Source organism: Salvia miltiorrhiza, chromosome 8 (assembly GCF_028751815.1).
Source record: "Salvia miltiorrhiza cultivar Shanhuang (shh) chromosome 8, IMPLAD_Smil_shh, whole genome shotgun sequence".
NCBI lineage: Eukaryota > Viridiplantae > Streptophyta > Magnoliopsida > Lamiales > Lamiaceae > Salvia > Salvia miltiorrhiza.
Window position 1 is genome coordinate 27,116,928 of NC_080394.1, and position 66,098 is coordinate 27,183,025.

General features: G+C 35.7%; 5 protein-coding genes across 7 annotated transcripts; 3 read left to right on the forward strand and 2 right to left on the reverse strand.

The window, feature by feature from the left end:
* Window positions 1-8,562: 8,562 nt before the first annotated feature.
* LOC130997375 (F-box/kelch-repeat protein At3g06240-like) lies at window positions 8,563-10,087 on the forward strand. Its single transcript, XM_057922661.1, has one exon. It carries the CDS (start codon window positions 8,685-8,687, stop codon window positions 9,816-9,818), a length of 1,134 nt encoding a protein of 377 aa, XP_057778644.1. The 5' UTR covers window positions 8,563-8,684; the 3' UTR covers window positions 9,819-10,087.
* Window positions 10,088-32,269: 22,182 nt separating this feature from the next.
* LOC130997376 (probable WRKY transcription factor 53) lies at window positions 32,270-34,668 on the forward strand. The gene is made up of 3 exons (XM_057922663.1): window positions 32,270-32,897; window positions 33,013-33,141; window positions 33,861-34,668. Exons 1-3 carry the CDS (start codon window positions 32,635-32,637, stop codon window positions 34,432-34,434), a joined length of 966 nt encoding a protein of 321 aa, XP_057778646.1. The 5' UTR covers window positions 32,270-32,634; the 3' UTR covers window positions 34,435-34,668.
* A 4,380-nt stretch (window positions 34,669-39,048) lies between these two features.
* On the forward strand, window positions 39,049-41,731 carry LOC130998262 (uncharacterized). Its single transcript, XM_057923694.1, has 3 exons — window positions 39,049-39,754; window positions 39,929-41,270; window positions 41,368-41,731. Exons 1-3 carry the CDS (start codon window positions 39,049-39,051, stop codon window positions 41,729-41,731), a joined length of 2,412 nt encoding a protein of 803 aa, XP_057779677.1.
* An 8,077-nt stretch (window positions 41,732-49,808) lies between these two features.
* Window positions 49,809-53,773, reverse strand: LOC130997377 (magnesium transporter MRS2-4). Of its 2 annotated transcripts, none has more exons than XM_057922665.1 (4): window positions 53,251-53,773; window positions 52,567-53,012; window positions 50,718-50,990; window positions 49,809-50,250 (listed from the first exon to the last, which is right to left on the reverse strand). In XM_057922665.1, exons 1-4 carry the CDS (start codon window positions 53,519-53,521, stop codon window positions 49,972-49,974), a joined length of 1,269 nt encoding a protein of 422 aa, XP_057778648.1. In that variant the 5' UTR covers window positions 53,522-53,773; the 3' UTR covers window positions 49,809-49,971. The 2 variants fall into 2 exon arrangements, with proteins under 2 accessions (XP_057778648.1, XP_057778647.1); XM_057922664.1 differs by having other exon boundaries at window positions 50,652-50,990; window positions 53,251-53,721.
* A 7,259-nt stretch (window positions 53,774-61,032) lies between these two features.
* On the reverse strand, window positions 61,033-63,968 carry LOC130997378 (uncharacterized). Of its 2 annotated transcripts, XM_057922667.1 has the most exons (3): window positions 63,601-63,951; window positions 61,747-62,899; window positions 61,033-61,621 (listed from the first exon to the last, which is right to left on the reverse strand). In XM_057922667.1, exon 2 carries the CDS (start codon window positions 62,895-62,897, stop codon window positions 61,770-61,772), a length of 1,128 nt encoding a protein of 375 aa, XP_057778650.1. In that variant the 5' UTR covers window positions 62,898-62,899; window positions 63,601-63,951; the 3' UTR covers window positions 61,033-61,621; window positions 61,747-61,769. The 2 variants fall into 2 exon arrangements, with proteins under 2 accessions (XP_057778650.1, XP_057778649.1); XM_057922666.1 differs by having other exon boundaries at window positions 61,033-62,899; window positions 63,601-63,968.
* Between the last annotated feature and the right edge of the window lie 2,130 nt (window positions 63,969-66,098).

Consider the following 66,098-nt stretch of genomic DNA (forward strand, 5'->3'; position numbering starts at 1 on the left):
ATTTAGGGGCTAGTGTCAATGTGATGCCCATCTCTGTTTTCAAGCGGTTGGGAATTGGAGATCTCAAGCCGACTTCGATGGAGATTCAAATGGCGGATAGATCAAGAGTGAAGCCGAGAGGAAAGCTTGAAGACATCTTTGTGAAGGTTGACAAGCTCGTCTTCCCTACGGATTTCTTGGTCCTCGATATTCCTGAAGATGCAAATCCGCCGTTGATTCTTGGTCGATCATTCTTAGCTACGGGGCGAGCTATGATAGATGTGCCAAATGGAAGAGTTATCTTTCACGCAGCTGATGCGCATGAGTCCTCTGTCTCTGTTCGTGTTAGGTGGTCTGTCACGCCCGCTGCGTTTGATGTTCATTGAGACCATGAGGTATCGTCGAGCTCTAGACGTTAAATTAAGCACTTGTTGGGAGGTAACCCAGCTGTTTTTCTTTGTTATGTTTTTCTTTCGTTTAGTTTCTTTTTGTTTCTTTGTTTTCTTTGTTTTCTTTGTTTTGGGGTTTTTAGTGCAGCGTTGAGCTTGGAAGATGCGGGAACTCGCGCCTTGTTCATATCACCACCATGGAGCATTTTTTTTTTCTGTGAGTAGTGACACACATATCATCATCCCTCCAAACTTATTTTCGAACTTATGTTCTGTAATAAGTTTGGGGGAGGGGGGTGAGATTAGATATGTGTATCACTTTTATCTTTTTGTTGGCTTTATTGTTTTATCTTGCTTGGTTGGTGGTGTGTGATTGTTTAGTGCTCCATTAGATTTCTGGTGAGATGCCAATGATGATTTCTGTGGAAAAAAAAAAATTGAATTTGATTTTCTTTGATGATTTAAGCATAATTGGAACTAATTTGCATAATTCTAGAGTGATTTTGACCTTGAATTTTAGACGTTGAATAAACCTGTGAGATTTTGAGCTATAACTGTTTATCATACACAGTTTATTCTTTGTTGTGAGTTTTGTCATGCATGTGGGGATCTTCTAGAACTTGCCATGGTTTCTGTGTCGAGGTTGATGTTGTGCCCAGGATTAAGAAATGATTTTAGGCCATCTTTTGTTAGCCACAATTTTTCCCAAACACTGTCCTTGAAAAAAAAATTATCCTTTGTTATCCACTTTGAGCCAATTTAGCTTTTATTCTTTAGCCGGATGATAGGGGGTGATGTAGTATATGAGGATCTTTATGTGGTGAATAGTCATAGTGGGTTGTGAAAAAGAAGGGATGATTTTGTGATACTATTTACTCTTATGAGCTCTAGAACGTTGTGAAAAGAAAAAAATAAAAATTGAAAATAAAAGAAAAAAAAAAGAAAAAAAAAAAGAGAAAAGAAAAAGAAAGAGAAAAAAAAAAGTGTGAAGTCGAGAGTTTATTGAGATATTTGTTAGAAAATCGACTTTGTGTATTGGAAATAAATGGAGAGCATAAAAGAGTGTTTAGTTTTGTATGGTGATGATTAAATCCCTTGAGTTGTGTTGATTATGGTGATATAGTTGGGTGGAAGATGGAATTTATTCCATGCTTGATTAGTGAAGCTATAAGGTTGGTGTTCTTGATCTATTTGAGTCACTTAGCCTATATTTCCCTACCTTAACCAATGTCCCTACATTATAACCCAAATATAAAGACCTATTTGATCTTAGTCTTGGCACACTTTTAGCGATGGAGATTGTAGACGATTGGCAAGCTTATGGTAAGTGATCTGCATTGCATTGAATTCGATGAGAGCATACACGTCCTATTCCATCAAATTGAGCGTTGAGTGATACACATACCTTGTGAGATTCAATTGTTTGGAATGTCAAGGTTGATTTTTGCTATAGATTGTGTTTATTGGTGAATTTTGTGCTTGATTATTGAGGATTTGAGAATTCTATCATTCTTTATCTTTTGGAGGCATCGATGATCTAGATTTCTTACCCATTCGTGTTATTGATTGTGTTCTTCCCATTATTCGAGGACGAACAATGGCTTAAGTTTGGGGGAGTTGATAACACTCATATTTCCATGGTTTTTATTATTCATATGATGTTAATTTTATAGGAAATTGAGTGTTGAATGATTGTTTTGTGCTTAATTTGCTTTATCTTGTGAAACATGATTCTTACTCGAACTTTGAAGGAATTTTCAGATTTATTGAGTTCGAATTTGGAACAATGTTCTGAAATAGAAGTTGTAGATTGTCTCGATACGAGTTCGTGAGCGCAAACGGATCATAAATCGGAATTCGGACGAGAAAGTTATGGCCGAAACAAAAACGTCGCGCGCAGCAGTCAACATTCGGCGACCTAAACGGCGATCGCCGAATTTTGGAGATTTTATGAGCAAAATCGGCGACCAAAACGGCGACCGCCGAACGGGTCGCCGTTTTCCCTGTTCAGATTTTGGCCTTGAGGAAGAAAAACGGCGATCGCCGTTTTTGGAGGATTTTTAGGCCATTTTCGGCGACCAGTTCGGCGACCGCCGAACGGGTCGCCGTTTTTAGGCTTGTTTCCGTTTCCTTCCACGTTTTTACGATTTTTCAAGTTATTTTCAAGCTCAAACTCTGTATTTTACCCTGATACTATAAATAGGTCTTCTTTTGACCTATCTAGGGTTCCCAGCTTTAGTTTTTCAGTTTCCAACTTTATTTTCTCAGTTTCATAGCTTTAGATTATTATTGCTTTCCAGTTTTTACAGCTTGGATTGGATTTCCACAAGATTGAAGATTCAAGCCGCTACAATTATTTTATTCAGAGTTTTATTTAATTCAGTTCTTTCAATTGCGTTCTCATTAATTATGTTTTTGCTTTCTTTTATTATGTTTGGCTAGTTCTTTTAATCTGAACCTAGGGTTTGTACATAGCTGATTAATTATATGTTTTTGATTTATTGATATCAATTTGCCCTCCAACTTATGATTCATGATTCCTGGTGCTTAATCTCTTGTGAATTATCTGATCAATGATTTACATGTCTAGCTGTTCAGTTTGAGTCTTGAATGCGATAATTGTTCAGCCGATTCAGGAATGCATGATATAGTGTTAGCCTTGAGTCTTGAATGCGATAGGTGAAGCTATAGGAAGCTATTCTTTATGTGCTATTGGGAGTTAATTTATTCCTTGGAGTCTTGAATGCGAAAAGGGATTAATTAATCTACGTTCATAGGTGGTCGTTAGAGACGCTTGTGAATAATATAGTGATCTTTCATCAGGGTTGGATTAAAATTGGTAATTGAATCAATAGGTTGAATGCATATAGTTGATTGGTGAAAATACATCCCTAGGGTCAGAGCTTTCCTTATATTTGAGTTCATTATCATAGTTTATATGCTCTTTAGTTTTATTTAGTTAGTTTAGTTCAATATCCACCTTTATAATTGTTTACTTGCATACTGTGAGAGTTTGTGTAGGAAATAGATAGAGTGATTTCGTTTTACAGTCCCTGTGGATACGATATCCGATTGCTGTTTATACTACGATTACACCGTGTTAGTTGCGGTATTTTTGTTGCTATAAAAAAATAGTGATCAAAATCTTTTTTAGTTTTTTTCATTTTTTCTTTTAACTTATTTTATATTCTTAATTATTTTTATTTTTTATAATATCAATTGCTATTATTGTGAATTCTTCTTTATTTTTTTATTTTTCTATATCTAATTCAAATATATTCAGTTAAAATTATATATATTTTTATAATAATTAAATTGATATTAATATATATAATATAATATAAATATTTATCATGTGTATTGTACGAGTGCAAAGGCTAATTTTACTAGAGAGAGAGAGAGAGACGAGCATGGTCGGAGAAGCGTGCTCCGCCTACACCATAGTCGGAGATTCTACCAAGATCTACAACCATAGTCTGTAGATCTAAAGCATGGAAGAAGAAAATCGAAGAAGAAAAAGAAGAGGCCGCGCGAAGGTGGGTTTTTCTCGGGAGGGAAGAAAATCAAAGAAGAAGAAGAGGCGGCGCGTGGATGAGGGTGGTTCTGGGGAAGGAAGAAAATCGAAGAAGAAGAAGAAGAAAAAGAGGCGGTGCGGTGGAGGAGGGTAGCTCTGGAGAGGGAAGAACCTGCAAAGACGAGAGAGAGACGAGAAGGTGGTTCTGGGGAGGGTAATTCAGCCGATAGCAGCGGTCAGCCGGACCGCCGTCGTCGTCGCCACCTTCCTCCCTTCTGACTTCGACCGACACCTGCAGCCGCCGTCCTCCCTTTCTCGCTTTGATTGGAAGGCAGCAACAATGTCGCCGCTCCAGCCAGCTTTTCCCCTCTCTTTCCCTCCTGACCAACGGACAACAGGAGTTACAGGCCACCACCGGAGGGATTTGATAGTCGTGGTGGCTGTGGTGGCGGAGGCGGACAAGGGGCGGCGGGAGGAGGAAGGGGTGTTGGAAGAGAGAGAGAGAGAGAGTGACGAGAGAGAAAGCTTGGCGAGCAAAACACTGAGTTTTGCTCGCCGATCGGAAGCTTGTGCCGGCAAGCCACGTCAATGACACGTAGGATCGAAGAGTGTGCCGGCAAGCCACGTCAAAAAATGGTGCTAAAATTGAACATAGAGTAAAGTTATCCATATAAATTGAAATTTTTGAAGTCCGTGCTAAATTTAGTATTCGACTTAAATTAATGATATTACATGCATTTAACCCATTATTAAACTATTGATTTAATCTGATTTTGTTACCAATCGAAACTTACTACTAACATGACTGGCGTGAAATAATCAAAGAAAATAAAACTATGTCGTTTATACTTATCAAAACGACGTCATTTTCACCTTACATCACACATTAATGTGTGCTCAATGTGAGCAGGATTAGGAATTCATAATTAGAAGGTGAAGGAACATAGGATATAACTGAGCATTGAAGTTATTTAGTTATTTGATAGCAGAAAATAACGTGGTTTTATTCTCCCTTCAATTATGTCACACTCCCTCCGTCCACAAAGAGAGTGTGTTTATTATTTTTGTCTGTCCATAAAGAGTGCGTGTTATCTTTTTTAAGAAACTCCTCTTTATATTTTAATCTCATTCATACTCAATATTTATAAAATACCCCACTCCTTACTTTTACAATTTATAGTGAGCCCAACCCCTAATTACTATCATTTGTGGGACCCTTTCAATACCAAAATCACAACTCCAACATTTTGATTAAAACTTGTGCCATTTACTTTACTACACACTTTTTTGTAGAGGGATAGAGTATCAATTATTTTGTTAGTCATGCATGTTAATAGTAAGTTATGTCGAAATCTCGATTGATTGATGAGGAGTAATCCATGCATCAGCGCTGGATATTATTAAGAACTATTCATTAGATCATTATTTCGACATTCCGTATTATTATTGTGGTACTTTCTCTTATGATTGAATTTAAGATATCTAAACCAGCGTCGAAGGCGAACAGAATAAGAATGAACGCCCCCACTCAGCGCCGAATTGTCTGAATGGATGATATCGCTTGACAAAAATAATACCAAGATCAATAGAAAAAAAAATAAAAAAGAATAACAGAGGGAAAAAGCCGACGCCAACATGAATGGGTAAGAATTAACAACAACAACAACGATCGGTTAGATGAACAAATTCAGCACCGGCAAAAATCGAACAGAAGCTCAGCGCTGGCGATGGCCGGATCAAAACAGGACCCAAGCCAATAAGAAGAAACGACATCAGTCAATGGGTTAAGTCACTGAGGGAATACAAAACTCTAGCGCCAAGTAGACCACCAAGAAATCAGCGCTGTAAATAAAGATCAACAAGATATCCAACAAAAGCTGCAAGGTAGTTACAAATGAAATATCTAAAGACGGTGACTGTGGAGATTGTGAAAGCATGAAAAGTACATGAGTCACATTAGAATGACTATTTTACCCCGATTGTATGAGCCATATATATAGTTGCCGTTGTCTTTTTTGTACGATAACACTATCTTTAATACTCACTTCGTCCATGAAATGAGTACCCATTCCAGGTGACACGAATTTTAAGAAATTGATTAAGTGTGTGAGTGGAATAAGGGGCCCACTTTTATTATGAGTGAGTTGTGTGGAGTATACTTATCAAAAAAAGGAAATGAATACTCATTTGGTAGACGTACTAAAAAGGAAATATGGATACTTATTTCCTAGAGGAAGGGAATACATTTTTATCCGACTATTATTCTTTAGATTGTTCTTCAAGCTTTCAAGTGTTTAATGCCTATTTCGGTCCAGGTCCCCTTTCTATTGATTTTTAATATGTTTTGTGCAAGTGTTTAATCAATTTTCACCAATAATCAAATTAAATCAAATTAAATTAATAATTAAATAATTATCACATTAGACTTCAAAGTTAGTATGCAATTGATAATAGTTGAGTAATTTATACATAATTAATTTTAATTTTTAATCGTTTCAACAACAAAAAAACAAATGAAATGAAAAAAAAATAATAATAAATAATAGTAACAAATAATTACTACTATGATTTACTATTACTACTAGATTTGCCATTCGTGCGATGCACGAACAATCTTTTATACTATTAAAATTTTAAATTATATATAAAAAATTATATGAAGGGTGTGTGTAAGGAACTTAAAATTATATGGATAGTATATATAATCGTGTAAGAAATTTAAAATTATAACAAATTTGAATTTCAATATATATATATATATATATATATATATATATATATATATATATATTCAAATCACCTATTAAATCTATTAAAATTTACCCATATTTAATTTTATAATTATTGCCTTATTATAATATATTTACATAGAAATATGTAAAATGGAATATTAATATTGGTCCCTACAAAAAAAAAAACACGGTGGTTACCAAGTCAATAATAAACGGTTAATTTGATTAACATAGTTATTTGTACTTTTTACAAAATTGCAATTCAAATTAATTTGAAATTAATTTTAAATTAAAAGTTGCCTTTTGATTATTGATTTTGTATTGAATTGAGAAATTGGTGGACATTTATTTTAATTTTGAATTATTTTGCATAACATAATTTATTTTGTTTGACCGTGTATAGTGGATTGAGTAATTTCAATTTAATGGCGTGGAATTAGTTCATCCGTGAATCTAATGGTGAATTAGTAGGGTATGAGTGTATTCTAATTTATTTATAACCTTTATATTACATATATTTTCAAAATTGCCATTGAAATTGATTTGAAATCAATTTCTAATTGAAAACTGCAGTTTTAGGGGGGTGTATTCGTTGTGGATTTCCACAGACTTTAAAAAGTCCATGGAATTTAAATTCCATGGAATTCACATAGATTCCAGACGACTTTCAAAGAATTCGTGGTTGGATTTCACCTCGATTTTCACTGATTTTCGAAGAATTTAGGGGATAATTCTGGAATTGAAATCCATGATGCCAACGCCCGCTGAGTTCCAGCACCACTGGAAACCCAGCGACCGCTGGAAACCCAGCAAGCGCTGGGAACAAAATAGTCACCGCAAACACTTGGAAAATACAGTCATGCGCAGCCATCGCATGTCACGTCCTTCCTTTGCATCTGTTCTAGCCATGTCTGCCACTGAATGCAACAAGCTTTTAGCAACATTAGGTGCCAAAGCTGCCTTTTGGGCTAGTAAACTCACAATCATTAGAGTTGAAGCCTGCATACAGTAAAAGAGACATCCTTGTCTAAGAAAGTGAAACTTCTACATTGCTGAATAAAAGACAAACACCAAACATTTTGCTGGAAGTTGACCTTCTGATTCAATCCCTTTGCACCATGTTGCAGCCCAGAACTCACATATGGAAGAATCCTCTTAACAATATCACTATCAACAGTAACAAGCCCTAAAACCTCAAAAATAACTGCCGTACAAAAGCCAGTGACATGCTGTGACGTTTGGATCTTTTTGACTGGTGTAGCCTAAAAGTTTAAACGCTTTCAGGTAATCATGATAGGAGCAAAGCTTGCTGATTAAAAAATCATAAGCCCAAAAAAGTCTTACATAATTACAGATAGCCTCCAGCTCCTGACTATTTTGTTCCCAGCGCTCGCTGGACTATTTTGCAATGAATACCTGGTTACTATTTTGTTCCCTTGTGGCATTATTAGTTTATTTGCTGGGCCCAGCGACCGCGGCAACCCAGCGGCCGCTGGGAACCCAGCGCCCGCTCAAACCCAGCGAGCGCTGGACTTTCTCAACGGATGCTGAGTTCCGGCGCTCGCTGGCTTCTTGGCCGCGGGCGCTGGAACTCAGCGCTCGCTTAAAATTTCATGGATTTCAATTCTCGTGGTTCTTGGCCGGATTTCGTCGTGTGTATTTTTTGGATGAAATCCATGAAAGTCATTCCGGATTTTAAGTCAATGGAATAACGAATACACCTAGATTTGTATGGATTTTAAAAAGTCTGAAACGAATACACCCAGATTTATATGGACTTTTAAAAGTCTTAAACGAATACACCCAGATTTCTGCAGACTTTTAAAAGTCTAGAACGAATACACCCGGACTTTTAAAATCCATAGAAATCTATTAAACTCCACAACGAATACACCCCCCTTAATATAGTATAGATTATACAAAGAGACAGACTTCCAACTTTATACCTTTCTTTGCCACGAAAAATCCGCTTCTGCAGTTACGCATTCATACACACACCTCATCGTCATCGTTTCACTCAAAACAACACAGCTTTCCATCTTCCACCTCAGAATTTACGAATCAAGAATCATGGCTGATGACCATGTCCTCGCCAAACTTCCCTTAGACGTCGTCTTCCAAATCCTCACAAAACTCCCAACAAAATCCCTTCTTCAGCTCCGCAGCGTCTCCAAATCTTTCAATCCCTTAATTCTCCACCCCCACTTCCTCAAACTTCACCTCGCCAACGCCGCCGCCGCCCACCGCCGCCACGTCATCTACTATGAGTCCACCGACTACATAAAGGCCTACTTCTCGTTTCACGTGGAGGCCACCGGTTTCCCCCTGTGTAAGATTCTCGAAACTCCATTTAAGAGCGTTCATGGCTATTTGAGGATCGTGGGTTCCGACAGAGGGGTTTTGTGTTTGTTCGATACTAATTATTTCACATTTGTCGGAACTGTGATTTTGTGGAACCCCTTCATTGGGAAGTTCAAGATTCTCCCTTGCCCTAATGAATTGAGTTGTTTTAGAAGCAATGTTTCGCATATTGCTGTTGGTTTCGGATTTGATTGTGTGAATTTCGATTTTAAGGTTGTCAAGATTCTATATAGTTGTGACAATGATCATGAATTTATGCCTATAGCTTTGATCTTCAGTGTGAAAAGTGGTTTTTGGAGGAGTAGTGGACTAGTTGTACCTTGCTATATGCCCAAGTATTGGTGTAGCAGTGTGTTTGTTAATGGGGTTGTACATTGGTTGGCTTATAAGCAACTTAGGCCTAATGGCCCTCCTAATTGCATCATGGGATTTGATGTGGTTGGTGAAGTGTTTAACTCCATTGAAATACCCCCAAATCTTGGCCCTGATTTGAAGGAGTTGAGGTTGTGTTCCTGGGTTGATGACAAGTCCGTTGCTCTGTTTGTTGGTTATCGTGAGAATGTGGGCGAGGCGTGGGATTTGTGGGTGATGAATGAGTATGGTCAGGTGGGGTCGTGGACGAGGAACAGGACTATTGTGCTTGAGCAGCTCTTCTTCCCCTTGAAGATTGTCAATGGTGGAGATGTCTTGGCTGCAATAGGCGATGAGAAGTTGGTCGCCATTGATGTTGAGAACGAAGAGGTTAAGGATCTTGAGGTGTGTGGCTTGCCTCTATCCTTCTATGCAGCTACATACACGCCAACCTTGGCATTGCTTGACATCGGAGAGCAGATTCTGGACTAGGTGTCCTTGGTTCCGTCTGAGGTTGTCATGATCGATTTATGCAGCTCCGAGGTTCTTCATAACCAATGCTTTTGGAGGTAAAGGCATAGGCTGGAGATGAGATTTTTTGTTCTTGGATGATGTTTTTGATGATATGATTTATATGTTGTTTGAGTTATGAAATAAGACATTTGGAGTAGCTAGCAAATCTCGGACAACAAAGCTGTTTATTTGAATAAGCAGCTTTCTCATCCTCCCATTTGTATCTAATAAAAACTTGATTTTGAGTAGCTCGACCTAGAAGGAATTGGCAGCTTTAGTATTTGAACATTTGATCACTGATTTTGAGCATGTTTCCATTGATAAAAGAATGAAGTGCATCTCGGTGTTACCACTATTATACAACAGCTTTAGCACCAAAATACAGCAGAATTTCAAGATATGCCTTTTATTTAGTCTATAGTCTATTCTTGATAATAGGTGAAATTTATCCTAACTAATAATAATAATAATAATAATAATAATAATAATAACAACAACAACGACGACGAAGAACACAAATGACATTCACAAAAATGCAAAGAAAAACATAATAATATATGTAATACTAGTATTATCAAAATGAATTTTCTAGCCCAATTCACTTCTCCAGTCCTAATAAACTTGAGCCTAATTATGTTCGAAACCCTAGATATATATGTAAACAAGTTTAAATAAAAGGGAAAAAATGGGGTTTCAAAAAAAAAAGGGAAAAAATGGGATAGCGTAGAATAGTGCTGCGCCATATTTGCAGAAACACTACATCGCGATTTTTGCAGCTTCTGCATTATTGGAGATGGTCTTAGTTTCCTATGATGTTTAGATTAAACTAAAGATTACGCACACTACCCATACATTATAATCACAATTTTCTAATTTCTTCATTGCTACAAATCTCAAAGATTTCATCATACTTAGACAAATAATTTATTTGAAAATTATGAGTTCGAAATACACTACACAAGGAACTTGACATTGCCAAAAAAACAGGGATAGTTTTTGCATAGTCCTAAAAGAGTGAGACAATAAAATTAAAATGAAATCTATATTACTTTAAACCAAATTCCTAATTCTTTTTTATGCAGTTTATACTTACCTAGTTCTGCGTTGTTTAGTAAAATTATTTGACCAGATCCAGGGGATTTTAGTTAATACTAGGTTTTATGGAAACAGAAGATCACATTTGTAATGAGCTGCTTGTCAATTTTAACACATTTTTGACAATAAAACGCAATTCAGTTGATAAAATGTTTCCCCTTTAATCGTTTGGTAAAATGTTACTCTCTTCGTCCCATTATTTATGACACATGCCTTTTCGACACGGAGATTAAGGAGAGTAGAATTAAGATAAAGTCTTTTATCGCATTTGTAACTGCAACAAAATGTCTCAATTTTTGCAATTATAAGACTTGCCAACAAATATTATCGGAGGTAAATTCGAGGAGAATGCTAGTATATTCCAACGTACACGACGACTAGTAGTGCACAACACCAAGAAGCATTGTATACTTAGAATGTGAGTGGATTGGAAAAAGACATGATAATCGCAAAATTTGAGAAGGTATGTTGTAATTGCAAGTTTTAAAAGTCATGCATGGTGTATTGACCCATTCGTAAACTTGTAGTACTCCAAAGTAATTTTTGGTCCCAACTTGGTAAGCTTGAAAATTAGTTACGTACATAAGTTTCTTTATCTCTATTAATACGTATAAAAATGATTGGTTCGAGGTGGTCTCCGTCTCATGTATACCTCACCTAGACCTGCCCGACACGCCCAATTTTTCATTTTCTTTATTTTTGCCCAATTTTTTTCGATCAACGTAAATGATAATTTTACTAACAACAAATGACATTTTTTATTAAATACAGATGATACTTTGAAAATTATACTTTTTATAAAAGCAATTGATAAATTACAAATACACTTTTAATAATAAAAAATAATATTTTTAATATATGCAAATGATACTTTATAAATAATATACGTATTACAAATGATACTTTTAAATGCATAGAAATGATACTTTCGAATATGATCAGGGCAAAGAAAAGAAAAATAAAACCCCAACTATTTGTACCGTATATTCGAATGTACAAGAGCATTTTGTTCAATTCTTCTGTGGTTTGTGTAATTATTGGAAGCCGCGAAGGCAGACTAGACCTTACTTTAAAATTATAATCGTGGAACTTATGGTTGTAATTTAAGGAATTATAACAAGCACCAATCCATATTTACAATGACTCACTTCACTACAAGAATCTGGCCGATTACCGATGGAAAATTTCGTCGGTAATGCCATAAATTCTGTCGGTATATGGGATTATCGACGGATCACCAACGGCGACCGTGTGTCGCCGTGAAAGTGGTCGGTAAAAGTTTTACCGACGAAAATTTGCCTCTGTCGCTAAATTACCGACGGACCATCCGTAGGCGAGCACGCGACGCCGACGTCATCGTCTGACAGAAATGGTCGTCGGTATTAGCGACATAAATAAATTTCGTCGGTAATTTTTTTTTATCAATATAGCTTTATACCCCACAAGTATTTTGATATTTATAATGTATTTTGAACTTAATTGCATATGTTAAGACGAACTTCTCAGTGAGTCACCCATCTTAATTGTGCTCTACGTCAAACACGTTTAACCTTGAAGTTCCTTTCGAGTGGTCACCAGTGCAGAACACACGTATTATTAATATAACTAGCACCTATTAATTCATTTAAACTCTATTTCAATATACAATATCATTTATTGATAACATTAGAATATGTTGAAATGATATCTAAGACTTGTGGTGCCGATGAAAGAATGACGGTAAATATATGATCGAATTTAAAATAATAAATAAAAATTAATATTATCTTCAATTAAAAAAAGAAAATAGTATTGTTGAAAATAACAATAAATTTTAAAATATTCTCAATAATTTAAAAATAAGAATAAAATAGAATATTAATTAAAAATAATAAAAATTCACCGAATTTACCGATGGATTACCGATGGAATTGTTAGCGACGGAAATAATTCATCGGTATTCCGTCGATAAACTTTTAAAAAAATCTTCGTCGGAATTCCGCCGTTGTTCCGTCGGTAATCACCGACGGATTATTTTCCGTCGATTTTTTGTAAGTTTTTTTGCAGTGCTTGTTGTTGTGCGTGTGAAGCTGGATGAGGAGATCAACTTTAATTTCCCGAATGATGTTAGAGAAATTGTTGCTACTGCACAATTGCTATCCGAATGTCAAATCTGTAGATTGCTAATTTATTGTCTGTAATTGAGATTCTTACATTTGTCAAATCTGCAGATTGCTATCCGAATGTCTCGATTGCTTATAAATTTTTATTAATTGTGCATGTGACCGTAGCTGGAGTGCGAATGATTGCTATCGGATTTGTTGTATAGAAAAATGAATACAAGAATTGTAAAGGAGGTGCGATCAGCAATTAATTTTGGACCAAGTCAAAAATTGTACGCGTTTTATTTTACAATGATTGATAAGTACTTTTCAGAAATATGTTCGCATTAGATTTTGAATTTCAACCTAAAGATTAGTTAATTTCTTTTCCTGTTCTTTTAGATGATAGAAGACTAATATGCAGTAATAAAATTAAAAGAGAATGAGATGGATATTGGAATACAATTAGGGACGGAGCCAGGAATTAAATTTTGGGGGGCTGAACTTGAACGGGGTTCGGGGGCTACTTTTTTTTTTGGGCATTCTGTATATTTAAGGTATTTTTTTTATTAAAATACGAGCATAATACTAATAATAACGAACAATATTTTCATAGATTATATAGTTTCAATATATCACAAAACTTTTTTTGGACGTTCCGTATATTTAAGACATTTTTTATTAAAAGGCAAGCATAATAATAATAATAACAAACAACATGTTCATAGATTATATATTTTCTATATATTACAAATTAGTTTCAATACATTATAATTTTTTTTAGCATTTCATACATATTAGGCATTTTTTATTAAAAGACAAGTATAATAATAGTAATAATAACAAACAATATTTAAATAACAAAATTATCCTTAAATTAAGTATACATGAGAGAATATAATAACCAAATACTCTTTTATAAAACAAAATTATTTTATAATAGGTATAAACATATATCTATATATATATAAAAAAAAACTCAAAATTTGGGAGGGGGCTCTAGCCCCCCCTGGCTCCGTCCCTGAATACAATGATAATGAGAATGAAAAAGAATGAAATATATACTGAATGAATAGGAATAAAATAAAATTAATAAATAATAATAATAATAATAATAAATAAATATCAAATTAATATAAATAATAATAATAATAATAATAATAATAATAATAATAATAAATAAGAACAATAATAATAATAAATAAATATCAAATTATTATAAATAATAATAATAATAATAATATTATTATTATTATTATTATTATTATTATTATTATTATGTATTGTCATTGTTTTATTATTATTATTTACTATTTATTGCTCCCCCTTTTCACTTCAAATGACCCAATTTCTATTTTGGATTGTCTCACTTCAAATGACTCAACTTAAATTTAGAAATAAAATTAGGCATTTAACACTACTTTTTGGGTTGTCCCACCATCACTTTATACTTTTATCACACATTTCTTAATCTTTGTGTCCAATTTTTTTGGGTCATTTGAAGCAGGATTATTATTATTATTATTATTATTATTATTATTATTATTATTATTATTATTATTATTATTATTATTATTATTATTATTATTATTATTCATTTATTATTTTGCTATTAATATTATTCATTTTATTTTAATTTATTATTTTACTATTATTATTTTTTATCATATTAATAATATTAAATTATTACAAAAAGAAATAAAATTTTATTTTTGAGTAATCTCATCTCCGTGGGATTACAGTCATACACAATACCTAGGGATGGCAATGGGTCGGATCTGGACCGGATCTCATCAATACCAGATCCAGATCCGTTTTTATTTATCAGATCCAGATCCGCGGATCTGAAAATTTTGGATCTAGATCCAGATCCGTCAGATCCGCGGGTCCAGATCCATGGATCTACTGTTTTAAAAAAAATTCACAAAATCAACAACATCTAATTCCCATTATAAAAAACTAGAAAGTAGGAGTGGTCTGGGAAGGTGGCCGGCGAGTTGGAGTGGTCCGAGAAGGTGGCCGGCGAACTGGAGAGGGAGATGGAAGTGAGGCGGCGGGTTCACGAGTGAGGGACCGAGAGGGAAAAAGTAGAAACTAGAAACTAAAAACTAGAAACTAGGGTTTGCAAAGTAATTCTAATTTGACTATTATTTTTAATTTTTAATATATCTAATACTATTATTAATAAAATAAATATAAAAAATAAATAATATATATTAAACAAAACGGATTCACGTGTCGGATTTGAGTTGGATCCGGATCTCAAATTTCAAGATCCAGATCCAGATCCATTTTTAAAAATGAGATCCAGATCCACAGGTCCAAAAAATTGAGATCCAGACCGGGTCCAGGATCCATTGTCATTCCTAACAATACCATGGGAGAGGGGGGAATGACTAATCTCATATTCATGGGAATAGACATTCCATCTGAAATGACGATTCTCATTACAAAAATCGTACCAGCCATAGGATTAGCAATTAACGCAAGAATCACCATTCCATTCCACCATACCAGTAAGGATGTAAATGAAGCAAATAATTTTGATTCAGTTCGATATTCGATTCGAATTTTTGATATTCGAATATCAAATTTTATGATTCGAATACGAATACAAATACTTTTTTTGATTCGTTTAGTTATCAAATACTATTCGAGAATCACGATATTCGATTCGATTTGATTCGGTATTCGAAAATATATATATATATATATATATATATATATATATATATATATATATATATATAAAATAAATAATAAAATTTTATTTTTGGAGTTGGATTTTGAAATAGAAGAATATATTTTTAGTATATATTATTGAGTTTTTTAAGTAAATTTTGAAATATTATTTTACATTTTTTTCTCTATTAAAATCGTGGATTGAATATATTCGAATTAAATTAATAATAGGAATTTTTCGAACCGAATATTCGATTTATATTGTGTTACATACATTTTTAAAAAAAGACAAACGAATATTCGATTCGGTTCGAGTATTCGCGAATAGTATACGAATCGAATACAAATAGCGAAATATGATTCGAAAGGTATTCGAATACCGATTCGAATATGTAATTAATTTTACGAATAGGAATCGAATACAATGATATTCGATTCGATTCGATTCGATTCGTTTACATCCCTACATACCAGCTATGCCCTTAGTGAAAACCCCTTGGCTTTCGAATGGTCTTAAGGCTTATTTCTTGGGCTTTGTATCATGGCAAACATTTGGGTCAGACTGAATGTATAAATAAGATATATCGGATCGGGGCGAGTTTGTGGCACAAGTTTAAACAAATTTTAGCGCGGATCGAGACGGACTGGGCGTAGATCGTGAGTTATAGACTGATTAAAAAAATACAAATAATTTAAAATATTTATTTGGGAAAAGGTGCAGATGCACCCTTGTAGTGGTAGCCCCTATAGCGTATAGCTCCCCTTACTCACTGTGTGTGCAAATAGGCCCCCGAAGTATTAAAAACAGCTCAATTACACCCTTTTGACCAAATGGCGTTTTCCACCGTTAGTCAACATTTTTTTTAATTAAAATGTGGGGCCCACCTTTACAACTGCCTCATCTCCGGCTCCTTCTTCCCGTGGACCACCGCAGCCGATCATCCTCTCCGTCGTCGCCTCTCGAATTTCCCCTTCGAATCTCACTATTACCGCTGTCAAACCAAATTTGAAATCTTAATTTTCAAAAACTCAAATTCCACATGAAGCCGGAGGTAACCTCCTGAGTTTTAATCGGATGCTGCGCCTAACCCTCACGCTCGCCGGAAAAAAGAATAGGAATTCGCAGAAGCCCTTATTCCAGATCGAAACGGAAGAACAAACTGCATATACCAGGGAGCGGCCACCTTTCAGAAAATCAGGGAGATTACTCGATCCCCCACTTTTGGAGTCGAAAAATTCAAGTGTAGCGAAAATGGTGAAGCTCGACCCAGAAGATTTTCTCCAGCCAATCAGAAGGTGAGATTGGAGAACCCATTTTGGGAATGGAGGGATTCGCCTCTTCTGCCCAAAAATTGAGAGATTCAATATTTTTCTTAGACAACCCAGTGAGAGAATGTGATTTCGAGATCAATATTTCCCCTTAGAATCGAGAGCAGCCCATTGAATCTCTAGGCCTATTAGAATTTTGATTTGAGAAATCTGCCCTTTGCTGGAAAATTTTTCGAAGAACCCATATATTCTCTTCTTGCCCTTTGTGACCGATCGACTCTGAGAGAATTTCGCCAGAAACTGAGAGAGATCCGATTCGGATCTGTGAGAGGAAGAGCGGCGATAGGAGTCTGGACTCATGTCGGGCGACGATGCTTGCCAAATTTCGAGGTGGCGGTGGCTGACCAGATCCGGTGCCGTAGAAGACGATGCAGGGGATGTTGAGGCGGCGCGAGACGGCGGTGGTACACGGGAAGAAGGTGCCGGAGATAAGGCAGTTGTAAAGGTGGGCCCCATATTTTAATTAAAAAAAATGTTGACTAGCGGTGGAAAACGCCGTTTGGTCATAAGGGTGTAATTGAGCTATTTTTAATACTTCGGGGGCTTATTTGCACACACAGTGAGTAAGGGGAGCTATACGCTATAGGGGCTACTACTACAAGGGTGCATCTGCACCTTTTCCCTATTTATTTTTGTGATGAAAAATAATAATCGACATAAATAAAAATTATATTTGTAAAACGTTACCTTTTTTACGATAATTGTTGTTTTTTCTCATGAGAACCTGTATTTTACGTTTATTTCATCAAATAATTATTATCGTACGAAAAAGTAACCACTGATATGAATAAATGTAATGTTTCAATAGATATTTTATTATTAAAAAAAAAAATCATTGTTCCTAGGATTCGACCCCATGACATTAGAGATGGTAGACGAAGAAGCATACCACTAGGCTATATCATTGTTCCTAGAATTCAACCCCGCGATATTAGATATGGTAGACGAAGAAGCATACCACTAGACTAGCAAGACTTGTTTGTACAAGATCAGATAGTTCAACCCCGAGACTATAGAGATGATAGGCGAATAAGCATACCACTAGGCTAGCAGGACTTGTTTGTAGAAGATCGGATATTTTTTATTTATACGCTGCTCTTGATAATCGAAAATAAAATAAAATAAAAATCGCTACTTGTTATTTTTATTCACGAGAATGTGTATTTTATGTTTATTTAGTTAAATCATTATTGTCGTAAGAAAAAGTAGGTATTGATATGAAAAAAGGTAATGTTTCAAAAGATATCATAATGTTAAAATATATATATATATATATATATATCATTATTCCTAGATTTGACGCTGCAACATTAGAGATTCTAAGCGAAGAAGCATATATACACTAGGCTAGCAGGACTTGTTTGTAGAAGATCAGAGTAGTTTTTATTTATACGCTGCTCCTGAGAATCATAAATTAAATAAAAATCCCTACTCCTAGGAATCGAACTCACGACATTGAGATAGTAGTAAAGAAGCTTACCACTAGCTAACACATCTTATGCATATAATTACGCATAATTTTTATATATAATCTCCTGGTGAGAATCGATCTCATAGGATACCGACTATTATTTGATTTATTTAACAAACTAAACGTTTTAATAGCTTCTAATGTGTGTGTCTGTGTATGTGGTTAGGTTCAAATGAGATTGCTATTTTTCATGAGATATGAGACCAATGAATAAGCCAATATATAATGATGAATAAGGCAGTGAATAACGATATTAAAAAATTAGTAAAATTTTCGCTCCCTCTGGGATTCGAACCCATGTAAAAATTTTCACCCTCCAGATAAATGTCGGCCATTGGAACAATTCTATACATACAAATCTGTTGTGACGGAATAGGATTAAAGAGCACAATCAAATAGAAAACGTAAAGAAGACACAGATTTATGTGTTTAACCAATTTGGCTACATCCACGGGCAGAGAAGAGAACAGATTTTATTATGCAGCTAGGGTTACAGATTACAGATCTCAACTATATATATAGTACTGAGATAAAACACTTAAATTGGGCCTAAAGCCCATAACTGCATACCGTTGGGCAACAAATCTCCACCTTGACTTGAAGTGCGAAGCGGGAGATTCAAGAGACATAACAACAAATCTCCACCTTGACTTGAATCTTCCCTACAGCTGCATCATTACAATGCCAGATGAACAGACTCCTCCTTTCTGCCTCAGATTTGCCCCTTCTTGGGCAACTAACAGCTTCTGATGTTTAGCAAGTCCAAACAATGTTGAAACTTGCTATGTGGGACCGGCTTGGTGAACATATCAGTAGGATTATCAGCAGTACCTACTTTCATCACCGTGATTCTCTGCTCATTCCTCAGAAAATGATACCTCATATCAATACGCTTGGTCCTCTCATGATGGACTTGATCCTTGGTCAAACAGATTGCACTCTGACTGTCACAGAACACAATAACTTGATCATGATGTAGACCAAGATCAACTACAAGTCCTTTCAACCAAATTCCCTCTTTAGCAGCTTCTGTCAATGCCATATACTCTGCTTCAGTTGTAGACAAAGTAACTTTAACCTGCAAAGTTGCCTTCCAACTAACAACAGAACCACCAAAAGTGAAGACATAACCAATCATAGATCTCCTACTATCAACATCTCCAGCATAGTCGGAATTAGAATAACCAGTCACAGAACAGTGAATATCATCTCCATAAATGAGACCAACATGAGACGTACCTCTGAGATAACGAAAAATCTTCTTCATAGCTTGCCAATGCTCCTTTCCAGGTCGTCCCATGAACCTGCTGACAACACTAACAGCCTGTGCAAGATCAGGTCTAGTGTAGACCAGAGCGAACATCAAACTCCCTACTGCATTAGAGTATGGGACTCGAGACATGTACTCATGCTCAGCTACATATTCTGGTGCATGATCAGATGATAAGTGTATGTTTGTAGCACTTGGAGTATCAATAGGCTTGGCGGTAGACATGCCAAATCTCGATAAGATCTTTTGGATGTAGCTATTCTGTGACAAGAAAAGCTTCTTCTTCTCCATTTCCCTATATATCTCCATGCCCAGAATTTTCTTGGCAGCACCCAAAACCTTCATATCAAACTCAGCACTGAGCAGATCCTTCAACTTCTGAATATCAGACTTGAACTTCGCAACTATGAGCATATCGTCCACATACAAAATAAGGTAAATAATGGAATCGTCATCAGCTTCGTTGTGACACACACAACAATCAAACGAACTCATGTTGAATCCCAACTGGATCATGTAACTGTCAAACCTCTTATACCACTGCCTTGGGGACTGCTTTAGCCCATATAAGGACCTCTTCAACCTGCAAACATAATCTTCATTTCCTGGAACATGGAACCCCTCTGCCTGAGTCATGTAAATATCGTCTTCAAGCATTTCATGTAGAAACGTTGTCTTCACATCCAGCTGCTCAAGTTCTAAATCCAGATGTGCAACCATCGCTAGTAACACCCTGATGGAAGTGTGTCTGACCACTGGTGAGAAAATATCATTATAGTCAACCCCCTCCTTCTGTGTGAACCCTCTTGCAACTAGCCAAGCTTTGTATCTCACGCCCTCACTAGTTGTGGTTTCTTCCTTCTTCCTGAATAACCATTTGCATGTAACAATCCTCCTCCCCTTAGGCCGTTTGACCAGCTCCCAAGTCAGATTCTTGGCAAGTGATTCCATCTCTTCTCTCATTGCAACGAGCCATTGGGCCGACTCACTACATGAAACAACCTCTCTGTATGTGGATGGTTCACCTGCTGATAGTTCTTCCTCCTCCACCTCGTCAGCGACTTGTAATGTATAAATCACCATATCCTCAAAACCGTACCTCACAGGTGGCTTCACGCCTGTTCTCCTAGCTCTATCAATAGTTATGCTTGTCTGGCGAGCTTGTGGATGAACATCTGAACTTATACTTTCAGCAGTAGTATATTGATCTTCTCCACCTTGGAGTTGTGATTCACTCTCATCAAGAGTGACTTGCAGCTCCACCTGTTTATCAACACTACTATAATTTTCTGCACCAATGGACTTCACAGTAGAGTTAAGCTTAGAATTCTCATAAAAAATCACATTCCTGCTGAATATAACTCTATCCTCTGAAGGTGACAAGATTCTATATCCCTTAACTCCATCCTCGAAACCAACAAATATACCCTTCTTCACTCTTGGCTCTAGTTTACCCTCACTAACATGATAGTAAACAGTACAATCGAAAACCTTCAACATCGAATAATCTGCATGTTTATTAGACCATAGCTCGTAAGGTGTCTTGCAATCAATGCCAGTGTGAGGACCACAGTTTATTAGATAGCACACCATATTTACAGCTTCTGCCCAGAACCTCCTAGCCTAACCAGCATTTGAGAGCATGCATCTCGCTCTCTCCAGCAATGTCTGATTCATGCGTTCTGCTACGCCATTCTACTGTGGTGTATGTCTAATGGTGTGGTGTCGACCAATCCATTCATCCTTGCAGAACTCATTGAACTCAGACGAACAGAACTCCAAACCATTATAAGGTGTGGTGTCGAGCAATCCATTCATCCTTGCCAGGGCCGGCCCTGACATTTCCGGGGGTCCTAGGCGAAAAGGAAAAAAATGGGCCCCCTAAAAGAAGAAGCTTCAAGAAGTTGTAGCAAATTTGAGAAATGAGAGAGAGAGAGCTAGAGCAGAGTTAGGAGAGAGACTGAGAGAGAGAGAGAGAGTCAGAGATTGAGAGAGAGACGTTGTGAAAGAGAAGAGAGAGACGTTGGGGGGGAGGGGGGTGTTCTGGTCTGGTCCGTAGGAAATAGAGTGAGAGAGAAGTTAGTTTGGTAATGGGTAGTGGGCACTTGGACTTGGGCTGCTATCAGGGCCCAAAAGTTAAGTAAATAATTTTTTATAGGGTATATAATACTATTGGGATCTACAATTTTTGGGGTCCCTAAAATTTGGGGGCCCTAAGCCATTGCCCCTTGGGCCTATCTAAAGGGCCGGCCCTGATCCTTGCAAAAACTGATATTTACCCTAAATTTATAAGGTTAAATTGGATCAGAGATAACTAATCAAATTTAAGATGAGTACATGTAAATACTTTATAGTCAAGTTCAAACATTTATTGACATGCCTACATGAAATTTTCTTTATTATTGAATTTTTTCTTATATTACATCATTCGTCATCCACGAAATGAGTACCAATTTGAAAGTGACACAGGTTATAAGAAATTGATTAAGCGTGTGTAAGAATGAGGGGCCCATTTCTATTGCGAGTGTGTTGTGTGGGTACACTTATCAGAAAATGAAATAGATACTCATTTGGTGGACAGAGCGAAAAGGAAATATGAGTAGTCATTTCGTGGACGGAGGGAGTATTACTTTTTAATTCTAAAGCGGAACAAACATTGATCAACATGTCCACGAAAATATTTTCCTATATTTCACTATTTATTGAAACATATAATCAATTATTTTTATAACTTTTATTCATAAATTTAAATATATTCAACTATTTAACAAGTATTACTATATGAGTTTGAGACAGAAACACATTGTAAAATTACTTTTTAATTGAGTTGATTGTAGCTACGAATATATAGATAAACTTTTTAAACAATTAAGTTAAAAGAATCAAAGAAACATTATCTTTAACTTATTCTTTTGTTATTATTTTATTTATATTTTAATACTTCATCTAATAAGTTATTGAATATTATCATATTAAAATAAAATATTAATTTATTTTTAAAATTATACTTATAATCTATAATATAAAGTAATATCTCATCAAAATTGGACAGACTAATCACTAGGTTGTATAGTAGGATAAATTAAATTAATACAGATTAGTGTGATGTTTGATATCATGTGCAGTTAATATGGTCAACTCCTACTTAATCCTACTTCCCCATGCTATTTTGTGGGATTAACCCATACTAATAATCCGCCCACCCCCCCTGGGATAAATTTAATACTGAGAAGTTGGATAAAAATTTTGCTACCCTTCCTCACGCATATCGATGCAAATGCCCAAGTAATGGTGGACACACATGATATTTTTAAAATTATGTGAGGATAGTTTTGGTATTAGATAATATAATCCAACATAATCCTATGAATATCAAACATAATATAGGATTAAGTAGCCATGATATCAAACACCCATGAAATAATATAAATCCACACTAATCCACACTAATTTCTCAAGATAATTTTAATCCTAATCAATCCTAAACTGCAAATCAAACAGCCCCTAATAAGTACTAATAAACAAAATTTATGAGTAGAGTAGCAAAATAAAGCAACACAGTGATGGTTCGTGCGTGGTGGCTGCTTCAATTTTAAATTTAGCATTATCACTTTATTCAGCGTGAGCAGCGGGTTCAAGCGCACATGACGTCATCATACTGACGTCATCACAGTGGGAACTGTATTTTCGGATTTTTGTTGTGAGCCTTTGTTTATTTACGTCTGACGTGGCAAATGTTTTCACACGCTAACGTAGTTCGACCCAACGCGGAAAGAGAACTGAAGATTCGCGGAATGCTTCGTTATCTTGACTTTCTTGAATTTTCATTTTCTTTATTTTCCAAGTTATTTGAATTTCATAGAAAGTTCTATTGTTTCCTTTCACGTAGATAAGAAGAGTAGTATCACTCTTACTAATACTATCGTTTGTCCACTCAATTTCTATTGAATTTCCATGGCTATGAATATTCTCTCTCTCTAAGAAATTGCCAAGAACGTTCGAAAAAGTTCTCTTCGTGATGAAATATTGGCTTTTTTCAAAGAAGAATGCGAAGGAGACAAGAAAATTCAAACATAGATTATAAACGCATTAATTTTCAATTAGTTCGGCGAGCTCACAATAGTCACTTGTTTAGATTTAGGGTTAATTACATCAAATATCATGAATTTTATGTTCATTCCTAAACTTTTCATGAATTTTTTTTTTTATCAAAAATTCCCTGAATTTAAAGGGTTGAACAATTTTTTCATGTTTTTTTTGCTCCGGTGAAGCTCCGAGCTGACATGACAATTACGAGCTGACATGGCGCCTACAATGACTGAAAATTGACACATGTAAAAAAAAAGAACAAAAAAAAAAAAAAAACCAAACCCCCCATCGTCTCCCCCCTTTCCCCCACCCCCCAAACCCTAATTTCCCCACCCTTCACCCGCCGCCGCTGCCCCTGCCGCCGTTGACGTTCCTTCCGCTGCCCACCACCATCATCGGATTTCGCCCTTCTTCAAATTTTTTGGGGGAAAGCTCTTTATACTTGGCGAATTGTTGCTTCGCCTCGATGTTCTTATTAATCAAACTGTAAATCATACCTTTAGAGAAATAGGGCCGGGGCGGAAATCGAAGGGATCCGCCATGGAGAGCTCGTCGTAGCTCCCCAGCGCTTCCTGCAGCCGCCGCATCACCTCCTCCCTCTGCCCCGATCAGTCCATCAGCAGCGCGTTCTCGAAGTGCGCCTCGAAGCAGAGCGGATTCCGGGACAGGATCTCCTCGAACGCGTCCCGCACCTCTTTGATTCTCCCCATCTTGCTCAGGAGCCTCGCAATCATGAACTTCGAGTCCGAATTCTCCGGCTACGGCGAAATCGAGTCCAGCTCTCTTCTCTCTTGCTAAATCCAGTCGTCCCTAATTCTGGCGAGCAGCAGACCCGAAGCTGCCACCGCCAAGCGGACGGTCCCGGCGACGGCTCGTTAGTTTTCTGGCTGAGAGACATGGTTGGGGCTTAAAACGACGTCGTTTTACCCCCAACTAAACGACGTCGTTCTACCCCCAACTAAACGATGTCGTTTTGGTTCACCGCTGGCGATGCCATGTCACTTTTTAGATCACTTAAAAGGTGCCATGTCAGCACTCAATTTGGGGATTCTTGAAAGTCATGGAAAAATAGTTCAACACATTAAATTCAGGGAATTTTTTTATTAAAAAAAAAACGTTCATGGAAAGTTTGGAAATTGGGGTATAGTTCATGGCTTTTGGCGTAATTAATCCTCATATTTACTCTATCCTTTGCGTTTGATTTTCAATTTTACTTTATATACTACTCGCTTCCTCCCATTACAAATGTCTCATTATTTTTGGGCACAAAAATTAAGAAATGTGTAGAAAGTAAATAAAGTGAGTTGATGAAAATTATTTAAATATTAAGTATAGAGAGAGAATATATTGCAAAAATGGAATGAAAATTTGTAATGGGACATCCCATTATGAAAAGTGGGACATTTGTAATGGGACGGCGGGAGTATACGAGTTCCAACAAAAAAAGTTACTCCATCCGTCCTAATAGTAGTGTCTCATAGTTTTTGGGCACGAAGATTAAGAAATGTATAAAATTTAAATAAAGTGGGTTGGTGAAAATTATTTAAATATTAGGTATATAAAGACAAAATATATTGCCAAAAAGGGATTGAGATATTTGTATTGGGATATCCCAAAAAAAAAAAGTAGTACATTACTAATGGGACGGATGGAATATTAATTATTACTATTATAGAGAAAGAGCAATAAAAACAAAAGTTATTGTGAGAAATGGGAATAAAATTTCGTAAATGCATAGTAATATAACATTTGTTACATTTTACAATAGTTATATTTGTATTCTTATATTTTTCATATATTATATATGTAAGATTTTTCATATTTTATATACGTAAATTCATATATTATATATGTACGATTTCAACAACTTAGTTTTTTATATAATATAGAAAGATGAGAAATATAAAAATGCAAATACTGTTGTTATAAAGTGCAACAAGAATTATGATATTGTGTGATGAGGATGGTATTTGGGACTCCGGGTACACCTCAGGGAGACCCCCGAATACCTCATTTAATTACTAAGAAAGAATCTCTCCAGATTTGAGTAAGAGGGAGCGCCAACCAGATTATACCGAAAAAGACTCCCTTTAGGATAAAATACAATTTCCTTAAATCAGAACAAAATATGGACTTTGATCACCAAAGCAGAGCTTATTCTGTGGAATAGTAAATCCCATGACGCTATAGCTGGACGTGATTGATGAATTCCCGCAGAGCTGACTCGCTCGAGCAAAGTAGCGAAACACGGACGAAAGGTAATTTGTCATAGCCTGGATTAGCTTGTCGATAAAAGCTCGGAACATGAATGTCCCATTGAACAGCCTCTTCAATCAGAGGAAGAACATGAGACTGACATCAGATGAAGTGTTTCGATTAGCCATAATATTTGCAACCTGATTTCCTTCACACAAAATATGAAAAACATGAACGTTAAAAGATTGAAGAAGATTTAGAACTCGTTTCCATCTAGTGAAGAAGCGCCAAGTAACTACAATAGATCGCGAAAAAAAAAGAGCTTAACAACATAAGTAGAATCAACCTCGAGCCAAAGCTTAAACAATTTATGCGTATAAATGAATTCTATAGCAGTGATCATGCCAAGAAGCTTAGCTTCAAAAGCAAAACCGATGCCACCATCAACATGAAAGCAACCTTTCACATTATTTGCAAAATCTCTGAAAACACCCCAACATGAATCGTACCCAGAGCACCAGCTAAAGACTCATATGTATTAACTTTAATCCAAGAAAGAGGTAGAGGTCACCAACTGACGAAAATAAAATAAGGTGGAGCAGCCGCTTTTGGACGAACCTGGATATGATGATTATTAAGATCATCAATTTTATAAACTGTTTATTAATATCATTAAGGCCACCAACTTGAATATAATACTTTATAAATTGTTATTAAGATTATTAATTTTATAATTTACATAAAAATTAAAATTTGATTTGTTCATATTCCTTTTGACTTTAAATAATAAAGAAAAAGAACAAATTAAATTTTAAATTTTTTATGTAATTCATAAAATTAATGATCTCAATAACAATTTATGAAGTATTAGAATAAAAATAAATATATAAGAGAAAAAAGATAACAATTATGTAGCATATATATATAGGGGAGGGCTAAAATAAAAACACTTCTTAAAATATAAAATATAAACAATTTTCAGCCCTTAGATCATCAAGATCTACGGTTGATTCGTAACCCTTTTGGATGAATTCGTAGTCCTGAGTTCGAATCTCACAATTCGTAACCCTGTTGGATGAATTCGTAACCCTGTTGGATAAAATTCGTACATTAAAAAATATTTATATTTATATTTTAAGAAGTGTTTTCACTGTAGCCCTCCCCTATTATATATATATATATATATATATATATATATATATATATATATATATATATATATATATGGTCAGCTTAAATGGAGACCACTTCCCTATATAAATAATAGAGATCAAATCAGAGCCATTGATCTCACCAAAATCAATGAATCAGATTAAACCGAATTCTTCAAGTTTAGGAAATCCCGTAAATTCCTCATTTTCCAATTCTGGGAACCAACAAACATTATTATGAACTTACGAACATATTAATGTTCGTCGATGTGTTCGTATAAAAAATAAATGAACATACTAATGTTCGTCGATATGTTCGTATAAAAAACAAATGAACATACTAATGTTCGTATAAAAATAAATGAACATACAAATAAGCATACTTATGTTCATAAGTTCATAATAATGTTTGTTGGTTCCCAGAATTAGAAAATGAGGAATTTACGGAATTTCCTAAACTTGAAGAATTCGGATGAATCTGATTCATTGATTTTGGTGAGATCAATGGCTCTGATTTGGACTTCATTCTTTATATTGGGGAGTGGTCTCCATTGAACTCTTCCCTATATATATATATATATAGGGTTGCGCTAAAATAAGACTCAATCTTATACTATAAAATAAGACTCAATATCAACTCTTCATCTCAATTAGATCAACGGACAAATGTTGTTTTAAATGGGTTATCCGAATTGTTAAAGGAGGTTAATAATGTAATTACATTTCCATTAATTAATATGTATCCCACTATTTATGGGAACACATATTCCATATCTTAATTAACCAAGTCATTTGCGCTGTATGAAAATTTATTTATGCATTTTATTTATGCCTTTTTATATGAATATTTAAGTATACCTATATGAATGTTTTTGATTCTTTACATAGTTTCTGTAACAATTTTATTTCTATTTGATACTTTAAGTCCATGAATTTTTCACATTTTATGCGCGAATATTTTAACATACATATATCAATATTTTAAGTATATATGTATGAATATTTTAAATTATACCTATATGAATTTTTATGTACGAATTTTTGTTCTATATGACCCTTTGAGTCAGTGAGTTTTGCATATTTTCTGTATGAATATTTTTATTATAAATGTATGAACATTTTATTATACTCTTGCATCTCCTGCGTAGTCACAATCAAATTAACAAACCAAAAAAACAGAATTAGCCTAAAACACAATTATACAACATAATTTACCTCACAAATAATAATATATAATAAAGATGTTTAAGATGGTTCATTCATCTGAACTAAAATATTCATTCTGCCAACATCAATATTAAATTATAAAAAAATTAATACAAACACATGTATATACATAATTAGTCTTCAGGAAAAAATCATACCACACGCCTATTTATTCATGTAAATAGTACACAACTAATAATTCATTAACTATTATGAAATAATTCATACATTCCCATGTATTATTCATAACAAAATACCATTTATATGTACACAATGAAAAAAAAATCAAAGTTTTATTGATATCATCAGAAAGATTCGGTGAAAATTTAGGTAGGGAATCATTTATTACTATAATTTCTTCTCTCCCTTAAATATACCCAGAAGTAATCATTGCAAATCTTCAGTTTCCTATTTAATTGATGCTTGAAATTCGAAAACGAAAAAATAGATGATTTAGAAAGTCAAATTCATATGGGCAATTATACCCTTACGTCAGCCACGCATCTGCATAATTTAACTTATTAAATGAACTTTACAATCCCTTAAAAATGCAATCCAGCCGTCGATAATGAATGATCAATGGTCATGATTTAGTCTTATATTATAGACTAAAGGAAGACCATTGAATAGCACTACCCTATATATATATATATATATATATATATATATATATATATATATATATATATATATATATATATATATAGGGTTGGGCTAGGGTGAAAACACCCTTTTTGTAAAAACTAAAAACGGCTGAATTCTATGTAGAACACGTATGAATTAGCTGTGTAACTGTATGAATTCAGCCAATTCATACGTGTTCTACATAGAATTCAGGACCTTTCGCAATTCATACAGTTACACAGCTAATTCATACGTGTTCTACATAGAATTCAACCGTTTTTAGTTTTTACAAAAAGATGTGTTTTTATTATAGCCCACCTCTATATATATATATATATATATATATATATATATATATATATATATATATATATATATATATATAGTGGAGGGCTACGGTATAAACACTTTTTAACATATAAAAGACGAATTACCTAAAATGTATGAATTTTATGTAGAACACGTATGAATTCGCTGCGTAAATGTATGAATTGCGAAAAATAATTTTTTTTTATACCTATGAGATTCGAACTCGGGACCATGAATTCATCCAACAAGGTGATGAATCAACCGTAGATCTTGATGATTTAAGGGCTGGAAATAGTTCATATTTTATATTCTAAAAGGTGTTTTATTTTAGCCAACTCTTATATATATGGTTAGGTTCTAGTGAGATTGCTATTTTTCGTGAGAATAAGGAATAAGCTAGTACATATTGTTGAATGAGATAGTATATAGTGTTGAATAACGATATTCAAAAAGTAAAATTTTTGCTCCCTACAGAATTCGAACCAAGTAAAAAATTCCCCCCTCCTGGACCTCCATATGAATACCAGATCAATTTAAGATCACATCATATATGAATGATCTCATCGAAACCATTCTCTCTCTCTCTCTCTCTCTCTCTCTCTCTCTCTCTCTATATATATATATATATAGGGGTGAGCTAGAATAAAAATATATTTTTTTGTATAAATTATAAACGAATTAAAATGTATGAATTCTATGTAGAACACGTATGAATTGACTGTGTAACTGTATGAATTGCGAAAAATAATTTTTTCGCTACCTTTCGAATTCGAACTAAGGACCTGAATTCATCCAACAAGGTGATGAATCAACCGTAGATCTTGATGATCAAATGGCTTAAAATTGTTCCTATTTTATACAAAAAATGTGTTTTTATTCTAGCCCTCCCCTATATATATATGGGTGCACTCTAGTGAGACTCCCTATTTTTCGTGAGACGCTGAGTACAATGAATAAGACATATATACTAATGAACAATGTAGTAGATACTGATGAATAACGAAATTTAAAATATTTTGCTCCCTCCAGGATTCGAACCTTGAGAAAAAAATTCACCCTCTAGGTACAATATCAACCATAGGATTGATAAAATAAAAGTACAAGATCATGTATAAGATCTCACTAAAAATAGGGGGCCTCATCTCATTTGAGCGATCCCTATACACACACACACACACACACACACACGAGGAGTGATATGGTACACACTATTTGATAGCTGGGGGGTGGGGGTGGGGGGAGTAGGGGCTAGACTAAAACAGTTCTTAGAGTATAAAATAGAAATAAATTTGCATCATTGATCTACTCATAATCTAATAGATGAGATTTAATCTTAGAAAAATTGTATGTAAACACGTATAAATTCGTTGTATAAATGTCTGAATTGCGAAAATTACTATTTTTGCTATTTGTGGGATTTAAACTCAAGATCATGAATTCATCCAACAAGATAATTAATTAATCGTAAATTTTGATGATCTAAGAACTGAAAAATATTTTTATTTTATATTTTAAGAGGTGTCTCCTTGTTTGCAATTATCGTAAGTACTGTTAATATGTAATTTTGATGCCAAATTTAAAAGATATAAAAGAGAGAAAAAAAAAACTAAAATCAAGTTACTTGTCACTGATATTTATGATGAGTGCTCAGAAATTTCGTGTAAGATTTGACTCCTTCTATATTTACATTTACATATACACACATACGTAAAAGTCTTATGCCGTAGAAATATAATGTAAGGACACAAGTTTGAGATAAAGAATACATGTATTACTAACTCTAAATTTAGGCTAAAACAATTGAAAATGAGATAAAAAATGCATCCAGCAGGTGCCCTAAATTAGATGGGGCCCACAAAATTTTTTACACCTACCTAAATTCAATCTTAAATTTACACCCACCCTAAATTTATTTTAAGCTTATAATTAGTAGGGCTCACACATAATTATTATTTTTATGTAGAAAATATGAGATCTGGTGTATGTATTTATAAAATTGAGATTCTAAAATTAAATAGGGAAGCTTTAGGGAGGAATATAGGAGCATAATTTTGAGATTTCTGCTGGGAGTGCTCTTATACAAATAGTTCATTTTCATTAGTGATCATATTCTTTGTTAAAGAATTTAGATAATTGTTTTATCAAGGAACGTGCTATTTATAATTTCACAATATAAAGACAAGAGATTTATATCTAAATGACTATTAGTCCTATTGACAAAATCTTTGTTCCAATAACGACTTTAGGCCTCTTATTTTAGGCATTTTATTAGCTTTTAATTTTCACAAAGGAAATATAGGACCCAATTTATTTATAAAAACAATCTTCCTTCAGAAACTCTCTATCTAAAAGATTCGTCGTCAAAAAGGTTATAAACCCATTCTGCAAGCCTAGAAATTGTATTCCATTTTGAGTTTGATTTATAACTTGTGTGTTTTCTTTCAAAAAAGAAAAGAAAAAGAACCATGTATTTATAGTTAATTCCATACTGAGTGGAAATAATATTGTGTGGGGTTATTGGAATTTTGAGTTGGAAGTGTTAAGATAGTGAGGTTATGTTTAAAAAAATATGATTAACTCTAAAAATATTTCACCATGTAAAAGTTTAGAGGCTTTCTAGAGCTAGTTTATCGAAGACAAAAGCACCTTCTCTTCTCGATTAATATTTATCTAGCCGAAAACAACCTCTATATCTAGAAATACTAGTTAGTTAAGACCAAATTACATTATTTTCCAATTTAAATAATAAAATAATTAAAAACACAAATTCAAATAAAGTGGTGCAAAATGTAAGATGCCCTGCGCAATAGTGTGTGGCTGTAGCCTTTGAAACGGTCAGCTACACGATTTATACAATCTTGTTATCTCAAAACCACCCAACTCCCAACATTATTTCATTACAATAATATTATAAAAATAAAGAAATATTAAAAACAAAAATCCAAGTACCTTTAGCCAGTCAAAAATCTTTTCTTTTTCACATAGTTATTTGCCTTATATAATCATATCTTCCACCTCTCTTTCCTCATTCCTATCATCACTAAACACATTCAAAAACCTCACCATCTCCCCATTTAATTCCATGTCCAAAATATTCAAATTCTTGATCAAGACCAAAACTTTACAAAGATTTCACGATCCCTTTTTCAAGTAGATTAAAACCCAGTTCTTATTAATCATTATGATCTTCTACATTCAACAATCTTGAAACCCAGCTTTTCTTGATCACACAATCCAGAATCTTGCAAAAAGCAAAAAAAAAATTATACTATATTTTATCTTTGTTTCGAAAATGGAGAAAGTTGGAGTTTCCGAGAAGAAAACTGTGATTACTGTGCTAACAGAGGGGAAGAAGCTCGCGAATGAGCTGAAGAGGCAGCTCCACCCCACAAAAAATCCAACAGAGGCATGCGATGTTTTGGTGGAGAGCATTCTCTCCTCCTACGAGAATGCAATAACGCTTCTTGCTCTCATCGAAAACGGCGGTTTTGAGCCGTCGATTTCGATCGAGGGCTCTCCCAGAAGTGAAGGGTCTGATCACAACTCCAAGAAAAGGTTACTTTTTTTTTTTTGCGCTTTTGATTTTGGGTCTTATAATTATTTGGGCTTTCTAGTTTTGATATGACTAAGGTTGTTGATTAAGTTTTTGTTGGTTTTATGTGTAATGTAGGAAGACTATGCCGAGATGGAGTGAGCACGTGCGTATTTCTTCTGGGGCAGGAGGTGAAGCCCAGCTTGATGATGGCTACAATTGGAGGAAATATGGGCAGAAAGAGATTTTGGGGGCTACTCATCCAAGGTTAGATATGAAGTTTTGATTATTAGATGAGTTTTGACTTTGAGGAGATTTGTTTGTCATTATTGGACATGTAGTTGTGAATGATCCAAGGTTAGAGATAACTTTTGATTATTACATGAGGTTTTGACTTTGAGGATGGAGTCATTTTAGTTTAGTACATGTTGTAGTTGTGATCATCCAAGGTTAAAGATGAAGTTTTGATTATTACATGATTTTTTGGGGGGAGGTTTTGACTTTGAGGATGTGTGCTTTTGGATGAAGATGATGAAGTCATTTTGGACAATATGTTGTAGTTGTGTGTTATGACTTTGTCTTCAATGAGGAAAGATATCACCTACTTCCATCTATTGCTAAATCATTTAATTCTTTTGTACTGCAATCTAGCAAGTTGCTGCTTCTGTTGTTTTAAATATGCCACTTGCTAGTTTAGCAGAAATCTTGGACCTACACACAGCCTCAAGATAAAGGACATTAATTTAGCCTAAGCCACTTGCTCTGTCAAGATTTGTTTTAGTGAAAATATGCTTGCTTCGATCTCCCCGGTCCCATAGGTTTAACCGATTCGATTTCTCTGTTACATTTCAGCTTATTATTGCTCGTTTCGTGCATTTTGTTAGCTTTGTCGATGCATGTAGGCAGAGTTAATTAGTTGAAAAGGATTTACTTTTTGTCTGTGATTGTGAATGTATGTTGATCTCTTGGTCGAATGGCTATTGCAGGGCGTATTATAGATGCACTCATCGCAACACGCAAGGGTGCTTGGCCACGAAGCAGGTGCAACGAGCAGACGAGGATCCGACAGTCTTTGAGGTGATATACAGAGGGAAGCACAGCTGCAGGCAGGAGAGGCTGAGGCAGAGCAAAGAGAGGAAGGAACAAGAGAGCCTAGCGTGTTCCACACTCGTTAGCAACGGGCCGAGCCTCATTAAAACTGAGAAGCGGGATGTAATTGATTCCAAAGACGAGGAGGATCTTCCTTCCTTCTCCTTCCCTTCCACTCCAATTGAGTGTGAAAATGTGGAGCCTCAGTTCTTCTCCGAGCCTAATAGGTTCATCACAATGAGCTACTCGCCCTCCTCGTTCCTGTCCTCGGCCACCTCCGAGTCCTACTTCTCGCCATCGCCATGCCTTGTCAACGATTTTGGCTTCGGCAACAGTTTGCAGAGCTCGGAATCGGATTTTGGTGAGATAATTTCAAATCCAACACCAATCACAGATTTCTCATTGGGAGATTTGGACATCTCCATCGATGAAGTGGATTTTGAATCTCACTTCCTCGACGAATTCTTCTAGAGATCTCAGAATGCAGTTGTAAATTGTTGATAAATTGATAGCAGAAAGAGATGATGCTGACCAAGAGAGTTTTTGTTTTTTTTTTTCAAGAACTAGTGTAGATTTTGCAAGAGTAACTTGTAATCACTCTTTTTTCTTGTATTCTCTCTAGTTGGCCATTTTGATTTTTCTCACAAGGTTTTAGTCCTGTTTGAACCTAGAGTTGGTGATATAATATTCTTGAATTAATATTGATGTTTTGTGTCTTTGATTTTAGAAACAAATACAGTAAGTCGTTTAGAATGAGTTAATTTCGATATTAATTGTAAGAAATTGGAAGCATGGTTTAGGATTGAAGAGGGCAAAATGGTGGTCGTTCCCTTCACACCAAAAAAAACAACCAACTAATCCAATAAATGCACATATCATAATTTCACAAAACGAGAGCACAACATAATTCAAACCAATCCATGTTCTATCGCATGGGAAATGGGCTAAAAATTAATTAATTTTTTAATTAAAATTGGAGCTACAGTGATAGCATAATACTTTTATTTGTTTTAGTTTTTCTGTAAAATAAATGGCTATTGATAGTGAGAAAAATATGGCTGGTGTATAAAATCACTTATTTAATTGGATTATTGGCATCTATATACATGAACTTTGAGTCTATTTTGGTTTTTCCCATCAACTTTGAAAGTTGTCAAAAAATACACAAATTTAAAGATTGTTGCAATTCTCCCACAACTAAATATTAGTCGAAATTGAAATTGACATGGCAGTTGACGTGGCATCGATTAAACCAAAACGACATCGTTTTGCATTTACAAAATATTAAAAAAATAATAATAATTTATTAATTCCAAGTCACCCCATCCTCTTTCTCTCTCCCACCTTCTTCCTCTTTCAAATTTTAGTTCCTCCCCCACCGATCCACGGTATCATACTTTACCGAAAAATCCGGTATACCTTAAGTTCGATATTTTACGGTATTTTTTGGTACAGTATGACCGATATACCGAGTTTTCGGTATATTTCCCCAGCCCTATATATATATGAGAGAGAGAGTTGGAATATGTATTATGGGATAAGATCAAATGGTAAACTACAAAAAAACAAAAACAAAAAAAACAAAAATTTCTGTTATTAAAAAATAGTCTCAATTTTTATTTTAAGATGTACATAAAAATTAGTCTTGTTTTATAGACATTATTTCACAGCATATAAACTCAATATATATATTAGGGGCAAAATGATATATACCCATTTTGAAAGACAAAATATAAAAAATATCCACCTATAAAACATATAAATATACCCATTTAGGACATTTTTGCTATTATGTCGAGCATTAGTGTATTTTGCACTGATGCTCGACAACTGATGCTCGACTTGTAATCGATAAATGTCGAGCATTAGTGTATTTTCTAAGAGTGCTCGACTACAATTGCTCGACTCGTAATGGTCGAACATGTCGAGCATTGGAGTATTTATCACTATTGCTCAACTCGTAGAAGTCGAGCATTAATATATTTATCACAAATACGCAATGCTCGACGTGCATTAGTCGAGCATGTCGAACAAAGTTCGCAATTTCAGCATTTTTTATGAATTATGTAAGGGTAGCTTTGTCTTTCCAAGCTCAAAATGAGTAGTTTTTATAGTTTTTTTTTATAGTGGGTATTTTTTATTTTTTGTCTTTGAGAATGGGTAAAAAGAATCATTAACCCTATATATTAACTTATTTATTTATTCTATTACATGATAAACCTCTTTTTCCACTCATAATATAATTAATTATCATTATTATACTATTTATAAAATGAGATTCTTTTTCTATTTATAATATAATTTTTTTATTACAATTTGTGTCACTTTCTTTTGAATTTTCTTTTAGAATATCACATCTACAAAACTAATCGTTGATTTTTTTATTTTATTTTTTTCGCTTTAACTTGTAGTTCAAAAATCGTACATTATAAAAGATATGTAACGTCTATCTATATCTATATTGTATTAAAAAGGCAACTCTCAATTTATAATCAATTGCAAAATTGAGTGACAATTTTATAGTTATAATAAAATCGATGATTTATTTGTAAACTATATAATTTTTTATTTTCTTTTTCTTTATCTTCTTTTTTTTTCTTTCTAAAATTTTAAAATTTGACTAATCATAAACTATTTAACATGCATTGTATTTATTTAAAGATTAAAATTTTTAAAAATTCTCTCTCATTTTTATTTTCTTAACTTACTCCCTCCGTCCATAAAAACATGTATAGTATGAGACGATACGAGTTTTGAGAAATCCTATAGAGTGTAGTGTGATTGAAGAAAGGGTCTCACATTGATTGTGATGTTTAGTGGGAGAATTATTATTATAAATGAGGTATGCATGTTTTTATGGAACAGACGAGAAAGAAAAACTATACATGTTTTTATGGGATGGAGGAAATATTATTTTTTTCCTTTTCATAATATTTGTTTTAATGTTGTGATTTTTTTTTAATTTTTAATTTTTTCAATATTCAACTTAAATATATTCAGTTAATTTTTTTTAATTATTATTATTATTATTGTTATTGTTATTGTTATTGTTATTGTTGTTGTTGTTGTTGAATTGATATATAGTTTATATTAAGGGATGAAAATAAAACTACCCACTTTGAAGAAATGTCTATGGAAACTACCTACTTTGAAAAAAGTGGCTTTGATGTTGATAGGTAGACATTGAAAATTGAAAAAGTTCTTACACTTTCTTACACAAGTACAATTGGTGTAAGAAAGGTGTAAGATAGGTAGTTAAGAAGGGTTCAAAATCTGAGAAAATGACATTAATTGCTAACTCACGTCAGTTTCAAGCACTGTAGGTTTAAAAATTTTGATAAAATAGGCTACGTTTGTGCGTTATAAAATATCAATACGCAGGAAAAAAGTTTCAAATTTAGGTATATTGTGAACAAACAATATTCTAAAGCCAATGGAGTAACAAGCCTCCCATAAACCCAAGCCGCCTGCATAAGCCTCGAGCTATTTTCACGCGCGGCTTTTGCAGGAGGCTAGGGTTTATGGGAGGCTTGTTACTCTGTTGCCTTTGTAATTTTTTTTTCTTCACAATATACATCAATATTATTTTTTTTGCCTTCGTATTGATATTTTATAACATATGTATCGTTATTTTTATAAATTTTAAGTTTCATTTTTTTTTAAGTATAAAAAGTACACATAGATGTGAAACATGAGAGAGAGTGAATCTGTCAAAATTTGTATTATAGTGGGGGTAATAATAGTCACTTTATCTATGATTTGATTGCACATAAAATAATAGAATTACACATAAAATTATAGAATTGCACATAAAATAATAGGAAATTATCAATTAAAAATATCCAACCTCATATATTCTGAACCAATATAATGTTATCTAGCTAAACATGTGATAAGCCTCCCATAAAGTATTAGTCGGCGTCACTAGCCTCGTGTTAATTCACCGAAGGCTAGTGATTCCCGCGAACGATTTTTGGGAGGCTTGTTGGTCTGCTAGGTAGAAAATACTTTTTAGTTTCACAATATATATTATTTTGTAATTTTTCGCATTGTCATGAATGTTTCAACGTAACATACATATCCTTATTTTGTATTTGTATTTTTTTTGTTAATTTTTCAGAAAAAAAGTACATGCTGACATGAAATGTAAGAGAAGGTGACTCTGCAAAAGGTTGGATGGTAGTGAGGCTTTAATGCTCACTTTATGCATGCATTCCATTGCACATGAAATAATAGGTTGAATTGTACTAAATGAACAATAAATTTCACGTGGATTTGTAAGGAATCTAATATTAGTCCTTATAAAGGCTGCATGTGTGAATGAGAAAACACAAATTCAAATACTCATAGATTTTCGTGAGTTTAGAGAAGAAATTGAAGAATATATCCCTAAAGATTTGAGAAGTGGTTTTTTGCGAGAGGTGGTGCAATTTGTGTTGAATTTCTGCCTCAAAAGGTGATTATCTCATATTCTTCGTATAAATTATCGTTTTCATGTTTGATTGTATGTTGGTTTTAATTAAAAGAGCATGTTTTACATTATATTCATGGTGATTATCTCATATTCTTCCTATTTATGTATATTGTGAAACAAAAATATTCTAAAGCCAAATGAGTAACAAACCTCCCATAAACCCTAGCCTCCTGCATACGCCGCGGGTTATTTTTACGTGCGGCTTTTGCAAGAGGCTAGAGTTTATGGGAGGCTTGTTACTCTGTTGTCTTTGTAATTTTATTTGTGTTCACAATATACATAAATATTATTTTTTTGCCTTCGTATTGATATTTTATAACAAATGTATCGTTATTTTTACATTATATTTATGAAATAAGTTATTATTTTAATAATAAAGTATTTTATGAAGATATTAAACTTGTTTCTAGCTTAATAGAACGTACTTAACACGAAAACGAAACAAGCCTCCCAAAACTGATTAGCCGGCGACACTAGCCACCGACCACACAAGGTCAGAGGCTAGTGCCGGCGGGTAGTGATGTTTGGGAGGCTTGTTTCGTTTTCGTGCTTATTGTGATGTGTTTAGGTTGTTAGGCATATTTTAATACTATATTTATGTGGTTTTATAGATGGAATTCGTGAGATACGTATATGTGAGATACAATGGAGCCGTCGATGGTATATACTACGTTGGCGGGGATACAGAGGTTCTTCCCCTCTTCAACGAAACTATTGCAAGCCTGATGTACAGCATCAACAATATTATGATGACGCATTCGATGAGCCCGAACTACCAATTGTATTATTTGGCGACCAATCGATTTGGCCGAGAGACGAAATGTGGCTTGACCACCGACGATGACGTGGAAGGCTTGTTGAAAACTGCCGAATATCCCATGGTGTACGTTGAGCACATAAACGGTTCGGTTGAAGAAGCGTACATTCCTTCTGTTGATTTTGCCCATCCTTCGGGACACGAATATGAATCACAATCAAGTCAATATGAGACGTCATATCATGATACGTCGTATCATGATGGCCAGAGCTCGCTTCCAACACAATACTTTTCATGGGATGGGCAACCGTTGGACGAATCCGCATGGAATCAAACGGAAAGCCTTAATGAAATGTGCGGAAGATTCAAGCAGGTGCGGACAGATGAAGATCCTAACGACGAAGATGAAGAACCTGAAGACGACGCCGAAGATCCTGATGACGATTCTGACAAAGATGATGAAGAATACGATCCTGCGAACGAGTCGAGCACAGATTCCAATGCCTCTGAGGATTTATTAGACGATGATCTGATAGAGTTCACGGCAGCTGAGCGAGCAGGTTGGATCCGACAAAGTAGAACCCGTCATGGAAATTCGACGGACGACACCGATGATCTAACTAATTGGATAGTTCCGTTGATTCCAGTGGACGCCACGGCTTCGCTCGTTGCTCGCGAGAGTGACCTGGCCAGAGTTGATGAATTGGGGAAGAATTCTTTTTACAACAGTAAAGAAGAACTGGTCCTTGCTGTTGGCTTGTGGAATATGAAGCAAGGCACTGAGGCAAAAGTTGACCGCTCAGATCAGGGACGCCTCTATTTCAAGTGCAAGCCCTCTGAGAAGTGCAAGTTCGATTTGCGTACATCTTGTCACGGCGGAGGGATGTGGGGAGTGCATAAGTTCAAAAAGCATTCATGTGAAGGAGAACTGGGCATATTGAAACCAATCAAGGCACACTCGAATGTAGTTGCTGCTTATGTTGCAAAAAGAATACGTGATGATGGAGAGATCATTAAGCCGAAATCTATTGTGGCAGAGTTGATACGTGAATTCGGCGTCATAATCAAATATGGTGTCGCGCTGCGTGCAAGAAATCTCGGGCTCGAGATGATATACGGTCGAATTGATGATTCGTTCCTTCTGCTGCCAAAATATCTTCATGCCCTAAAGCAAGCGAATCCAGGCACCTTGTATGATTTGGAAGTGGACGAAAACTGCCGGTTCAAACATCTGTTTGTTGCTCTTGGGGCTTCCATCTCACCTTTCTACTTTCATCTTCGACCAGTGATTGTGGTCGACGGTACACACCTGAAGGGGAAGAACAATGGTATTTTGTTCGTCGCCGTGGCAAAAGATGGAAACGAGCAAGTCTTCCCCTTGGCATTTGGTGTCGGTCCGATCGAGAATGATGAGTCCTGGAAGTGGTTCCTGTCACATGTGAGGCAAGCTTGCGGCCAGCCCGACAACTTACTCGTTGTCTCTGATGCGCATATCTCCATTGCTAATGCTGTGAAGAGTGAGTTACCGAATGCTACCCATGGTATTTGCTACTATCACTTGTTGAACAAGATCAAGGGTTACGGGCAAGCTGTTGTTGAGCTTTTCCGCCAGGCTGCATACGCCTACGAGCACTCAGATTTTACACGTGCAATGTCGTCTATGGCTCAGTTGAAGCCGAGGGCGTACGAGAAGTTGATGCGTGTAGGCCCTGAGAAGTGGGCGCGATCACAATGTCCGGTGAACTGCTATAGTTTTCTTACATCCAATGCTGCCGAGTCTTTGAATGCACGCTTGTTGTGGGCCAGACGTCTTCCCATATGCTCCATGTTAGAGGCAATCAGGATGGTTCTGGAGCACTGGTTCAATGACAGACTTGCAGCCGCACAAGAGAGCGACGACATTCTTACTCCGGTGGCAACACAGAAGATTAGTGCGGAGATACCAAAAAGTCGTCGTTACACTGCCAAGAGGACCACTGGTAGAATATATAGGGTTCGTGCTGGTGGTCGCCATTTTATTGTTGACCTTCAAAAGGGAAGCTGTGAATGCAATGAATTCAACCTGGACAGCATGCCGTGTTCTCATGCGATTGCAGCCATTACGTATGCTATTTATAATTTTTTTTAACAAAATTACAGTGAGGCTTACTAAATATAATCATTCTTTTTGCAGTCAGGCGAACGAGTCAGTGGACGATCACGTGCACATTTACTACAAGCGGAGTTCACTGATTGCCACATACTCTGGTGTCATTAATCACTTGCCTCCCTTAGAGCATTGGGAAATACCTTTTAAAATTGCAACTAGGATTGTTTTGCCAAATCTTTCTCGGCGACAAGCTGGGCGACCAAGAGAATCTCGAATTCGTTCAGTTGGTGAGAGGACGAGTCAGAGGACAACTACAGCGGAGAGTGAGACGACAACCACAGCAGAGGCATCAAGTAGTAAAAATAAACGAGCACCCAAAGCGTGTGGTATATGTGGCAAGACTGGTCACACACGTAGAGCATGCAAGGGTACGGTTGGCGATGAGTAGTTGAATTTCCTATTGTATTCAGTTTATGTTGATGTTATTAAGTACAATAAATGTTATTCATTTGGATTACAAATACCTTATTACACCTTTATTATGTGTAAGACATGGAATTAATATGAATTAACAAACAAGCCTCCCAAAAATAATTGTACTTAAGAACAAGCCTTTGTCTTTTTTTGTACACGGCTTGTGCCGAAGTACCTTCATTTTTGGGAGGCTTGTTGGTTAATTCATATTAATTACATGTTTTATATAGGATTCAATCGATATAAAAGTGAAAAATAAAATTACAGATATTCACCCTTATTGGATTAATTGATATGTTCATGACGGATAATAATAAATGGTTTTCTTTGGGATATCAATTGAAATATATGTAAGGAATCATAAGAACTCTAAACATTGAACAAGCCTCCCAAAAAGTTGAGTGCACGAGCAAAAGCCGTTCATCATTTTATGGGCGGCTTGTGATCGCCCACACAAATGTTTGGGAGGCTTGTTGGAGTTTTAGAGTTTTTATGATGTTGTAGAAGTTTTTCAACTCTCAGATTTTACAAATTGTAAATAGAAATTAGACTTCTATAGTTATGACCACCATTGACATGTCATGACAACTATGAGTTGTAATTATGACTGAGAAGTTTGACAAACATATAATGTGTACAACAAAAGTTGAGTACATGACATAATATAACTTAAGAAGCCTTGGTAATGCCTAAAACTGAAAAATAAGCTGAAAAAACCCACAAGCCTCCCAAAAATGATATGCCGGCGCTAAAAGCCTTTGACGTTTTGGTCAATGGCTTATGCCTCCAGACCTTCATTTTTGGGAGGCTTGTTGGTTAATTCAGCTTATTTTTCAATTTTATGTAAGATGCAATTGATAAAAAAGTGAAATGAAATATTGAATTACAGATATTCAAATATCAAGCAACTAGGATTGTTTTTTCATAAAATAGTCATAAAAATGTCAATACTACATAATCAAATATCAGCTGGTACGCAAAACTCGAAGATGCTACTGGCTATCTTACGCCTATAGTCAGTGGCATGCTGATCGCCCCACTTAATGCTCGGCGACCCTGAAATCAACTGCTCCACAGACATGCACGCATAGACACCAGAGCTGCACTGGTCAGGCTGGTGAAACATTTCAGTCATATCGGCATAGCGGATGTTCAATTTACGCCAGCTGAGGTTCTCTATTGGATTATGGACAATCCTCGTCCTCTGAAACCACAAAGCCACGTCAAGCAGCCTACTAAAAAGGCATTGCAGCGGCTTTAGTTGGATCAGCTGGGTCCGGCGCGGTTGTGCCAACGTTTTGAACCACTGAGCGTCGAAGACGTCACAATTACCCGTGAGCATATCGACTCTACAGGTAATGAAACGGCCGTCTATAAATATAGGCATAATGACCTGCACACGCAAATACAATTGGTTAACACTTTATTGATCAACAGCTTCGAAAGCATTTATAATATAGGCATATATGAGTACCTGTGTGGCATCCATCCAATCATTTTGAGTCGATGAGGTTCGTTGGCCATACACTGCATACAAGCGGTTGGGGTGCGGGACCCAGTTACGATAAGGCATGTCGCTTTCCAAAAGCTTTGATTCTTTCTTATCGGGGAACATTGCACGAGCAGCATCCATGAGGATCTTGAATTCCTTTTCCAAATATATCTGTTTAAAAAAAATATTATATTAATGGAATATTTGATTGTAAGCGCAGAATAATTAATGCTTACGAAGAATTCTGTATCCAATATGACAGTGGTCCGAGCATCAATCCCATCTATCAAATCAGCTTGCTGCATCAACCTACAGCTTACTCAGAAATTGTGAATATATATATACAGCTTCGAACACAGATAAATACATACACATATATAGGGGCGAAAGTATGATTGACAGAAATGCGTTGGTTTGAGGAGATTCGATGCTTACTTGGTTTGAGGAAGTAGCCATGGACTATGCCATGGAGTATGCCTTGAAGCCTTGTATTCTTGAAGCCGCGAATGAATTCTTGAAGGAGCACAAAATTTGCAAAGGGGCGGCTTTGGTTTGAATGAGTGGGGCGACTTGGGTATATTTAACCTAAGGGTGAGATTCTCTTGAATTACAAAAGCCTTGAATTCATTCTTCAAACTCGTGATATATATTATCTTTCAAGCCTGGACGTGAGATTCTCAATGTTTTATAAACCCGTGAGCCTTACAATAACAAAAGCCTTGAATTCCTCTTGTACTCATTGGGTCAAATTCCCCTTTGATCACCCGTGAGCTTGCCGTCCAATCTATCTCAAAAGGCGCATTTATCTTTTTTTGGTTCCAATGTGGATTACTACAAATCAATGTGGATTCCTATTGTTTATTTGTTGTGAATTATTTTCAGTATATATATCCGTGAATTATTTTGGGTCATTCTAATTATTTATATAAATATCATCATTTGTGGGTTATAAAACATTAATAAAAATGATTAAAAATTCAAATTTAGGTATATTGTGAACAGATTATTTTTTCTAAAGCCAATGGAGTAACAAGCCTCCCATAAACCCTAGCCTCATGCATAAGCCTTGGGGTATTTTAACACGCGGCTTTTGCCGGAGGCTTGGGTTTATGGGAGGCTTGTTACTCCGTTGGCTTTAAAATATTTATTTGTTCACAATATACCTAAATTTGAATTTTTTTAGCATTTGTATTAATGTTTTATAACCCACAAACTTGCCCTAATTTCGTATTTGTTTATATATATACGTTTGTGGGTTATAAAACATTAATAAAAATGCTAAAAAATCATATTTAGGTATATTGTGAATAGATTATTTTTTCTAAAGGCAATGGAGCAACAAGCCTCCCATAAACCCTAGCCTCATGCATAAGCCTTGGGGTATTTTAACACGCGGCTTTTGCCGGAGGCTTGGGTTTATGGGAGGCTTGTTACTCCGTTGGCTTTACAATATTTTTTTGTTCACAATATACCTAAATTTGAATTTTTTTAGCATTTTTATTAATGTTTTATAACCCACAAACGTGCCCTAATTTCGTATTTGTTTATATATATATATATATATATATATATATATATATATATTTGATTATATCTATTTAATTATTTATATAAATATCATCATTTTGGATCACTCATATGTATTTTTTTAGAATATATATATATATATATATATATATATATATAATACGAAATGAGGGCACGTTTGTGGGTTATAAAACATTAAAAAAATCTAAAAAATTCAAATTTAGATTTATTGTCAACTAAAAAATATTATAAAGCCAATGGAGTAACAAGCCTCCCATAAACCCTAGCCTTCTGCAAAAGCCGCGCGTGAAAATACCTCGAGGCTTATGCAGGAGGCTTGGGTTTATGGGAGGCTTGTTACTCCATTGGCTTTAGAATATTTTTTGTTCACAATATACCTAAATTTGAAAACTTTTTTTCCTGCGTATTGATATTTTATAACGCACAAACGTAGCCTATTTTATCAAAAATTTTAAACCTACAGTGCTTGAAACTGACGTGAGTTAGCAATTAATGTCATTTTCTCAGATTTTGAACCCTTCTTAACTACCTATCTTACACCTTTCTTACACCAATTGTACTTGTGTAAGAAAGTGTAAGAACTTTTTCAATTTTCAATGTCTACCTATCAACATCAAAGCCACTTTTTTCAAAGTGGGTAGTTTCCATAGACATTTTTTCAAAGTGGATAGTTTCATATATTTACACTTATATTAATATAAAAATATTTTACGTATATTGCACGAAATGTAAATGCTAATGTATATAAAAAGCAATGATTGATTGGTAAAAATTAAGAAAAATAACCAATAGTGTGGGTATATTAATTTAGTGATAAAGCCGTAAATTGTTAATGTTAATGAAGTTAAAGAGCTCATGTTAGAATTTGCCGTCACGTGATCGTCAAATTTATTTGTTACTATTAAAAGACAGGTAATCAACATATTAGGCGACTATTGCATATCACAACAAGCACAAAATTTTTGGCACCACACAAAAAATAATACTCCATCTGTTCCAAACGAAATGTCTTGTTTTCTTTTTTGGGCTGTCCCAAACGAAATGTCTTGTTTCCTTTTTTGGCAATACACTCTCTCTCTATACTTAATATTTAAATAATTTTCATCAACCCACTTTATCTACTTTATACACATTTCTTAATCTTCGTGCTGAAAAGAAATTGGACATTTTGTTTGGGACGGAGGGAGTACTTCGTTTATAACTAAGATACTTTTATTTGATTTGATGAACTTCAATTATGACGACCTAAATCAAGTTTATCAACTATACATTGCCAAATTCCTTAGAGCATCTGCAACGGTTACACGATAACAGCCTACACGTGTAAGGTTGTTATCGTGTAACCGATGCAGCAAACACTTACACGAGGGCTACACGTTCTATCGTGTAGCCCTCACAACCGTTGAAAATAGGCGCGTGTTTTACACGCGCCTTTAAAAAAAATTAAATTTTGAATTTGAAGGCAGCTTTGACTGCCTCAGTTTCCGTGCCAAATTTGACCGTTCGATTTTTTTTTTCTTCTCTTTATATTCCATCTTCCTCCTTCTTCTTCCTCACTTTCACTCCACAATTCTCCTCTTTCAATCTACACTTCAAGCCTTTTCTTCTTTTTTCTTCCTACAATGGCGGAATCCGACCACGGTTTGTCGTCTGATTCATCCGACGGTGTAGCTCACGCGATCATGGAGGAGATAGAGTTGCAGAAACAATTGCTTGCTCACATCTACGCCCAGCCGGCGTCGGAGGCGGGACGTGCGAAACGTCCCCGGTCTTACGTCCACCGTGATCGAGAGGAAGCCCATCTACGTCTTATGCAAGACTACTTCAACGACAATCCGACGTACGGACCTACATTTTTCTGACGGCGTTTTCGAATGCAGAAGGAGTTGTTCTTGCGCATCGTCGAGGTTGTTCAAGGTGAAGATACTTACTTCCAGATGACCACTGATGCAATAGGTCGGGACTCTCTTTCCCCGTTGCAGAAATGCACGTCGGCTATCCGCCAGTTAGCCACCGGCGTCAGTGCGGATACTTTTGACGAGTATCTCAAAGTCGCCGACTCCACCGGGCGTGTATGCCTCAAGAAGTTCTGCAAGACGGTCATCCGGGCTTTTGGAGCCCATTAACTGCGCCGTCCAACGCCGGAGGACATCACACGCCTTACCCAGATGCACGAGGCTCGACACGGATTTCCCGGGATGCTCGGGAGTCTTGATTGTATGCATTGGGGGTGGAAGAATTGCCCTAAGGCGTGGCACGACGCATATACACGCGGTGATCAAGGGGAGCCAACCTTGATCTTGGAGGCCGTTGCATCCCACGATCTGTGGATTTGGCATGCCTTCTTCGGTGTCGCTGGTTCGAACAACGACATCAACGTTCTCAATCAGTCGCCTCTCTTCGCCGACGTGTTGGATGGAACTGCCCCGCCTGTGCTCTTTCAGGCGAACCATCGCTACTACCAGATGTGCTACTACTTGTGCGACGACATATATCCGGAGTGGTGTTGCTTCGTCAAGAGTCCACCGATGGCGACAAATCATAAGGAGGCGAGGTTCAAGAAGATGCAAGAATCAGCACGAAAGGATTTCGAACGTGCCTTTGGAGTCCTTCAAGCTCGGTGGGGAATCATTCGCAGTCCCGCGCGAAATTGGTACCTGGAGCACCTCCGGAACATCATGCTGTGTTGCATCATTCTCCACAACATGATTGTGGAGCACGAAGGTGAAGGAGCAACCAATTGGAGAGATGACGACGCGGGACATGGGGCGTCTAGCAGTGACTCGACGGAGAGTGGTCGAGCAACCCCAGTTTCATTCAAGGAATATGTGCAAAGAGATGCCCTTCTCCGAGATAGGCAGTTGCACGCCGCGCTCCAATATGATTTGATGGAGCATGTTTGGGCACGTTTCGAACCTCTTGGGCCGGAATAGTTATTTGTAGGATTTGTTTTTATTTTATTAAGTTTTATGTAATTTTTAGGATTTCAAAATTAATGCAATTTAAATTTGAAGTAAATTGTGTAATTTAAATTTATGAAATTAAACTTAAATGAAAAATGGAAAAATCAAAACTAAAACTATCATGTAAGCTATCATGTAACCCCAATACAGCCTCTTTACACCATGTGGTCCCCCTCATAAAGTAAGCTATCATGTAACACCAATGCGGATGCTCTTAGCACAAACAATGCTATCATATAGTATAATTTTGTCAGAATCACATTTGTAGTCGAATCCCAATTCCTGCAGACCCATTTAGTTTTTTTTTTTTTTGAAAAAAGAAAATCTAAATGGGCTCAACAAAACTAAATAGTTAATAAAAGTGTTGCTGACATATAATTTTTGTGTCGAATGAAAATATTATCACTATATATATATATATATATATATATATATATACAGGTGGTCTTCTGCGAAACCGATTTCACAGGAGTTTTGTGATATATATATATAGGGAAGAGCGGGTGGGTAGGAACCATTTTCGGCTCTGAGATCATTAAGATCTACGCTTGATTCATCACCTTTTTGAATGAATTCATGATCCTGAGTTCGAATTTCACAGGTAGCGAAAATTTCATTTTTCACAATTCATACATTTACACAGAAAATTCATATGTGTTCTATATAGAATTCATACATTTTAGATGGTTCGTATTTTATAATTTAAGAGCTATTTTTAGTGTAGCCCCTCCCTAGGGAAGAGATCATATAGAACCCATTTTCTTAAGGAATATATAGATCCAAATATGGACCACACAATGCATGACACATGACAGATTTTTATCCAGTACATGTGTATGTGGAGCCCTAGGAACGTGACACATGACAGATTCATTCCAAGAACTTCCAAGAAAAAAATACACACATGGATAAAATAAAAATAAAATAACTTTTTTAATTTAAAAAAAAAATTGTCGAAAAATCATTTTTTTGGCACGACCGCCGTCAAAATTATACATATATTTGAACACATATATACATAACGTTAGATAGAAATATGCATGAGAAAGTATCACTATGCGACCCCTCTGATGCCTCTCGCTGCTGCTCGTTGCCGCCATAATTATGCATATAATTGAACACAATTATGCATAAAGGTAAGTACAACAATGTATAACATTGGATATAAATACTATACAAAAGAACAATGCATATTATAAAATTGAATGCATTGTTCAGTGACACAATATGACAATATGCATAGTTCAGTTTACATGAATGCATGGTTCAGTGTACATATTTTTTTGCCATTAGTCATGCATGATTCTGTTTTATAATATGCATTGTTCTATTGTGCAATATGCAGTGTTATATTTTTTCATATGCATATTTTTAAAGAGACGAAAAAATGATTGTTTTGCCTCTCCATATTTTTTTATATGAATGAAATCTTTTAATGTCAACACCACGTGTCATTCATTTGTGCAGTCCGCCTCTTTTAATTAATGGTCCAGATTGATCTACAATCTTAAAACACATGAAACATACTAAAAATTATTTGTCGGACACACATTTTTGCAAATCTTCAGATTCATTATCTCAGAATCCTCCGAAACAAAGCATTCGCCCCGACATGAGTATATATCATAACTAGCTTCAAAAGTTTATGTTGTATTAGTGGATCTAATGTTTTTAATTTCATGTGTATATATCATTGAAATTCAAGTAAATGTTGACTGCTTGATATATAGAGGATTTTACAAACATCATAGATTCATAGTCCAATGTATAGTTGTGTATAATTTCCATTTTCCTTTCTCATGAACAAATGTTTTTATTTCTTGAAAATGAGAGTGGGTGTAATATGTAGTCAGTCTTTAATTTTGTACAAGGCGGACTGGGGAATGCCATGGTTTTCGATATAAAAATATTGCTTGTTTCAAGGGAGTTATAATAGTATTATGAATGACACTTCCTCTTTCACAATTCTCTCTCATTCATGCAAGCATCTTTCCATCACCTAACAGTTAAAAATTACTCCTAATTTACTGCGTTGGAAAGAAACGAGGGAAAGCAGAGGATTTGGTGGCCATTAAAACACCCTGAGTGAAACATTTGGTACGTATAATAGCTAAACTAGTATTACAAGTGAAGAAATTGAAGGATGTAGAAATAAATTCATGAATAAAACTTGTATTTACTATTCCAATTATTGTCGAGAGGTTGTATACCTCAAGTCCCAATGAGCTTCTTCCATCTAGCGTATCCCAGAACAAGAACGAATAGCACCACACACACGGCCGTCATAAGCCCAACAACTTCCCAAAATATGCCGTTGGTTTCGTACAGCGTGCACGGAATATTCATTCCAAATATCCCAGCTAGACCGGTTTCCACTGCAATAGCGAATGAAGCACTCGTCAATGTCAGCTGCAGCTGAATAAGTTCGTTTCTTTGATTGTCAAGTTGGATGTTCACATAATCTTCTGTGTCATCAATATATTCTCGTACCTGCAGGTTTATCATATACGGACTATCAGTACTATCCCAGCACTACAGTAGCTGAATAGAATCTAGGATTAGGAAGAACAACACATAATTTGCTCTTAAACTAAGATTCTCTGTTGAAAAAGGAAGAACTTCAGCAATTGGGATATTTAAAACTCTTTGCTTGCACAAATCTGCGCCAGAGGGAACAACGGCAGGTAAACGTATTGCCAGATAAAGTACGACAAGTAATATGTTAAGCAGCTAGGGCAACAGTTATGAGGTTTAATAGCCAAACAGAAACCACAACTAACAAACTTAGTTTATTACTGATGCTTGAGAATTACAAAACTGCAATTATCTTACCAGGTTGAGTATGAGTTAACATAAAAAATAGCTATACATAGAGTGCTGGGAAAACTCACAGATAGAATTTTATTGTGGGTGCCAAGATCAAGAAATACATAGAGTGCTGGGAAAAAAAAACTCACAGATAGAATTTTATTGCGGGTGCCATCCAATTGCATGAAGTAGGCTTCAAGCAACATTTCTAGGTCCTCTACATCCTGGTCATTCAGATAATTGCTCACAAGACTACCACTTCTGGCAGAGTTGAGCCGGCGGAGATGAGGTGCACCAGGAACAATGCTATTTGATGCAGGACCTAAGGACTCAGCTTGTTGATTCTGTATCCACTTCCGAGTAAGGTATAGTTGGGCCATATCTTCATTGTCATCTAAAAGGTGTTCAATTTCATCCCTCACCTATCACCATTAGATGTGTTTATTAAAATTTGAGAGGAAATAAATACTCCAACCGTCCCACTATAAGTGGCTCAAAACTTTTCGGCACGGAAGTTAAGGAGAAGGTGTAAATTGATTAAAAGTGGTAGGGCCTACACCTTTTTAAGGGTTAAATTTTTCTATTTATGGAAATAAGTCACTTATAGTGGGACGGACCAAAATGGAATACAGGTCACTTTTAGTGGGACGGAGAGAGTTCCTCTTATGAAGGAGAAAAACCTTACATAGTCTTGAAAGTACATTTAGTTGTAAGTGAAGTATGACTAATCAACTTGTACTCGAGTCATGGACAGCCACACAATCGTAAACCACTTCTTGGAGTTTTACTTGCTTTAGATTCTACCCTTACACTTTTAATCTCAAACCTTACATAGACTTGAAAGTACATTTAGTTGTTCTTACTCAGATAAAATTACTAAAATCCAACCAACTACCGCAAAGTATGCATGCCCATTGCCCAACACGCAGAACAAGTACTTTTTTATATACTCCTTTCATCATAGTGGAAATTAAATTAATTCACGGATGCACAATAAGAGAATCTGATTATTGGATGGTAAAAAAAGAAAAACCTTCACTTCCAATGTTATCTGAAAGAAGAGGGAGATGGCAGTGGATCCAGAAATCAGAATGCAGTTCCAGCTGAAGGATGAGGTCAGTCACAACTAAGTAATTCGAACTTATGGTACCATATGTTACGTACAAAGACTAGTTGGGTTATTATATGGTTTTAAATTTTTAATAGCTTCCGGAACAATGAGTCTGTGCTAGTGATATGAAAAGCTTGAACTGTAACATTTTATTACAGGCTTACTTCCTGAACAGGAAAACCTAACTCCATTTGTAATTATTGACACTGAAGAGCACAGACTTCTTGGAATCACTTGACTAGTTTCAGAGGTCCAATTAGCAGGTCAGCTAACAAGTTCAACAATCCTAAAGCAATCAATAGTCCTTACTTGCATGTCATCGTGCATCTAGCATTTCCAATTGCAATATGAAACCAGAAAGAGAAGGATCTTATCGCCTCCATTTGATGCCCAAAAGTCTTGACTCTTGACAATATTTTTTACCCTACTTTTAATGCAGAAAAACAACCAATCATTAACAAGGTGATCAAGCCAAAGCTTGAACAAGAAAAATGACATGAGAACACCTCACAACAAAAATCAGTGACACACTAAAGCCGCATTAACAAACCAGATGATATTTAACATAGATGACATTTGATCTCATATGCATAGGTACTGTAGATGGAAAAAGTGAAAGGAGAAGCTACACAACTGAACTACCACATAACGCTGGGATCTGATGATGGTTAAAACACAACACCTAATAACACTATTTTTGGGCTGAGATACACAGGGAAACAGCATTTTTGGACCATTAATGACAGAAGGTTTGAAACTAGATCCATTTGCATAAGCTGCGCCACCTTGATACTTAAGACATTGAAGGTTCATATGTCTAACCAAAATTACATACTGTTATCTGGCTACATAAATAATTAACTTCCAATCAGAACAAAGAATTTTACCTTCTGTACCCGGGCAAGCAAACGAGTGAGATTGCTTTTCAAACTCCGCACATGCTCCAGATTCTTGGTGCTAACACTTATGGCCAGTTCATCTAAAGCCGGGTAAGCATCCCTCTCAAGTTCAGCAACACTGGAGTCCAAATATGTGCATACAACCTCTAATGCTATTTCGAGGACCTGGAACTCAAAAGGAAGTTCGTCTTGCAACCCTTCAGCAGTTTCTGGAGCAGCTAACCATTGTCCAGCAGTGGCAGATTGCATTTCATTATCGTGAGAGACCATTTGGTCTGACACATATTTAGAAGGGATTTTCTGAGGCAATTGCCGTCTTAGCTGATCCACAAATGGCAGAACCTCCTGCTGAAGAGGATCAAGTAACAATACTTCTTCTGCTGTAACTATTGCTCTTATGAATTCCAAATTGACAATCATGGCTTTTTCCCTAGCTGCAAAAATTAACAAGGTGAAGTTAACATACAAGATTCCAATAAATTCAACTGTAACTTAGCTGTGGACAATAATTCCAAAGCTTAAACAAGGCTTAGATGATCAGTAATTTGAATATCCACGATGTCATACTTACAATAATTCCAAAGCTTAAACAAAGCTTACAACAAAATCAACACGCATACACACACAAAAAGAAACAGAGTGAAAGAGGCATAATCGGGGAAAAAATTATACCAAGAATGCTGGAGGAATGAGAGAAAATAGGCCCGAGAATCCTCAAATCCCTAGCGGGAATAGAGACGCGCTTGATGATGACAGACTTATCACACTCGATCAGTTCCGACTGGCCGAGGCGATCCATCCGCATCCAGAGGCGCGAGCCGACCGCCTTCTTCTTCGCGGACGCCTTACTCGTAGTGGCCGCCGCCGCCTCGATCGCCGGAGGAGGAGGAGGTAGCGTGGGCGGGGCGGACTTCTTCTTCCGCCGGAACGTCAGCTTGCCCATCTCCTCACCCGCAATCTCAGTATGTCTCTCTCTCTCTCTCTGAATTCTTCTACCTCTCTCTAGGGTATGGGATTGGGGAGAAATTCCTCTTCCGGAATTCGGTTTCTTCCATAAAAAAAAAGGTGTGTTAGGTTTAGTTACTCTTCTTCTTCACACTCAACTTTTGGGATATTCAAGACTCAACGGTGGAGGCGCAACCCAAGCCTCTTTTATCTTGCTTTCATTCATAAAGCGACCAAATTTGCATTCCTCCTCTCTCCGCCCACGAAAAAACTTTTTAAGATGGAATGACATAAGTTTTAAAAAAAAATGTTATCGAGAGTATTAAAAAAATCTTTTAATTAGTATTGAAAGTAGTGAAAAAATAAAAAATAAGAATAATAATATATTTATAAGTGATGAGGTATAATCCAAAAATAGGTAGAAAGTTCTTTTATAGACCATCTAAAAAGAAAAAAGAGAAAGTTCCTTTATGGACGAATGGAGTATTTTTTTCGAAGTGTTGTAGTATTATGTTATCTTGTTAGGCAATGTTTGATAGGGATTATTAGGTGAGATTCACTATTTATCTCACCATTTTTGTCTGTTTGATAGGGTATCTCAATAATCCTTCCGACCCGCAAAAGAGGTTAAGCCCGCACCAAGAACACTGTAGACTTGAGAAAATACATCCGTCGCTCCCTCCCAGTTCAATAATATCACTTTGAACAGTGAGTGAGATTAAATTTATGTTTACAATTTTCTCCCTGAAATTACTTTAAAATCGGAATCTATATCAAATCTCTCCATATTGCTTCGCCTCTTTGACACAGCGAAGAGGAGTTCTTCAACAAATTGCAAGAATTTTTTTTTGGATGGCGTGAAAGGGTGTTGGCGGCGGCGGCGGCGCTGCTTTGAGTTTTGGACGTCGGTGGATTCTGCGATATTTCTTTGGGAGAGGGGAGCGATGGCTATCCTTCTATGGTGGTAGTTTTGCGGCGCAAAGGCACTAGTTTCAGTTGCGAGAACTTTTTTCTTTTTTTTTGGTGGTGGGAGGAGGACGGCGGTGCAACAGGGCTATGTTGTAGGCCGACGGCGCTTGGAAAGAGGTTACTTCTCGCTGGGAGAGCCTCGGGCCGCCGCCACGCTTTTTTGATTGGGGTTGACCGACCAAGCTTGGATGGTGGTTCTGCAACTATTTGGGGGAGGAGGGGGTGCTGGTCTGCAACAATTTGGGTTGGGGTGGAGAATTGTGTTTGCAACAAAAAAAAAAACTATTTCGGGGGGGAGAGGGGTGCTGGTCTGCAACGATTTGGGTTGAGGGTGAGGAATTGTGTTTGCAACAAAAAAAAAATTGAGAATGAGGTGCTGCGGTGCTGCAAGATCTTTTCCTGTTGGGGGAGATCAGCACGAATTAATTTTTTTTAGTTTAGTTATTTATATTTTTATAAGGTTAAAATTGCAATTTACTCATTTAGTAGTTATATTATTTCTATCAAACAACAATATTAATTATCTTATAATTTTATTTTACCTATCAAACACTTGAATAGATAATTAATCCAATCTTTTTCTATATTATTTATCTTAGTTTTATTAATCACACCATTTCTAAGAATCGTATCACACGAACCCTTACTCTTATAAATGATCAGGTTTCATGTTTTGGCTAAGATAACTTTAATTAGTCTTTGTATGGAGTTTTATTCTTATTTGAATAGGCAATTGAAAGAGTATATTTTCACTTTGGAGGGATATTAAATTATTAATATCATGGACGAGCAAAATAATCAAAATCGATTATTCGAATTAGTTCAAATAGAAATATTAAAATATGATTCGATTTTATTTTTTAAGAGAATTTTATTTTTGGTTCGGTTCGATTTGATTTTGTAAAAATCGAATAAAGCCGAAAATCGAATTATATTTATTTAATATTATATATATATATAATTTTGGTATTAAATAACAATTTAATTTACTTTTTTCTTATTTTTCTTTTTTTTTAATCAATTTTTTGGGTTTTTCAGTATTTCGGTTTTCTTCAAATTATTTCAATTTTCAGTTTGGTTTAGTTTTTATTCTAAAAAAATTGATTTTTCGATTCGATTTATTTGGTTAATTCGGTTTGGTTCGGTTCGATTTTTTTTTTATTTTAGCAAAAAACTGAACCGAAAATCACATGCACGCCCCTAAATGATAGGATCCTTGCCACTATTCGACAACTGACCTGGAATCGTAAGCTATTTGCACGTGGAAATGAACGAAAAGAAAGACAGATGGAATCCAATACCTTTGAAATCGATCCTCTAATTCTCGTAGGTAGGGGTGGTTAAACGGTTTCAGTTTTCCGGTTAAAACCGTAACCGAACCGGAAAAACCGGTTATCGGTTAACCGAAAACTGGTTTTTACCTGTTCGGTTCGGTTACCGGTTAGTGTCTTTGTCGTTAACCGGTTAATCGGTTTAACCGATTTACTATCAAATTAATTAATTAATTTATTTATATTTTATTATATTAGAATTTAGAAAATAGCAAAGAGCCAAAGATCAAATTAAAATTAGTCTGCCGATTTCACTTCACTTTTGCCTTTCCAAATTCCAATTTCCAAGATATTCTAGGAGTTCCCCCATGTAAAAAAAAGAAGCAAGATCTGGGAATTAAATACCAGTTACACCATCACTGCCGGATCTGAGAATTAATTGGGTAAGCCTGCTTGCTGAACTTGGTTCGAACACTATCACCGTCGGATCTAGGCCAACCACCTTGATGGAGGAGGCGGCAACGGTGGCTCTGGTGTGCAGCGCCCTACCATCTGCAGCTCTGTTACAATCCCGCCAGGGCAGGCTTGGCCGCGGGCACGGGGGGGCGACGGCGAGGTGGCGGCGAGACTGCGTGAAGCTCTCCGACGTAAGAGGCGTCGCACCGGTGGAGTCGAGCGCGGTGGACCTGTTCTGTCGCAGCGAACACGCCGCTTCTTCCTCCTCTCTTCGGCTCGGGCTTGGACGCCAAAGCACCGAAGACCGGCGAGGCCGCGTGAACGAGTTTCTCAACTGAAGAATCAGTCTTAACTGATTCATCAATGCTGGCTATGTGGATTCAGCGGACTGATACTAAAGTCAAGTATCAATTGACATTCTTCCTCGGACTGAATCTCCAGAAGTTTAAAGGAAGTCACGCACTCCAAGTACAGCCGCATTAAATGCAAAGATACAGAGGATCGTCCTTTCTTTGCACAACATTCATTTTTGGTGATTACTTTTCAGAGGCGCCTTACCTCCTGTACCTAAGACGCCGTTTTTCTCCAAACAAGGAACCTCGAAGATTGAAATCTCAGCCCAAATTCAAATTACTCTCACAACGAATGAATTCTTGAAGATCATCTCTGCCAACTGATCTATTCAAGACCTCTCCTATAAATAGAGCTCGAGGATCACTTCAATCTTAACCGATTCAAAAGCACAAGTTGAAGCGCTGCCGAAATTGCAACTCAGCCATTCAAAGCCATCAAAGTTTGAATCGAAGAAGAGAATTCACAAAGCCAAAATCAGACTACTGATTACCTACATTCTCTGAGATCCTTAGGCAAATACACTCTATATCCAAAGCCTAAGTTCCGATTACAGAGAGCCTGTTCTCTGTGATCTAGTTGGTATTTCGAAACTCCTTTCAATTGAGCGAAAAGAGTGTTTGAGTAGAGCGGAGTTCAGACCAGTGTTCTGACTCCAAGAGATCTTAGCCAACGCTAGCAAAGGCATTGTTGTGTCTTAGTGTGCTAAGAGTGAGCGAGAAATCCAACCCAGTGTGTTGGTACTGAAAATTTGATTTTCAGTTGTAAGGTTTGTTGTGCACCCGTAAGCACAAACCCAAAGTGTTTGTCAGTGTGATCAACTGATCGTGGACGTAGGAACTTGTTCCGAACCACGTAAAAATCATTTGTCTTTTATCGCTTTCAGTTCTTACTTTCTTATCTGTGCTCAAACATGTTCTTAACTGAAACTGATTAATCGCAAAGTGAAACCTTAACCTGACAACGTGTTTATCAAAGGCTTTTTCAAAGTAAAAGTTTTCCGTTGTCAGTGTTATTAGTCTAACTGACTAATCTTCGGATAATCATTAAGATTGATAACACTCCTCTGTTTCTAAATCATGACTGAACCTCTACGTGAATATCAATTAAAGTCTCATGCTTAACTGATATCTCTCTACTGAAGTCATCTTCAGTATCAGTCTTCAACCTTTGTTTAACTGAAGTCTTCTCTTTCAGTTAACTTCAAAAGGTTGTTCTGTTTTGTGTTTTGAAAATAGCCTATAGGTGTATTCCCCCACCCCCCATACATTTATTCTAGACCTTCCGTGACCTAACATAAGGTTAGCATAAACTTTCAACAAATTTCAGTTTATAGCCTCAACTTTAATTTATTTTTTGTATAACCTGATCTTTGAGAAATTATTTAATTATAGTCACAATTGCACCAAAATTATGTTAGTAGCCTATTCTTTAGCATAACTATAGCTAAAATGAATATCAATTGCCATGAAACTAGAGCCTAATCTATTATACACAAGAGAGGTTTTCAACGGTAGGTAGCACATCGCCATTGGACCACCGATGTAGTCAGAATCGCGCCTAAAAGATAGTGCAATGATGCCAACTTTCAAACGCGATTCCGACTTCACCGGTGGTTCGATAACGATGGCCTACTCATTTTTGAAAATCTCCTTGAGTGTAGAATACATTAGGATTTGATTTTGTGGCAATCAATCATAATTTTATGTGTAATTTCGATAAAGAAGAGCTACTGTCATAATTCTGATGTGATTCTGGCTATAATTAAATTTTCTCAAAGTTCGAGCTATACAAAAAATAAATCAAAGTTTAGATTATAAACTGAAATTTGCTGAAAGTTAAGGTTATAAACTATACTTAACCCTAGTATTTATAAAAGAGAATTAGAAATTAAAAAAGAAAAAAATGGAGAGTATTGTTTCCCCAATGGCTCTTTCTCAATTTCCAATTTTTCTTTTGAACAAATCTGCCATGCTCCAGATTTTTGGCATTTCTTTTCAATTTTTTTTTAATCCTTTTGGGCGGTGCCCCTCACGCGCTTTACTCTCTCATCCCCGTACCCAACTTGCACACGAGCGCCGCAATCACCTCTCCCTCCCCCTCCGGGAGTGGTGTGGGGCTCTCACGAGCCAGCGTGCGTCCGCTCAGTGAGCCCCACTGTGGGTGCTCTTAGAGCCATCTTTCCATAGTAGCCTAGTAGGAGGCTCTATAAATTTCATTTCTATTTTGTCAAAAATAATGTATTTCAAGATTAAAATAAATAATGAATTTTAAAATTGAAGATTTCATTAAATTTAAATTTGAAGATTACAATAGTTAAAAAAATTACAATAACTAAACAAATTAGAGATTGAATCCTCGATGTTTCGCTATTTTCTCACACATTGTCTTATGAATGGCTAATTCAATCGGCCCCATTCTTGATTTGTCAATGGAAATAATTTGGGCGTCGACTAGTTCGCGTTGCATCTTGTTGAAATCGTCGAGCTTATCAGCGACTTTTTCATTACCTTGACGTACTTCCCTTTGTCCGAGGGCGCCGATGACGACTCATAACCTTTTTACCTTTCTCTTTGTCGAGGCCTAGTTGTGACGCTCGAATTGGAGGATGTCGTCGTATACCCCCCTCGGAGAAATTCTTCGTGCACTTCGTTGAATAGATGTCGCAGCTGATGGAGCCGAATCGTTGAGATTCACGGAGAATACGCTACGCCCGAAGTATTTGAAAGGAACCCCGGTGTTGGTTTGATATATTTCTTGGGCTTGTTGGCTGATTTGGTCATCATTCATGTCGCTCCCCCAATTAGCTCGACATTTATCGCAATTGACCTCCCAAACTTTTACTTCCTTTTGCACACGCTGGACGTGCGATTTGATTTATTTGTTGTCGCGCACTGGAGTGATGGAAGGACGACCTTCGTTAGAGCGCCTCATAATTTCTGCTCAATAGACACATGTGTCGCCTCAATATTCTTTATAATGTCGTTGATCGTCTCGGCCCATAATAAACAAATTAGCTTGATTTTTAACGAGGTTTAGTCGACGTGCAGCTCATCATTTTGGAGAGAGAAAAAATCTCTGCAATTTCATAATTTTAAACGAATTAAGTTTTTCATCATGATAACTCAAATTCTCGATTTACTAATTAAAAGGAAAGCATCGTAACAATAAACCGAGCTTTGTCATCATAGAATGAGATTCAGTGTACCTCACTTTATGTCCGACTTTTAATTCTATTTAATTTCTTATATGTTTTTTCTTCAATTTCAATTTTGTATGCTTTAGTTTAATTTTGTGATTATTAACTAGGGTTTATTCCATCAATCTAGGGTATATAATTATTTTTTATCATTTAATTTCACTTTTATTAGGTAATAATAGGTTGATAAATTCAAAGTCATGGTATATACTTTTTTTTAAAAATTAATTTTTTTAAAAAAAAATTAAATACAATTCATAGTATTATAATAAATTTTATTTTTATAAAAAATATTTTTAAAATAATAATTATAAGTATGAAACACAGTTATACGCATAAGATTGTGGGACACTGAATTTCATTCCTTCCGGTCACATAGGAACACTATAAAAACTGCTAATAATACATCACGAACCATTGCACATGCCACCGATAGTCAAATACCATAATTTATTATAGTTTTCTTTTTTGAATGCGAATATAAACATGTTTAGCTGACATCGAGTTGGTCAGGTATTAGGTCAATTAACCTCGACATTGAATTATATTTTGAATTAAATCCACTATCATCCGATTAAGTATGATATTGGATAATTCCGTAGCATCTTTGTTCTCTATATAGCCCCTTTTTTAAATTTGAAAAAAGTTTACTTTGTTGCCCTTATAGCCACTAAAACCTTCCCTTAAAAAAAATTCTGAAGGGAAGTTTTTAGATATTTTTTGAACTAATCATATTTTGCGTCCAACTTTTAGTATTTTTAAAAAATGTATTTTTTTGTACAAAATCTAACAACAAAATGATGAATTATCTTGTGTAATTCTTAGTTAGAACAACACAAAAATACACCTAAAATTCCGACGAAAGACTTCATCCTCGCCGAATGTATAAAATTTTTCAAAAATGCTGAAAGTTTTAAAAAAATAATAATAATAGAAAATGAATGTTATGGATAATATTTTTTGCAAAACACTAAAATTAAGGACACAAAATATGTTTAATTATATTTTCCTTTGGGATAGAGAGAGAATGGGTCTTTATCTTTAATTAGAATGCCAAGTAGTTGGGTATAATATAACGTTAAAAAAAAGGTACTACTAAAAAAATTAGATAAAAGGGAGGCTACGGAGAGAAATGAATTGAGGAGGCTGTGAATAAAATTCCCCTTTCACATGTTCTTTCATGTAAATTAATATAGACTCTATTTTCAGTAACAAACAACATAAATATAAAACTCGAAGCAGATACCTATTCTACTTCATAAATTGAGGAAGAGACTTTTTTCATCAGGCCGAGTTTGGAGCAGGAAAATCACTGCACTAGACAAATTAAAGGATCTAATATACAAGAAGAGAAATATAAGAAAGTAGGTCAAATGATTGTACTTAACACTAAGTATTTCTAATGCATATTTCATCAGAGCAAAAGGATATATATTGCAGGAGAAATTCTCCTTTCAAATAAAAGCCTGCCGCAAGAAATCCATTACTTTTTCTGACTGACTGTATCAGCTGAAGCAGTCGTGAACTGCATCAAAATGCAACGAGAATGGCACCAAAGAAATGCACAACTTCAAGAACACACCCCGCGACAACTGAGAATCTTTCATATGTACATGGCAACAATGAAATCGGAAGCCAATTACGCGATCATCTCCTTCAAATCAACCATAAGGCCCGAGCAGCATAATCTCTATTCGCGGAAGTGTTCGATGATCTTAATCACTCTCTTCAATTGAAGATATCTGGCTGTCAGCCACCAGTGTGCTCATTATATCCACAAACAAATCTAAATGAATTGTAACCAAGATGAAAGTTCTGGTCCCAGTAAAACTACCACATTGACCATATCAACCTGAATCAACATTCGTAATTCATGTCAGTCCAACCACCAAGAAAAAATCGGGAATGAAGGCATTCCTCGTAACTGACTTGATAGAAAATAGGTAGAAATCATAAAAGAGAGGTCGATCTTCCTACCTATATCTAAAAGAAATGAGACCCTATAGTTCAGGAACTGAGAATACCAAGTATCCATTGTCCCACCGTACTCTGATCTCTCTCCCTACTTGCAGCCTTTTCTCTCTTATGATTTTTCCCCATTTACCAATCAGGTTGTAATAACTTCCACGCCACTTCAACTTCATCACATACACATCACCCATATCATAATCTCGAGCATTAATACCAACTTGATGTTCATTCCTTAATTGCTCCCGAGATTGGTGTGTCCAGTAGAAGAGGATGTGATCTTCTACTGCTTTGCCTGGCAAAGTAAGAAAAGGATGATTTGTATCCACATCGGACAATGTGAGAGCTTTCTTAATAGGCCAATTATCAGGACCCGGTGTTGCTGTGACATAACGCTCCTCTGGAACAGAGAAGTATAAGCAATTATTTACCCAACGTAATCTGATCTCTTGCCCAACGCCAAGCCCTTTATGTCTAATAACATTCGCCCACTTTGCAACCAGATTATAGTAATTTCCGCGCCACCTTAGTTTCAACCCATAAATTTCACCTGTATCATAGTCTCGAACATTAATAGGCACCTGCTCTTCTTTCCTCAATTTTTCCCTTTCTTGCGGTGTCCATTGTGCAAGAATATGCTCTTCAACTAACTTACGAGGCAATGGAAGGAAAGGATGAGTAGTATCAACATCAGACGATGTCAAGATCTTTCTAATAGGCCAGTGGTCCTGCACCAAGGGTGGTGCTGTAACCAAGCGGACTGGTGGTGGGACTGTAACAATCTGCTGTTGTGGCACCGAGAAATGTAAGCAGCCATTAAACCATCGTAGTCTAATTTCCTGCCCAACATCAAGTCCCTTTCCACGGACAACTTTTCCCCATTTTCCAATGAGATTATAATAGCTCCCACGCCACTTCAATCTCATCGCATACATATCGCCATTATCATCGTCCTGAGCATTAAAACCCACTTGCCCTTCAGCTCTTAAGATTTCCTGATCTTGAGGAGTCATGAACACTACGATGTTAGTTTCAACTTGTTGCCGGGACAGCGTTAGGAAAGGATGGGTGATGTCAATATCAGAAAGGGTGAGTGCTTTTTTGATTGGCCACTGATCTGGCACCTGAGGAACCGCATTATAGTATGCCGACCTCTTCATTCCTAAAGTCCAAAATGAAAAAGGTAAACGACATTAGACTTTTTATCCTTAACCTTTCAATATTAATTGTGTCTTAAAGAACAACATGCTATAATAAACTATCCTAGTAGAACAAAATTTCCAGAATTGCTTCCTTTGTTGCTAAAAAACAGCATTAGATTTCCTATGGCATCTACTCTACCCTCACCATTCCAACTTCCATGCAACTACAGTGTTAAATTTAGCCTAACACAGCTGAAAACTTAATCAGCAACTGCAAGCGTATTACTTTTGGGCAACAACAATCTCCATGAACTCCCCATTATTTGAGAAGTCTACTAATAAATGAATGAACACCACACCATGCAGCAAATCAGTTAAACCTATCTTTTATTTATTTATAGAAAAAAAACTCATTCACTTGACATGGAAAGAATATCGAACGAAATTAAGCACCCTGCATAGATAGAACAGTAAAATTAAACCTTCACATAGAGGAAACCTAGAAAGTTTCCAATTTTCACTCGATTAAATGCTAACAAATGGGAAATAAAATCCAATCGATAGAAAATGTATCAACAAAACCCTGAAAAGTCAAAAGAAAAAGATAAAACAACAACGATATCAACAATAGAATTAATTACGCGGATTATCTAGACACATCCAGAATCTCATAGTTCAACCCTAATCCAGATACAACGTCAAAACCGAATAAAGCTCTTACTGTGGTATGAAATAATCCACTTGGAAAAAGCCCTAGATCCTCGCAAGATGAGATTAAAAGTAAGTAACCGAAGCCGATCGGAAGAAAATAAATGAGGAAATTATCAAATAGGATTCATAAATTGAAATGGTGTTGCTTAGGAGGTCGCGGCTGGGTTAGCAAGCAAGAAAGAGAAGAAGAAGAACATTGAAGAGGGAAGAAAAAGCGCGGCGGCGGCGGCGGCAGCTGAGGTGGTGGAAGGGGGTGTTGATGAGTAGGTGAAGGGGAGGTGGACGCCCCGTTTGATTTTGAACGAGAAATATGAGATGGGGAAGGAGAAGTGGGTGTGTATGTGAATGTGAATTGAGGAGGTGGACAAGAAATTACATTTCACACCTCGTGCAATTTGCAAAAGGTTTTTCACTCTTTTCCGACCAATTTACCAACTGTGCGAAATGTTTTTTTGGGGCGTTAATAGGCAAAAATGCATTATTCCTTGTTTTCGAGTATACGAAAAATGTCATACTCCAATTAGTGAAGTACCTATTTTATTCTTTGATGGTGATGGATTTGCTTGATTTTTTATGAAAGTCTTGCTAGATTAAATTCTTAATTAATCCAATTAGTGGACAAATATATATATATATATATAATTAATTAATGTAAATAAATACTATCATATTATGTATATATTAAATGTTATATTTATTATTTGTTGAAGGACCAAATAATAAATATGGATAACTTGAGAAGTTATATATATGGGATCTGGTTCTGGGGAAACTGTACGCTAAAAGAAGATATTGTATTCCTTGAAGATCAAATCTTCATACAGAATTCATCATGGTTTCAGGTTAGTGATCATGGTTTAATTAATCTCAGTTTATCATCATAGACTTTGTAGTAATTACATGAATTACTTCTAACAAGTCTTACACATTTGACCGATTTGACAGCTATCAGTCATAAAAATCAACGATTTGACAACTATCAGTCAAGAGTATATATGACCGATGAGTGGCTAGATCATATGTCCGTCCGGGCAGACACATGATTTCACCTGGCGGACACATGATTTTACCGACCAAAAACATGATTTAGCACCCAAATCATGTGTCCGCCCGATTTTCATGATTTTACCGGGCGGACACATAATTTTATCACCTAGATCATGTGTACGGTCGGTAAAATCATGTGTTCGCCCGGTGAAATTATGTGTCCGCCCGGGCGGACACATGATCTAGCCATCCACCGGTCATATGTACTGATAGTTGTCAAATCGTTGACTTTTATAACTGATAATTGTCAAATCGGTCAACAAATCAGTCAAATATGTAAAACTTGCACAAAAAACCAAGCAAATTCATCAAATCAAAGGGTATTTAAAGAATATGGCATAAAATGTTTATGTTAATAAAAGAGGGCATTTTTCACATATAACTTAAGGAATAAGGCATTTTAAATTTTCACTCTTTTTGGGGTTAGTAGCGCCTACGTACATGAACTTTGGGTTTATTTTGATTTTTTTTACAAATTTTTAAAAATTATCAATAAATATATAAATTTTAATTTAATTTATTTGTTCATAAATTTTAAAAATTATCAAAATATACACTCATTTTATTTTTTCCACGAAAATATATTGTTATAAAAAATAGTCTAAGTAATCCGTATATAATTAACAAGCTAACTTAATTAATTTAATTAACGATGGATGACAATTATTCACGGTGACATAATTTTTAAAATATGTTTCTTAATTAAACGACGTTTTGAAAAAAAAAATTAAAATAAAATGATTATTTGGATCATTTTTATGACAATATATTTCGTGAGAAAAAATAAAATGAGTCAAAGTTTGTGTATATTTTGACAATTCTCAAAGTTTGTGGAAAAAAACAAAATGAGTCAAAGTTCGTGTATTTATTGATAACTTTCAAAATTCGTGGGGAAAAAAAATCAAAATGAGCTCAAAGTTCGTGTGTTTAGGCGTCAATAACCCATGTTTTTTCAGGGGTAGTTTTTGATAAATAAAGTATGATTACTAGGTTTAATTATAATAATAGTGAAATGCGAGATCATATCTTAAAAGAAAAGTGCTATATTATTTGTGAATGTCAAATTATTAATTGTGTCATATTTATCGTCACTACTACAAAAGTTTACATACATAACAGTGAATAGATAACGGTTTTTTTCAAAAACCGTTATGTATGAGCGCACTTTTAGGAATAGATAACGGTTTTGCGAAAATCCGTTATCTATGTAGTGTTGTCTAAATGCATAGATAACGGTTTGAGCAAATGCGTTATATTTTTGCGTTATCTATTAGTTGCATACATAACGGTATTACAAAACCGTTAAGCCACCGTTATCTATGACCATCTTTTATAACAGTTATTTTATAACGTTAAAGAACCGTTATGTATAAGAGTCATTTACAACGGTTTTTGAACCGTTATGTATGAGCGTCTCTAAAAACTGTTATGTATAATTTTTTTTGTTAATTTTTTAAAAAT

Bases quoted from the DNA above. Each gene is read 5' to 3' on its own strand.
- LOC130997376 (XM_057922663.1), top strand. From the start codon at position 32,635: ATGGAGAAAGTTGGAGTTTCCGAGAAGAAAACTGTGATTACTGTGCTA. The intron at 32,898-33,012 runs GTTACTTTTTTT...TGTGTAATGTAG, and splicing joins GATCACAACTCCAAGAAAAG to GAAGACTATGCCGAGATGGA. The intron at 33,142-33,860 runs GTTAGATATGAA...TGGCTATTGCAG, and splicing joins TTGGGGGCTACTCATCCAAG to GGCGTATTATAGATGCACTC.
- LOC130997377 (XM_057922664.1), bottom strand. From the start codon at position 53,521: ATGGGCAAGCTGACGTTCCGGCGGAAGAAGAAGTCCGCCCCGCCCACG. The intron at 53,013-53,250 runs GTATAATTTTTT...TAATTTTTGCAG, and splicing joins TCATTCCTCCAGCATTCTTG to CTAGGGAAAAAGCCATGATT. The intron at 50,991-52,566 runs GTAAAATTCTTT...TAATGGTGATAG, and splicing joins TGCTTGCCCGGGTACAGAAG to GTGAGGGATGAAATTGAACA.
- LOC130998262 (XM_057923694.1), top strand. From the start codon at position 39,049: ATGGAATTCGTGAGATACGTATATGTGAGATACAATGGAGCCGTCGAT. The intron at 39,755-39,928 runs GTTGGATCCGAC...ACAACAGTAAAG, and splicing joins CACGGCAGCTGAGCGAGCAG to AAGAACTGGTCCTTGCTGTT. The intron at 41,271-41,367 runs GTGTTCTCATGC...TTCTTTTTGCAG, and splicing joins TTCAACCTGGACAGCATGCC to TCAGGCGAACGAGTCAGTGG.
- LOC130997378 (XM_057922666.1), bottom strand. From the start codon at position 62,897: ATGAAGAGGTCGGCATACTATAATGCGGTTCCTCAGGTGCCAGATCAG.
- LOC130997375 (XM_057922661.1), top strand. From the start codon at position 8,685: ATGGCTGATGACCATGTCCTCGCCAAACTTCCCTTAGACGTCGTCTTC.